At 38.3% G+C, this 72,089-nt stretch overlaps 3 protein-coding genes across 3 annotated transcripts in view; 2 read left to right on the forward strand and 1 right to left on the reverse strand.

Annotated features, from left to right (window-relative positions):
• Positions 1-21,319: 21,319 nt before the first annotated feature.
• Positions 21,320-23,254, forward strand: LOC107813946 (uncharacterized). Its single transcript, XM_075236037.1, has 3 exons — positions 21,320-21,657; positions 22,420-22,970; positions 23,082-23,254. Exons 1-3 carry the CDS (start codon positions 21,320-21,322, stop codon positions 23,252-23,254), a joined length of 1,062 nt encoding a protein of 353 aa, XP_075092138.1.
• Positions 23,255-34,671: 11,417 nt separating this feature from the next.
• LOC107766100 (uncharacterized) lies at positions 34,672-35,154 on the forward strand. Its single transcript, XM_016584826.2, has one exon. The coding sequence runs from the start codon at positions 34,672-34,674 to the stop codon at positions 35,152-35,154; it is 483 nt and encodes a 160-aa protein (XP_016440312.2).
• A 24,923-nt stretch (positions 35,155-60,077) lies between these two features.
• The window catches only part of LOC142172427 (uncharacterized), a 14,593-nt gene continuing 2,581 nt past the window's right edge, over positions 60,078-72,089 (reverse strand). The window contains exons 2-10 of the mRNA XM_075236038.1: positions 68,668-68,864; positions 67,779-67,963; positions 67,136-67,691; positions 66,669-66,795; positions 66,397-66,557; positions 66,084-66,302; positions 65,261-65,627; positions 65,015-65,156; positions 60,078-60,543 (exon numbers count right to left, since the gene is read on the reverse strand). Coding sequence (XP_075092139.1) covers positions 60,078-60,543; positions 65,015-65,156; positions 65,261-65,627; positions 66,084-66,302; positions 66,397-66,557; positions 66,669-66,795; positions 67,136-67,691; positions 67,779-67,963; positions 68,668-68,864 — 2,420 coding nt within the window. The remainder of the gene's footprint in view (positions 60,544-65,014; positions 65,157-65,260; positions 65,628-66,083; positions 66,303-66,396; positions 66,558-66,668; positions 66,796-67,135; positions 67,692-67,778; positions 67,964-68,667; positions 68,865-72,089) is intronic.

Consider the following 72,089-nt stretch of genomic DNA (forward strand, 5'->3'; position numbering starts at 1 on the left):
GGGTTCATAATTTTATACTTTTCCTTTTACCCATTCCATTACTGATAGCATGTGGTACTGATGTTTGGCATATTTCGATATGTGTTGATATTACTTTACCCATGTTTTAACTGCTTCTTGATGTTATTTGATCTTTAAAATGCCCCACATTGTTTAATTATTAGTTTTATGACTAATTGAGTTATGTGTGGTGAATTAGGGTGTTTAGAGTACAAAAATATGAAGAAAAGGTGCTCTAGGTAGAGGAAGAGAGATTGGATGCGTCGCATCTAATCTAGAAAAAGATCAGATTTCGTGCACCCTTAGCAGTGAAGTCGGCCCATAGCATCCGCACCTGGGCAAAGCTGAGGCGGAGGAACTAGGGTTGGATGCATCGCATCCACCCTCGCATGCAAAGCTGAGAAATAGAGGACGAGGTGGATGCGTCGTATCCACCCTCGCATGTGAAGCTGAGAAATGGAGGACGAGGTGGATGCGTCGCATCCACCTTAGCATCAATCTCTGAAGCCGATTTGGACTAGGAATAGGAGAGCTTTGGCCCACGACTTTTGTACGCAATATATAGGCCAAAAACGCCTCCTTTAGGTCATCTAACATATTGGAGAAGGGGAAAAAGCTACAACAAAGTTCTAAAACCTCGGAATTCGTCTTGAGTTCCTATTCTCTCTTTCTTTTTTTGATTCTTATGCACTCTTGTGAATTTTTGATAATTGCCTGAATATGAGTGGCTAAGAACCCTATTGTTCTAGGGTCATGGGTATACATGAATGTTGATGTTTGAAGTTTAATTTGACGAAGTTGATTTTATCATATTGGGTTATTTATTTAATTCTGTTTTTAATTATTTTGCTGAGTAGCTAACAGTGAAATATTATCTACGAATCTAGAGTTGAACTCGAAAGTGGGAACTCTAGATTGCATATAGAATTAAATAGAGCAAGTTCTTAAACCCGGGCATAGGGGAAAGGATTCGCAATTGGGATAGACATATACCTAATTGCCTTGCTCGGTTGCAATACAGGAATTGTAAATGCGTTCTTGTTAAGTTTAATTCCATAGACATATAGGTATTAAGTTAGCTTGAATAGGCGAGTAAGGGCTCGACAGATTCTTATGAGTAATATCAACCCTGTGAACCAACAATCCAGATAAATCAATTAGTTATTTTAAGCTAAGAATGCAACATGATTGTTAAATAACCCGTGACCCTGGAATATTATCTCCCATTGATTGTTATTTAAAACTATTTAAGTGTTGTGTTGATTTCTGGTATTCCATTACTTGATAGTCTTTAGGTGGTAAATTAGACAATTATCTATTTTATAAGGAATCGCTTGAATCGATAAGCTATTTGAGTTTGAATTAGTCAAAAGTTAATCATAAGTTCTCGTGGGAACGATACTCTATTCACTACTCTATTACTTGACGACCACGTATACTTGCGTGAGTGTGTTTGGTCCCAACAGGTACTTTCTTTCCTTATTTATGTTTGATTGATTGTTTTCCTTGTTTATTCGCTTGATTCCTACTACTATATAAACCTCTTTCCCCTTTGGGAGACGGGGGGAATCACCCGGATTCACTAAAAATCAAAGCTATTACTCTATTATTCTCTTATTCTCCTGTTCTATACTCTGACTCTAGGCCGGCTGAAAGCCAAGGCCATCAGGATTCGATTTTCAACTTTTCTTGGTGTGAGCACTGCCCGGGGTTCATTTGAAGCCCTTGGGAACTCTGACGCACTAAGAATCTGGGTTCTTGCTCTCTGTTGACATCCAGAGCACTGTGGAATTTGTTCTTTCTCGTTGCTTGTTTATTCAACTAATAACTGGTAAGTCTCTTGGTTTTATGGGTTCATTCTTCTGTGTTCATGTCCTGTATATTCATGCCTCTGAATTTCATGACCTAAATGTGCTCTTAGACCATCTCTATGTGTGACTTTACTAGCATTGCACTCGTATTCTGATTTGAACCTCTTTAGCATTTGGCCTTTTACTTAAAATCTCCAGTTTTTTTAGATATGTTATTTGAATATGCTTCACCTGAATAATTTAGACTCTCTTAAGTTCATTTAGCCTAATGTATTGGTACTTGAATGTCTACATCATTGTTTGACATGAGTTTGCTTTCCTTCTTTGCTTTGAGTCCCTACAATGAATGCCTCACATCTGTAATAACATGTGTTAAGACCTTCACTGTTAACTATGACTTGTTTCCCTGCTATTGTGTCACTCAGCATGCTCACTTGATCCTATACTCCTTTAGTGATTACTTGAGGTTTTAGAACAGTTATCTCAACTTGTTTTCCCTACCATGTTTGAACTGTTTTGTTTCATGATATTAGGATGAATCCCTGGCATAACTTGGATTTTCTCTAGTTAATTAGTCTACTGTATCAATACCTGAATGCCTACATTTGCTATTTGACATGTGTTTACTTTTCCACTCTATTCTGAATCTCTGTAATGATAGTCTTGCATATGTAATGTGTTCTAATCTGTGCTAAAACCTTTCCTATCAACTATGATCTACTCTCTCACAACATGTTTCTGTTTTGCTTAGTCTTATATCCTTAATGACTATTTGAAACCTTTAGAATGACCATCTTAGTTTGTGTTTCTATACCATGTTTGACATAATTAGGACCTTTAGGCTTCAAATCTCTAAGTCAGTGCCTTACTTAAACTTGTTTGATAATATGCACCTGTGTATGATGACTTTTGTCAATCCTGTAAACTTGTTTTCCCTTAACTCTTTCAATATGTGGCTGCTTATGTGCTACTTTGCTAAGTGATGAAGTCCTGCTGAACCTGCTTCTAAGTCATGTGACATGCCTGATTAGCTGCTTTGTATGCTCAACTTTGTGTCCGTGAGTCCTCAATTATGTAGTGCTCAGAAACTAGTATTTTGTGAAGTGGGGGGAGATCATGTAATTGTGAGAGAATAGAGATAGGGGATCATGTCTCTGTGTGTGAGTGAGGGAATTGGGGACATGAGGGTTGTGACGTGAGGAGTTAGGAAAAGGTGGGGATTATGGGTGTTTTCCTTTTTGGGTAAGGATCAGAGATTTGATAAAGTTTGATAACAAACTTTTTAATTTAGACGCATGTTTACTTCATTTTGTTTTTTTGTTTATTTTTAAATTTTAAAAGATAAATTAAATTATGAAAATAAGAATATTTATCAACCACTTTTATACCAAGAAAAAATATAAGAAAACTAACTATTTACATGTACTTTAAATGATACTAATAAAAATGCCATAACTTACTTATTACAATTCTAATTAAATGAAATCATATATATTTTTAAAATTTTTATTTTCTAATTTTGTTTTTTTATAAAACCTATTAAGAGTAAGATAAAAGTTAAAAATATCAAGATTGGACCTAAAAGAAATATTTACACTAAAATAGTATAAAATTCGAGTGTGGTCAAAAATTAGTTGTTCACAGCATGCCCCTCTTTGCTTGGAAACATGAAGAGTTTTCAGGCAAAGAAAATGAACAAGGTGACATATTTTTGACCTCACTATTATTTAAAAAGAAAAAGAAGATAAAATAAAAAGATGTGACCGAGCCTTGGTTTTAGGCAGCTTACATATCCCCGGTTATAAGGCAATCAGGTCACGTGTAGTTCGAGTGAAAAAAGAGTGACGGAGTACGCTTAGATAGAGAGTCGAGCGAAGTTCCGTTGAGGTTCCGATCCGCGGTTCCTACTATTACACCAAAATGAAAAGAAAATTACATACTCTTGAAATCTAAGAGTTACGAAATTCCTATCTAAATGCCATCTAGAGTCTTGTCTTGATTCTTGACTTGCTTCCCCCATTGACTTTAGACTGAAACTTGATGTTCTCGATGCAACAGACTAGGAAATATTCTCACAGGCCTGTTTCTTAATCAGATGATGAGAAGATGGATCTTGAAATCCTTTGTCTCTGCATGCATATGTCAAAGCTGGTTCATCTGGTATTGAGATCAAACGTTCCACTTTCTCTGACGAGAGCTGGAATCTTATTTTTGCACATCCAATCTGTACTTTGTAGAAAAACCTGCAAGCCATCAGAAACAAATAAAATGAACAAAACATTTCTACCCCAGTTTGCACTAGAAAATTTTTGTGAGTTATTGAAAATACAATAAACTATTTTTCTTGTCACGACCCAATTTCACCTATAGGCCGTGATGTCGCCCAACACTATAGCTAGGCAAGCCAACTAGTAATTTAAACCCATATTCAATTCTTTTTAAAACTTAACTGAGTAATTAAACTCTTCTTACTTGCAAGAACTAAAACAATATGAAAAGACCTGGTAAATTAAAATAACCAAGAAAAATAATTTAATCAAAATATTCTACTAGTGTGTGTGCCAAGACCTGGTGTCACAAGTGTATAAGCATTTAGTAGATTGTGCAAAAATTATAAAGACTGTCTGAAATGAAATAGACAGAATAAAAATTCCAGAAGAGGCACTAGTTGCTACAGAACGGCTCAAAACGCATCTCACCACTAAGCCTCTGGATAACGCGGGTGTGCGCTGATAGGTCCAACGATAGCACTTGTCTCGGGTCCTCCACAAAAAGTACAGCAAGTGCAGCATGAGTACGTAAACAACGTGTACCCAGTAAGTATCAAGCCTAATCTCGAAGAGGTAGAGACGAGATGGCCGACTTTGACACTCACTAAGGGTCAATAATAATAATTGAAATAAAACTAGAATATCTAAATAAACATGATTCACAGAGTTAACAATAATTTTATTTAACTAGCAGAAATAATTAAATTCCTTCAAATGCAATAACATCCAATATATTAATTAAATTCACAAACTGCAATTAAAATATCAAGGCATCGTGTAATTATTATTATTATTAGGCACGATTTCTGCAGAGATCGTACGGCCCGATCCAGAGTGTCGTGTACACTACCGATGGACGTGCGGCGCGATCCATAGATGCATCTATACTGCCGAGGTGTTCGGCCCGCTCCACAAGAAAGGAGGACATTTTCTTATGTACCTCCGGAAGGAGAGTATATTTATTATAGGCAAATTCGAGAAGATGAACAATTTTTTTAATAATTAATTAATTTAAGCAGAAAATTAAGTATATAAGATTTTCATTTGTTACTAATCTATCCCTAACAATTCACAATATATTTCAAATAATTTAATTAACAAAGGATATAATTGACACACATAATTCATGCTTTGAGTCCTAATCTACCCGAACTTTAGCATAGATAGTAGCTATGTACGGACTCTCGTCACTTCGTACGTACGTAGCCCCCACAATTAGCAACAATTATTAGTTTAATCGCCTATGGGATAATTTCCCCCTCACAAATAATTAATGCATGTTCAATAATTCGAAATTTATCTATTAAATAAATTAACCTATTCAAAATGGTAAAATTCCTAAAACTCACCCCGGGCCCACGTGCTGGGATTCCGAAAATTTTCGGATTAAAATATTACCCATAATCTCAAGAACTCAAATATATAATTTCTATCAAATTTCAGAACCATTTTCGTGGTTAAAATCTCATTTTTATACAAATCTAGGTTTTTCATCTAAACCTTTGATTTCTAAGATTTACCTGTTATAATCTACCCATAATCTATGTATTTAACTAGAGGTGTGTAGAATTAACTTACCTTCCAATTTCTAGTTGAAATCCCCTCTCAAAAGCTCTGAAATCGCCCGAAAATGGAGGAACAATGGGCTCAAAATATCTGAGTCCCGATTTTTTAACCATTCTGCCAAACAGTGGTTTCGCACCTGCGGAAGGTGTACCGCACCTGCGGAAAATCCTCGCAGGTGCGAGTTTCACTCGACTGCCCCCTCCCGTATCTGCACGTATTTCCTCGAACCTGCACATTCACAGGTGCGCCAAAATTCCGCATCTACGGCGATGTCTTCCCCTTCCCTTTTCCGCTTCTGTGCACAAAACTCGCATATGCGAGGGTCGCACCTGCGGTTGTCCAAGCGCAGGTGCGAACATACCAGAAGCAGAAGGCTTCAGCTCTTCTTCAAAATTCCAAAATTGGTTCGAGCCTCATCCGATTAACACTCGGGGGCCCCTCCCCCCCGAACATACCAACAGGTTTGAAATCATAAAACGGACTCGCTTGAACTCTCGGAACGTGTAAAACAACATCAAATCTAAGAATCATACCCCAAACCAAATTGATTCAACTTAGAAATTTCAAATTCTTCAAACTTACTCTGAATGCACCGAAATATACTTATACTACTCGGAATGACACCAAATTTTGTGTGCAAGTCTTAAATCGCTATACGGAGCTATTCCTAGACTCAGAATTCCAAACGGTCCTCGATTGCTCCAAAACCTATTCCAAACCAAATTTAAAGAACTTTAAACCTTCAAATAATTTATTTTCACTATTAAGCGCTAAAATGCTCCCAGATTATCCAAAATCCGGTTGGAACATACGTCCAAGTCCGAAATTATCATACGAACCTATTGGAACCGTCAAATCCCAATTCCGGGGTCGAATGCTAAGGAACCAATTGTTCTGATTTCAACCCGATCACTTTTAAATTCTGAACCAACCATCCCCGCAAGTCATAAATTATTAAAAGCACATTCAGGAAGTTTTATTTAGGGGAACGGGGTTCTAAAAGTTAAAATGACCGGTTGGGTCATTATATTCTCCACCTCTTAAATAAACGTTCGTCCTCGAACGGGTTTAGAATTGTACTTGGAGTGCCGAATAAGTGTGGATATCTGCTCCGCATATTTTCCTCGGCCTCCTAAGTCGCTTCCTCGACTGGTTGGCCCAACCACTAGACTTTCACTGCAAAAATCCTCTTGGATCTCAACTAGCGAACCTGTTTATCAATAATGGCAACTGGCTCCTATTCATAACCCAAGCTATTATCTAGCTGAATTGTGCTGAAGTCTAACACATGTGATTGGTCGGCATGATACTTCCGGAGCATAGATACATGGAAAAACGGATGAACTCCTGATAGATTGGGAGGCAATGCAAGCTCATAAGCAACCTCCCCAACACGTCTCAACACCTCAAATGGGCCTATAAACCTTGGGCTCAATATCCCCTTTTTTCCCAAATCTCATGATTCCCTTCATCGGCGAAACTTTCAAGAGAAATTTTTCACCCATCACAAATGATAAATCACGCGCTTTCTAATCCGCGTAACTCTTCTGTCTGGACTGCGCTGTACGGAGTCACTCCCGAATCAATTTTACCTTTTCCAAGGCATCCTTCACCAAGTCAGTACCATATAACTTAGACTCACCGGGCTCAAACCATCCGATGGGCGAACGACATCGCCAACCATATAAAGCCTCAAATGGAGCCATCTCGATCCCACTGACGTCCAAAGTCAATCACACATCCTTGAGCATATCCTCCAAAATCTGAATTATCCGCTCTGACTGCCCGTCGGTCTGCGGATGAAAGGTTGTGCTGAGCTCTGCACGGGTCCCCAATTCACTCTGTACTGCTCTCCAGAAATGTGAAGTAAACTGAAGGCCTCTATCTGATATGATAGAAATTGGCACACCGTGCAACCGAACTATCTCCTGAATATAAATCTGGGCCAACCTCTCTGAAGTATACGTATTCACAACCGGAATGAAATGTGCCAACTTGGTCAACCTGTCAACAATCACCCAAACTGCATCAAATTTTCGCAAGGTCCGCAGCAACCCGACTACAAAGTCCATAGTAATGCTTTCCCATTTCCACTCCGATATAGTGATCTGCTGAAGTAGGCCACCTGGCCTATGGTGCTCTTATTTAACTTGCTGGCAATTTAGACACCTAGCTACATGCTCAACGATGTCCTTTTTCATTCGTCGCCACCAATAATGCTGCCTCAGGTCACGATACATCTTTGTAGCACCTGGATGAATAGAATACCAAGAACTGTGTTCTTCCTCTAGGACCATTTTAATCAGTCCATCCACATTAGGAACACATAGATGATCCTAGAGTCGCAGAACACCATCCGTGCCAATAGTAACTTCCTTGGCACTACCCCGTAGTACCGTTTCTCGAAAAACCATTAAGTGTAGATCATCATACTGGCGAGACTTGATCTGTTCAAATAGTGAAGACTGAGCTACAACACATGCAAGAACTCGACTGGGCTCTGAAATATCCAGCCGCACAAGTATGTTGGCCAAGGACTGAATATCCAAAGCTAATGGCCTCTCCTCTGCTGAAATGAAAGCCAAACTACCTATACTTTCCGCCTTTCTACTCAAGGCGTCTACAACCACATTTGCTTTTTCCGGATGATATAGGATAGTAATATCATAATCTTTAAGTAACTCCAGCCAACTGCGCTGTCTCAAATTTAGGTCCCTCTGCTTGAAAAAATGCTGCAAACTGCGATGATCAGTGTAAACTTCGCAAGACACCCCATAAAGATAATGCCTCCAAATCTTAAGAGCGTGAACAATCGCAGCTAACTCTAAATCATGTACCAGATAATTCTTCTCGTGGGGTTTTAGCTGACGTGAAGCATATGCAATAACTCGCCCTTCCTGCATTAATATATAACCCAAGCCAACGCGTGAAGCGCCATAATACATTGTATACATCCTCGAACCAGAAGGCAACACTAACATTGGTGTTGTAGTCAATGTTGTCTTGAGCTTCTGAAAGCTCACCTCACAATCAGCAGACCATCAGAACAGAGCACCCTTCTGGGTTAATTTGGTCAAAGGTGTTGCAATAGATGAGAAGCTCCCCATGAACTGATGATAATAACCTACTATATCTAGGAAACTCCTGATCTCAGTCGCCGAAGTAGTTCTATGCCAGTTCTGAACTGCCTCAATCTTTTTGGGATCAACTTTAATGCCCTCACCCGATACAATATGCCCCAAAAATGCTACAGACTCTAGCCAAAACTCACATTTAGAGAACTTAGCATATAGTTTTTGTTCCCGCAACGTCTGAAGCACCACTCTCATATGTTGCTCGTGCCCCTCCGTACTGCGCAAGTAGATCAAGATATCATAATTGAAGACAATGACAAACGAATCAATATATGGCCTGAATACCCTATTTATAGAATCCATAAATGATGTCAGGGTGTTAGTTAAACCGAAGGACATTACTAGAAAATCATAATGACCATATCTAGACCGGAAAGCAGTCTTTGGAACATCCGAATCCTAAATCTTCAACCGATAGTACCCCGACCTCAAGTCGATCTTAGAGAATACCCTAGCACCCTGCAACTGGTCAAATAGATCATCAATACGCAGCAACAGGTACTTGTTCTTCATAGTGACTCTGTTCAATTGGCGATAATCAAAACATATTCGCATAGTACCATCCTTCTTCACAAATAACACTAGTGCACCCCAAGGCGATACACTCGATCTGACGAACCCTTTGGCTAGTAACTCATCAAGTTATTCTTTCAATTCTTTCGGAGCCATGCGATACAGTGGGATAAATATAGGCTGGGTATCTGGAGCCAAGTCAATACAAAAATCAATATCACGGTCTAGTGGCATGCCTGGAAGATCTGAAGGAAATACATCAGAGAACTCCCGAACTACAGGCACTGAATCAATAGTCGGAGTCTCTGCAGTAGTATCCCGAACATAGGCTAGATAAGCTAAACAACCCTTCTCAACCATGTGTTGATCCTTCATAAAAGAAATAACCCGATTAGTTGCACTAACAGACGAACCCTTCCACTCCAACCTAGAAAAAATCTGGAATAGCCAAGGTAACAGTCTTGGCATGGAAATCTAGGATGCCATGTTACGGAGATAACCGGTCCATGCCCAGGATAATTTCAAAATCGGTCATCTCAAGTAATAGAAGATATGCTCTAGTTTCATAACCACAAAATGTAATAATACAGGACCGATAGATCCAATTCACAACAACAGAATCGCCCACAAGAGTAGACACATAAACGGGAGTACTCAAGGACTCACGAGAAATACCAAAAAATTGAGCAAAGAGAGAGGACACATACGAATATATAGATCCTGGATCAAATATTATGGAGGCATCTTTGCCGCAAACAGAAATAATACCTTTAATCACGGCATCTGAGGCCTCTGCATCTGGTCTGGAAAGAAAAGCATAGAACCGAGCTGGAGCGCCAACTGGATGGCCTCCGCCTGGCTGACCTCCACCTCTAGAACGGCCCCTACCCATCTATCCTCCACCTCTTGGTGGTTGGACTACTGGTGGAGCAACTGGTGCGGTAATCATAGGTTGCTAACCCTGCTGCACTGGTCTACCCCAAAGTCTGGGGCAGAATCTCCGTATGTGACTGGGATCCCCACACTCGTAATAACCCTTAAGTATAATGGGCTGCTGACTAAGAATCTGGCCCTGGTGACCTGAATACCCACTAGAAGAACCCTGAATAGCTAGTGGGCGATAATAACTCTCTGGTATAGCACTGAAATAAGGTCGCACTGGAGGACCCCGAGGAGGCAGTGGTGCTGGATATGGGGGCCTGCTGGACTGCCCTCGCACGAACTGACCTCTACCCCCGGACGGAGCACCTCTGAACTCTCCAGAGTATCTAAACCGCTTATCTCTCATAACCTGCTCTAAGCTCCGCTTACGCACACCCTCAATCCTCCAGGCTATCTCCACGACTAGCTCATAAGAAGTACACATCTCAACCTCTCGAGCTATAGTGGCCTGAATGCCAATATGTAAACCTGCAACAAACCTCCGCACTCTCTCCGCCTCAGTAGAGAGTATCATAAGTGCATGGAGAGATAACTCAGAGAACCTCGCCTCATAATCGGTCACTGACATTTGACCCTGCTGGAGCTGCTCAAACTGAAACCGCAACTCTTCCCTCTAGGGGGGTGGAATATACCTGTCCAGGAATATACGGGAGAATCTACTGGTCTACCAAGAAGATAAGACTTCCACTATCTACGGGCTCTGCCCTCTAGTTAAAAAGTAGCAAAGTCAACCCCATGAGACTCCAATATCCTCATGTTGTACAGTCTATCCTTGCATCGATCAATGAAATCCTGGGGATCTTTATGTCGCTCACCCCCAAAGACAAGAGGATGTAGTCTAGTCCATCTGTCCAATAGTTTCTGCGGATCAGCAGCTGCAGCTGGCCTGGGCTCAAGTGTAGCTGCTGCCACTGTCTGGGCTCAACCTACGGGTAGTGCACCCTGGGTTTGATACACAGCAGCTGCCTGCCCATGAGCCTGCGCAGTAGGGGTATGTGCTCCCCTGCCCGCTTGAGATGTGGCTAGGTCTACCGGAAATAAATCGGCCTGCGTCGTAGTGTCCATGAACCGCAGCATACGGCCCATGATATCCTGTAATCCTGGTGTAGATATGAAATCCACCGGAGCTGGCTCTGCCACGAGCACCTCACCCTGTTCCTAAATAATGGGATTCTCTGCTGGACCCACTGGCGGCATAACTGGAATAGTCCTGGGATGTCCTCGCCCCCTATCATGGGCTGGAGCCCTCCCTCGGCCTTTAGCAACTGGGGGAATAGCTCTTCCTAGTCTTGAACATCATTAGAGCGCGCTCTCCCCATCTGTGAGAGAATAAGAGAAGGATATTTAGTACTACATCTATAGCACGATGGAATATGAAGAAAGGTAGTTTCCTAACACCCTATAGCCTCTCGAAGATAAGTACAGACGTCTCCGTACCGATCCGCAAGATTCTATTAGATCTGCTCATAACTTGTGAGACCTACATGAACCTGGTGCTCTGATACCATATTGTCACGACCCAATTTCACCTATAGGCCGTAATGGCGCCAAACACTATAGCTAGGCAAACCAACTAGTAATTTAAACCCATATTCAAATTTTTTTAAAAATTAACCGAATAATTAAACTCTTCTTACTTGCAAAAATTAAATAATATGAAAAGATCTGGTAAATTAAAATAAACAAAAAAAATAATTTAATCAAAACATTCTACTAGTGTGTGTGCCAAGACCTGGTGTCACAAGTGTATGAGCATCTAGTAGATTATATAAAAACTATAAAGACTATCTGAAATGAAATAGACATAATAAAAATTCCAGAAGAGGCACTAGTTGCTATAGAATGGCTCAAATAATGAAGCCACAGTCCAGCCTGAAGCTGCATCACATGAAAGAACTGGTCTTTCCACGTAGGGAAACCTGACAGGGGGAACTGACTAGAGAGGAACTGATCCTCAAACCTCGAGAGAACCTATCCATGAACCTATTCCTTAGTAACAAAACTAGGAAAGAACATCCAAAGAAATTGATACTCTTGTTGCAACATCCACGAAATTGGATTTGGATGAACCTGGTTCAACTGTTTATCAGAAGTTGTATAGGGGAATGATTGGCTCTTTATTATATCTCACTCCTAGTAGGCCTGGCATTATTTTCAGCGTAGGCCTTTGTACTAGATTTTAGGCAAATCTAAAAGAGTCTCACTTGAAGGTTGTCAAGAGGATCTTGAGATACCTAAAGGCACCACTGATCTTTTTCTATGCCATCCAAAAGGTAGTAATTTTGATTTAGTAGCATGGGTGGCACTAAGAGAATGAGTGCTCCTTCTATCACTGTAGCAACTCCTCCCACAAGAGAAAGAACTACAAAGAGCCAGAAGAAGTAGAGTGAGGCCAATGTAAAAAGGGCCTTAGATGAGAATGCCAAGAAAGTCGCTTCAAAAAAAAGAGTTGGTAAGCCAAGTGGAGTAGTCGAGATTGAGGAGATGAACCTAGTTTTTGAAGATGAATATGAGAATGTGGAAGTACCCACTCCTAGTGCCAAAAATAGAAATACTTCTCAAAATAATTCTCGAGAAACAGAGGCTAAGGTTGAAGGCTCAATTGTGTCTAAAAGAACTAAGTCTGCCAAAAGGAGCAAGGATGCTCAAATAGTGGAAGAAAATAGCTAAGGATGCTGAGATTGAAAGGCTGAAGAAATGATTGATTGAAGTATAGGCTGAGAAATACTCTCTCAAGTGTGAGCTTACAAAGTAAAAGTAGAATAATGATAGTATTCTTCAAGATATGTTGAAACTGCTTCAAGCCAAGAACCAAGAATCCAGTCCTTCCCAGTTTTAAACCCTTTCTAAGCCTAGTTTATAATTAGTAACCCAAGTGGGATGTTTTTTGTTTTTTGCTCATGGTTCTATATTTTTATTTTCCCTTATACCTTGTGGTAGGATATTATCAATCAATGAAATTCACTGTCTTTGCTCTAATTGTTTGTTGATATTTTTTAGATGGCTAATATCCTTAGATTAAAAAGAGAAAATTAAATCCATGATTGCATTTGAAGAAACCCTAGTGGCCATGAGTGATATCTATTAAAATCTGGTTACTTACCTTCATTGTGCAACTTTTCGATGATACCAAAAGGGGGAAGATAAGGTGTGATTTTGCTTTGGACTGTAATGTTTATAACCTAATAAACCTGGTCCTTGATGATTTGTGACTTTAAATAAAAAGTGTTCTAACATTATGTTGATGTTGAGCTGAGTTGAAACAGGTTCCACGCTTATGAAAAGCACTGAGTTTGTCATCATCAAAAAGGGGGGAATTTGTTGAGCGGTTTTGGTTTTGACGATTGACAAAGAAACACATACATGAACCAGGTCCATGGACAGTGTACACAGGTGACGGGCAGAATCAAGAAAAAGGCATGAACGTGAAAGGGATAAGTATAAGTGGTTATTTCTGATAATCCCTGAATGAAAAGTGTACATATTTGATAAGGAGCAAGACTCTTTATTTGAAGAGAACCCTATCCAAGATAAGGAAATAGTTATAAGTTGAAGATAACTATAACTCTTCCATCAAGGAAGAGTAAAGCATTAGACTTCTAGTTAATCCTTATTCTACTAACTCTATAAATATCAGTTTTGTTCTCTTTTATAGGTGATGCACACATATTGAAGTTAAGGACGAATTGAGAGCAAAATAGCAAGGCATTTTATGAGCAATTCCTATGAGTTTTAAGAGTGCGATCCTGAAGCTACACGAACCAGATTGAAGAACCAGCTCCATAAAGAGTTTCATGTATCTTGCTTTATTTCTAGTTCAAAGTGTAGTAGGCATTTTGAGTTGTACCTTTCAGCTTTATTAGAAGCAATTGTACTTGGTACATGAGTTGTATTATTCAAGTTAGAGTTAACTTGAAGTAGACACAACAACCTGTGGCGTGTTGCTACAAGGGTTAGAGTTAATCCTTAGGTTTGCAAGAGGTTATAAACTCGAGTTGTAGTGTTCAAGTTAGAGTTAACTTGAACTAGTCGTAACAGCTTGTGGCTGGTTGCTACAAGGGTTATAGGTAATTCTTAGGTTTGCAAGAGTTTGTAAACTTTGCTGTTGGCTCAGAGTTGTAGTGAAGTATTTGGAGAAAATCCTACTGGGTAGTAGGTCGTGGTTTTTTCACCTTTTGAGCCGAGTGTTTTTCACGTAAAAATTCTTGTGTTCTTTACTTTTTGCATTTTTTATTCCATAACTATTGTGTAAGGAACGCATAGAAGAACCAGGTCCTTCGATAATTCAGTGAACACGAAAATCAGACACCATACAAATCACCCCCCTCTTATGTAGTATTGAAGTATAAAACATCACTGTATTTATCATTCGTAGCTATACTTTCAGCAAATTTATCATTCGTAGCTATATTTTAATTTTATAGCAAATCCATGAAATAAGAGTTTAATTGTTTTGAACTAAAATAAAAGAGCAATAACCTCTCGTAGCTCAATTGGTTAGAGCGCCTGCTTAGTTAGCGGAGGTATTAAGTTCGACTCTCAACAGGGATATTTTATTTTCCTGTATTTCGGCTTAGTTTTATTCGGTGCACGAACAAATACATTCGATACATGTTGTATCCATTGTATACACCCATGTAGACAGTCGATACAAGTTGTATCCTTTGTATACACCGTTGTAATTCGCCTTGGTTATACAATTGATGCATATTGTATTCATTGCACGAATGAATACAATTGTGCGAACAAATACAGTTGATACACATTGTATTTGTTGCGCGAACGAATACATTTGACACATGTTATATTCGTTGCGTGTTTGAATACAAGTGATACAAGTTAGTAGCAATTAAATAGTAGCTACCGATAGTAATTAGAAAAATTATAGTTAGTAGGCTCTAAACTATAGTGATTTATGAAAATTCATTTAAATCAAATCCCTTAAAAGAAACAATTTTGACATGGAGTGGGTCAGTAGACCCATTTCTCTTCCTTTTTCCTCTCCCTCAAAGGCCCATTTTCTCTCTCCCTCTTTTACATAGGGACCATAACTCATGTAACTGGATGAAATATTTTTTCTAATGGGTTGATTTGGACATACCATCGTAACCCATGATACAAGCTAACCCGGAAATTTTATGTGAATTGAGGATTGAGGATTTATGTGAATTGAGGATTTAGACCCTAAATTTTAATTCTTTACTAATATATAGACCTATTTTAGAATTAGTGATAATTAATCTAATTCCCATTAAGTAATGCTAGAAATTAGCTCCAAAGTTTTGAAAATTACGGATTGGCCCAAACCAATAAATAATAAAATAAACCAAAATAAAAATTATAAAACGTATTCCCCTTGCTCAACCCCCATTTTGTCGCGCTATTTTTTTCATCATTCTAAGTCGGAAGAACAACTGAATAGCCATTTTTCATCATTAACAGCCATTGTTGACGTTTGAGCTTCAAGCTTGAAAAATTAGGTTTGAGAAGGAGTACTTTGTTTCAAGTAGGTGTTATTCTGTTTTTGTTGGGAATATTTTAAGGAGTCAAATTTGAGAGAGTTTGAATAAGATTTAAGACGATTCTGGTGAAATTTAAGATTTGTGTTTGAGGTTGAAGATGAACATTTAGCGATTGTAAGTTAAGTCCTAGAAATACAAAATCATGAATTTGAGGGACTAAATGAACTCCAATTGGAAACCTAAACATAGATTTAGGATCATAAAGGTTAATGGGTAACCCAAATTTAAATTTTATTTAGAGTTTTGACTATGTTAACATGGGATTGACTTTCAGGAATGATCTTGATTATTGAGTTCCAAAACTTTATTTAACACCATTTAGTATTCTTTTGAATAAATTGAGGACGTTTGATGGATTCCGAAAGCCGTATAACTATTCTAAAAGGTTAAGGTTGTCTTAGACCGAGGTAAGTGAAAATTTAACCTCTTAATTGCTTGCTTTTGTAAAAGCATGATTTGAAACTGTACAAATACTTTCAAACTATCTAGTATATAGTTTTGATGATAAAATCTACTAACTATAAATGTTTTTCTTCTATAGCACTATGTTATACTCTCTTATGACTATGATACGACATTTTGAAACATGTAAGCATGCTTTATATATAATTTTCCATAAAACGAGCATGATATTCTAGTATACATTGGTAGGACACATGCTATGATATGTGATATTGATATGCATCAAATAATGTTGATGATTGAACTGATTTTCATGTGCCTATTGTGATGTGTTAGATATTAGTATCATGTTTTCTTAGGTCTAGCAGTAAAACTTGGGAAAATGACATTGTATAGTCGCTCTCAAAATAATTGTCGAAAAACTATATTTTATATATATATATATATATATATATATATATATATATATATATATATATATATATATATTGTATATATATACATTTTGTATGTTGTATACAAAAATTATATAAATTTTATACACTTTTCGGCTATCGAATACAAATAGTTTCTGACGCGGGCTAAGGGTGAAATTAAAAAATAGCTAAATTTATAAGTGGTAATTGAAAAATAGCCACGGTTTCAAAAGTAATTGAAATTTAGCCACTTTTCATGTAAAGATAAATCTGAACAAAAACACTATTCAAAATCCAAAATATATTCCAGCATAATATGCTGGAGTTAGAATTTTTTACATGTGAACTTCCAGCATAACATGCCGGAATTTCATAATGTGGTGGAGTTCCAACATAATATGCTGGAAGTTCATATACATGTGCTCCAATCTCCAGTATATTATGTTGGAACTTTTCGTATTGCAGCAAAATAGTGGCTATTGTTTAATGACTTTACAAACGCTGGCTATTTTTTAATTAGCAATCTAAAAACTGACTAGCCTGTACAATTTTAACACGGGCTAAAAGTCAAAAAAGTCCATTTGCCTTTGAGGATCCATTATTCAAGTTTAGAACTCTTATTTGGTAGGGACCACTGTTAAGATCTAACAGTTCTATTTGTGTAGAGCCGAATGTCCAAGTATTTGAAGTGGGAGGGCTCATCTTTGGTCTAGCAGTTGTATATTCCAACCATTCATCTTAGAAGAATTAACCCAAACAGTCGTTCATTCAATCACTTAAATAAAAAATAGTCGGTGAAAATATATATATAATTTATATATTATATATATATAATTGTGTATAATCAATGTATAATCCATGTATATGTGTGATGATCCAAAAGGTCATCTTATGTTTTAAAACTCGAATCTGCGCTCTTAAACCTTAAAAATCTCATTTTTACCCTCCTCGATTTGTGTGGGCAGTCCGACCAGATTTCCGGAAAGCTTTTATGTTAAAAATTGATGAAAATAAGAATTTATGCCTTAAAAAGTTAATTTTATTTGACTTCGGTCAATATTTTTGATAAACGGGCCCGTATCCATATTTTGACGGTCCCGATGAGTCCGTATCGAATTATGGGACCTGGGCGTATGCCCGGAATCGAATTCGGAGGTCCCTAGCTCGAGTTATGCATTTTTGAGAAAAATTAAAAATCTGAAAATTAATTGTTTCTAAGAATTGATTGATGTTTGGCATTGTGAGTATCGGGTCCGTATTTGGTTCCGGAGCTCGGTATAGGTTTATTACGATATTTAATATCTGTGAAATTTGGTGAGAAACGGAGTTGATTTGACGTGATTCGGACGTCCAGTTAAGAAGATATGAATTTTAAAAGTGTTCTTGAGAATTTCATTTGATTTGGTACTAAATTCGTAGTTCTAGGTGTTATTTTGGCGATTTGATCGCGCGAGCAAGTTTGTATGATATTTATAGACTTGTGTGCATATTTGGTTTGGAGCCCCGAGGGCTCGGGTAAGTTTTGGGTAGGCCAAGAGATGTTTTAGACTTTGAAAATCTGGTATTTTGCTGCAGCAGGTATTCTGGCAGGTCTTTCTTCGCGTTCGCGAAGGTACTCTCGCGAACGCGAAGAGTAAACTGGGTAGCCGGAGTTTTCTTCTTCGCAAACGCGAAGGCTTAGTCGCGAACGCGAAGCGATGGGGGGGTTACCCTTCGAGAACGCGACCAGCTCCTCGCGAACGCGTAGTGTTAGGCAAACCTGGGGGAGGGTTGGTCGTTCCTTCATCGCGAACGCGAGCAATGTCTCGCGAACGCGAAGGCCAGCGGGAGTAACCATCGCGAACGCGAGAAGGGTCTCGCGAATGTGAAGGTTTGGAAGCCAGTACCCTTCGCGAACGCGACAGTGGCCTCGCGAACGCGATGCACACTGTCGCTAAGTGCATAAAACAGAATCAAACACGAGTTTAAGCCATTTCTTCAACATTTTTCAAGAACCAAACGGGTAGAGACGATTTTCAAGAGTCATTTTCTTCGCCAACATATTGGTAAGTGATTCTTAACCATTTTCTTTCAATTACCCATTACATTTCTTAAATTATCAACCTAAAATCTAGAGTTTTCATGGTAGAAACTAGGAATTTCGAAAATTTGGGGATTTAGACTTCAATTTGAAGTCGGATTCCAAAACCAATTATATATTCGGGCTCGGGGGTGAATGGGTAAATGGATTTTGGTCTAAACCTCGGGTTTTGATCAAGCGAGCCCAGGGTCAATTTTTCGACTTTTTGGAGGAAAATTTGGGAAATTTAATTTATGCAATATAATTGATTTTTTTAGCAATATTTGATATTATTGAGTCATTTTTGAATATATACGAGTAGTTTTGAGGTGAATTCCAAAGGAAAAGCTGTGATTGAGAATTAAGTGGCCTTCGGAGCGAGGTAAGTGTTGTGTCTAACCCTGACTTGAGGGAATTAGGAACCTTAGATTATTTGCTAAGTGAAATTCATGTGAGCGGCGTATATGTGAGCTGACGAGTACTTATGCGCCGTCAATTTACCTGTTTTTTCATGTTTCTTCCATTTTCTTATATTGTCTCTTCCTATGCCTAATTGCTACATGTTTATACTAGTATTGTTAAATTGATCGTTATTATCATGTTTACGGATTTTCGGTTGGTAATCGAGTATTTATTTAAAAGTTGAGATTTATATTGTGGAACCAAATGTTGAAGTAAGGTTTGTACTTGTTATTCTATCTCCTTGTTGTTATTTATGCATTCATTATGGTAAGGGAGAGTGTTAATGCATGAAGGGTGATGTTATACCATGATATGAGAGTTAATGCACGAAGGGTGATGTCGTGCCATATTATGAGTTATAATGCACGAAGGGTGATGACGTGCCATATTATGAGTGTAAAAGCACGAAGGGTGATGCCGTGCCATGATATGAGAGTTAATGCACGAAGGGTGATGTCGTGCCGTTTCTATTGATTTATTGGTGAGATTGAGAGTAAAAGCACGAAGGATGATGCCGTGCATTTTTCCTTATTGTATTCACTATTCCTGTTGATTCATGGTATATTAACTGCTCCGGTGATCATTCTGCTGTAGTTCTTTATCTTGTATTCCCCTCAGTATATTCCCCTCCCGACATTTTCTGTTTAGTTCTTCATTTCTATTATTTGTATATACACTGTTAAAATTATACAGCTTGATTTATAGGTGCCTTACCTTAGCCTCGTCACTACTTCGTCGAGGTTAGGCTCGACACTTACCAGTACATGGGGTCGGTTGTACTGATACTGCACTCTGCACTTTCTGTGCAGATTTTGATACCGGCTCGGGTTGATCGAAATTTTATTATTGGTCCGCTGTCCGGAGACTCAAGGTAGATCTATCGGTGTTCACAGACCTTGAAGTCCCTGTCTATCTTTTCTGGTCTACTATTTTTTTCATTCAGACAGTTGTATTTCTTTCAGACTATTACTTGTAGTAAATTCTAGAATGCTCGTGAATTGTGACTCCAGATCTGGGTGGTAGTAATTAATGCAGTTTTATAATATTCCGCACTTATAATATTTCATCTTAGTTAATTATTGTTATTTATTGAATGAAAATAAGGAATTGGTTTAATGATTCTCTAACGTTGGCTTGCCTAGCAAGTGAAATGTTAGGCGCCATCACGGTCCCGTTGGTTGGAATTCCAGGTCGTGACAATATGACTACAAAAAGTGAATAATGAATATGATCGGCTATTTATGTAAAAATCCCTACGAGGCCCAGTGCACATGCGTGAATGCTTGACGTGCTTGATGGGTTTATCATTGAGAAATTTTCAGAAACCACTATGTTTTAGTGATTATTAGCTTGCTATAGCTACCATTTACTAAATTACTTCCTATAGCTATGTTTTCAGTTGTTATAGAGTGTATTCGATGTATTTAAGCTACTGTATTCATGAATACAGTAGCAAAACTCGGCGTGAAACAGGGAAGTCCAGTTAATCAATTATTGTATTCGACTATATTCGCGAGTTGTATTCGCGAATACAGTAACGTATAATGCGTAAATCGTGGTCTATTCAATTGTTTTAAAACGGTAAGTGAATCGATTAACACAATAGACTCCTAATATAACTCAACTAACTCAATTATATCACCCAGAATCTGTATTTCACGACGAATCTGTAGAATATTTTTCCCAGCCAAAAAATACAACAAAACAGAGCAATCTTAAGATTTTCAATTCTTCCTTTTTTCTGTTGCTATCGTTCGTTGAAGTTCTGTTTTCAACCAATAAAATTCGAGATTCATATCACCCAGAATCTGTATTTTACGCTGAATTTGTAGAATATTTTTCCCAGCCGAAAAATACAACAAAACAGAGCAATCTCAAGATTTTCAATCCTTCCTTTTTTTGTTGCTATCGTTCGTGGAAGTTCTGTTTTCAACCAATAAAAATCGAGATTCATACAATTATATACAGAAATCTGTATAATTCGATTTTACATATGGCAAGTTTAACTGTGCTATTGTATCATTCTGGAAAGTGGAAAGTGGGACAGTGAGAGTAACTATGTTGATTATTCGATTGAGGGAATACTGATAAAGGAGTATACGTCGTAGAATGATTTGGTTGCTTAAATTTCGAAGCAACTCGACATAGATTTATGCTCAAAGTTAATTAAAATTGAATACAAAGTAGATGGAAATTGCACGCCAATGGAAATACATAACGACATGGGTTACAAGGTGTATGTAGAGTTGAAAAAAGTGAACAGAGAATTCGGGATGTATCCTTTGTGCATAACAATAATTGACAAAGAAGTTGTAGCTGGAGGTAGTTTAATTCAAGGCGGCCTTGTGCAAATTGACGAAGCAAATCAAAGGTGTAATTTTGATACAGATGATATACTTGCTATTGAGTCTGTCAATTCAGGCGAACCAATTGAGGTGTTCGAACTGGAAACAGATTTGATTATTTCAAAAACTAATCAAAGAGAGGTTATGGTTAGACAAGTATATAAGGATAAGGCTGCATTGAAACAGGTGATGGAGTATTATGCAATATCTAAAAGGTTTCAATTCCGGGTTGATAGGTCTAATGCTATCGGGTTTGAGTGTTCGTAATTGTTGAACATCATGTTATATTCAAATATATGATTGTGTATTTTGAATGTGAAATTGTATATTGTTTTCATAGTAGAATTTTTATCTATATTTAGATGTATTTAGATATATTTGAATGTATTTACATGACTTTCATTGTTATACTTATGAATAATTATGTATTTCAAATACATGGATTTATCTGTATTTTACTGATAAATATTTATTACATTGACTTTCACTGGTTGTTCTTAGATGTATTTAGATGTATATATATAATTACAATCGTATTCACATGTATATGTGTGTATTTTGAATTTTTTATATATTGTATTCATGGTAGAATTTTTAAATTGTATTTAGATGTATTTAAATATGTTTGGATGTGTTTGCATGACTTTCATTGTTGTACTTATGAATAATTATGTATTTCAAATACATGTATTCATCTGTATTTTACTGATAAATAGATATTACAGTGACTTTCGCTGTTTGTTTTTAGATGTATTTATAAATATTTATATATATATATATATATATATATATATATATATATATATATATATATATATATATATATATATATATATATAATTACAATCGTACTCACATGTATATGTGTGTATTTTATAATAATGTATATATATATGTAACAATGTATTCACATGTATATGAGTGTATTTTTTAACCATTTATACTGATCGTATATATTGCGAAAAAATTATTTACAGTTATATATTATTATGTATGTCAGAGGATTGTGAATGGAGATTTAAGGCTTCTAGCGTTAACAAATCACAAATGTTTAAAGTGAGAGAGTTCAATGATAAGCATACATGTCCGTTGAAGGATAAGGTGTATGAGCAACGTCAAGCAAGTAGTAGTCTTATCGATGGTATGATTAGGTCCAAGCTTACTAATCATAAGAGGAAATACACCCCAAAGGATATAATTGATGATGTGAAATCAGATTTTGGTGTAGATGTTAGTTATATGTTGGCGTGGCGGGCTAAAGAAAAGGCAATAAATTTTTTGAGAGGTAAACCGGCTGATTCATACAATAAATTACCAGGGTACTTATATACAATGGATATGACATATCCTGGTTCACACATAAGAATGGTAAAATCGCCACAAAATGAGTTCATGTATGTGTATATATCTTTGTATGCCTTTATAAAGGGGTTCGATCATTGTAGACCCATTGTGGTTGTGGATGGAAGCCACCTAAAATCGGCATACACCGGGACATTCGTCTCGGCCAGCACGTTGGATGGCGCAGGTGAGTATGGGGATTATAATAAAATTTGTTAATTTTACTGCCTATTAAAGATTGAAATACATATTTTCAATATGTATGCAATTGTATTTACATGTCATATACTGCCACTAGCATATGGTGTTATTGATTCAGAGAACGATGTTGCTTGGTCAAGGTTCTTTGAGCAATTCAAGGAAGCATATGGTGAGAGGGAAAACATGTGCATCATTTCAGATAGAAATGAGAGCATTATCAAATTTGTATCGAGAGTGTATCCAATGGTACCACATTTTACTTGTATATGACATCTATGGAACAACATATATAAGAAATTCAAAAAGAGTCATTCAAAGTTGAGCGAGATATACTTCTCGATGGCAAAATCATACACACATACTGAATTTGATAGTCTAATAGAGAAGGTGGAGAAGGTAGATCTTAGGGTGAAAGAATACTTGGAATTAACTGGATACGAAAAGTGGGCTAGGTTGTATGCACCTGTTAATAGGGGATGGACCATGACGTCAAATATTGCTGAGTCAATCAATGCCGCACTTGTATCAGCAAGAGAATTGCTAATATACGACTTCCTCAAAGAAGTTAGGAAGATGTTTGGACGTTGGAATTGCAGCAATCGGAAAGAATCTTTACACACGTACACAACACTTGGAAAAAAATACCAGGAGATACTTACTTTGAATGAGGCAATGTCTACACGTATGTTTGTAAGTTTTTTTTTTAAAGTCATTGTATCATGTATATAGCCCTAGTACAAGGTGTATTTATTTCTGATATAATTTTTACTATTCAAATACAGAATGCTCATTGTATTATAGCAGTTGTGCATGCTTTCTGTTTTATGAAATGTTTAAAAAACTGATCATTATATGTATACATTACTTGTTTATATATTTGTATTTCATTGGTTGATTCAATGGTTTTGTTTCTAACCAGATGCATTTCCTAAGCAGATAGTCTATATGTTACTGTATATCACTATATTCATCACTTAAAATGACATCATCTTTAATATTCTGCCAGCCTAAATGTAGATTGTATTTGTGAGCATGTAATTTTTACCCTACCAAAATATTCCTACAAAATTAATAAACAAATTATTCATATTTATTTTTATATTTTTAGGATTTTTTTAATTATTTGCATTTAGTTGCATTTTTTATTTTTGAAATCATAGAAAACAACAAAAATATTGAAATCCTCATCATATAGCATTATTAGGTTTTAATTGAATTTAGTACTTAATTACATGATTTGATCATATTAGAAGAAAATCACAAAAATGGTTTATTTTTGACATTTTTAGTTTTAGTGTTAAAATTAGTAATTTTTCCTTTTAATAATTGAAGATTAACTGATTATGTAAATAGTACAAATTGATAGTTGGTTTAATTTGATAAATTAAGATAATTTACCACTTAATTTAGGATTTGATTAAATTAAATAGATTTTAAAAGTTAATTAAATAAAATGGAATTTAATTAGCCTAAAATCGGACTGGGCCAGTGTAAAAACCAGCCCAATCCCCAAAATCTAGCCCAAAATCGCCCAATCCCAATACCCCAAACCGGTCTAGTCTCCCGCCTAACCAAACGACACCGTTTTGGGGCCAAGCAATCCTGGCCGTTGATCTTCAATAGATCTAACGGCCCGGAACTCCCTCCCCCTAAGTATATATATGTCCAAATAGACCCCTACCCCCTCATTTCGTCTCCCCCTCCCCCTCCCCCCCACATCTCTCTCTCTCTAACCCTAGAGACGACCCCCGTCTCTCACCTCTCTCTAACCAAGCCCTAGCCGCCCCAATATGCCCCTCCTACGCCACCGCTGGAAATCGCCTTACGGCGGCGGTGGACCTCCAAAACCACCCAAACGTATCCTATACACTCTCCTCACCCTCTAAAATCCCACCATAATAACCTATTCCCCATACTCCCCCCCCCCCCACCAAAATCAACGTATTTTAGATCTTAGATCCCAAAAACCATAATCCCGTTGCCGGAAATCGCCTACGGAGGCGGTGGACCTCCAAAACCCCTCAAACTCATACCATACACTTTACTCACCTCCTTGAACCTCACCCTACCAACCAAATCCCCAGAAACCCCACCAAAAACCATAGATCTTAGATCTAGGATCTCCGAAATCCTAGATCTGTTTTTCAAACCCTAAATCCAACCTAGTCCGTTTAATAATCCTCCTGCCAAGGTCTCCCATCAAGGATCTCAGATCCCAGACGGGAGTCTTGGCATGAGGGTTTTTAGCAGCTAGATCTTATTTTTGGTATATTTTACGTTATTTCCTTTTTTTTCATCTTTATATTTTGTGTTTCTTGTCGATTACTGTTCTTCTTTCTTTATTTTATTTATTTATTACTGTCTGATATTCTGTTTAAATCGTTTAATTAATATTCTATCAATAATATATATATATATATATATATATATATATATATATATATATATATATAAAATCAGTGCTTAGATATATTCTGTTTTTCTTAATTTTTATATTATTACGCTCTTTATTCTATGTTGTTGCTTCTTTTTTTTCCTTTTTTGCTTTCTGTTTTGTTTATTATTTATTTTTATCTTTATTAGTTCTGAGTTTATTTTAGTATTACTACTTTGTTATTTATTTTTTTAAATTAATCACCATTTTTTTTTTTTTTTTTTACTGTTGTTTGTTTGGTTAAGAACTGGGCCTCACTGAAGTGGCCCGTTCTACTTAGCTCATAAATTGGGCCTGTCTGAATGAATAGACAGGTCCATAGTTTTGTAAAAGCTTAAGAGCCCAAAGTCCTTATTCTCAGAGTCACCTGACTCAGGCCCAGAACCGATCCAGTTCTGAGGTAATTCCAAGACCCTTAAGGGTTAGTTTTGGATTCCTAATTCTAAAAATTATTCAGAAAATACTAGAAACTTCTAGAATTGGGACAACTGTCCCAATGCTGAGTAGAAAAATAGGGATAAGATCCAAAATATCCAGAAATTGGACAGTTGTCCCTTTTCTAAGATAAGGAAGGTACTATAAATTGGACAGCTGTCCATTTCTGTTAAGAAAGATGCCATTTCCCTAATTTATAGGGAATTCTGGCAGATTCTTTTATACCCTAATTTTCATCCCTTTTCACTCCCTCACTCTATAAATACACTCCTCCTTTTTCATTAGAGGGGGATTGATTCTAGATCGGAATACACATTATAGACTGCTTTGAGATTTAGCTCTCTTTCAAAAGAAAAACTTATGAAAATCAACCTTGTTCTTTCAGAATCAAAATATACATTCCTTTCCTATTTTAAAAATATGGTCGTCTTCTTATTCTAGTGGATTTCATTCGTTGCTGCTGCTTTACTTCAAGCTTTCAGAGACTTATTTTCTTACTTATTTATTTTTGCTGCTATCAAGATACATTCTTAGACAATGTAAATGTTTAAATCTTATTGTATCATGACTATGATTCTGCTGGTTATAAAAAATAGGTGTTCTGTTTGAATATTGCATATAGTTGTTTGATTGAGAGTTGTGTATGAAAACATATAGAGCTAATCATTTATACTATTTTAGGCAATTTAAGTTATGTTAGCTTTATGTTAAAGGGTTCTGAAAAAATTATCAAATATGTTTAAAGCTTCATGAAGTCATAAGATCGGTACGTTCGAATAATAAAAACAAGAAAAGTATTTTTTTAGAAAGATTTGTTAGATGAGTAGTAGGTAGATTTGTTATCATTGCCCATATTAGTGAGATAATTTAGTTTAGTTTTATATTATATCGTCTCATGCCTTGAGTTAATTAGTAGTTTTATTATGTCATTAAACAATTAAAATACAGTAATTCCAATACTATTGGTTTAAAATCATAAAAAGATGGATTTTACAAGCAACCTAATAGTAATCAGGGTACGAATTCAGGCCCAAATCAATTGGGTCCATGAGATTGTACTCTGGGTCTTTGGCTAATAAAATGAGTTGAAATCTTTACACTTTAAGATTTTCAAATGCAAATGAGTTTTAAAACTTATCACTTTAACATAGGTTAATATAAGAAATAGGAGACTTAAGAAATCAATAGAACATTATCCTAATTTAATTTTTGGTTCGTATCCCCAGACCCCTTTTTAGTTTTCTGTTTTAAAAGACAAACCAAATATAGGTTAAAATCTGATAATTACTGTTATAAATTTCTAATTCATTCACACAAATATGCACTGGGTCAGAGTCACTTGGACTCATTATCATCAGGCCCAAATTATTTTTGAGTAATTTGTCCACAAATGGATATTGGGCTAGAGTCAACCGGACTCATTATTAGACCCAACCTTCTTGAATTAAATGTGTTTAATTGATTGAATGCTTAATAATATTGAGTTGGGCCCGAGACATATGGACTCAATATCACCAGGCCCAAATGTCTTTAGTTAATTTCATTTAGTTGTCCATAAAAATGAACATTGGGCCAGAGTCATTTGGACTCATCATCAGGCCCAGATCCTTCTGAATTAAATGTGTTTAGTTGATTGATTGCTTAATAACATGGTATTGGGCCAGGATCATTTGGACTCCATGATCACTAGGCCCAAATTGTTTGGACTGAATTCATCTAGCTGCCTTAAAATATGCATTGGGCCAGAGTCAATTAGACTCAAGCAGGCCCAAATTCTTTTGAACTGAATTCATTAGCTAGGCCTAAATATATGTCTTGGGCTAGAGTTCATTTGGACTCCGTCCTTATCAGGTCTCAAACTTTAAATCTAGGCCTGCTTGACAGATAATACATAGGCTGCCCCTATCTAATACAAACAAACATATCACCTAGTATCGAACCTTTACACTTAGCCATATGACATAGAGTATTTAGTTTAGAGACATAAGCATAACTTAAGGTATTTATAATCAACCTAATTATTACAATTATGTACATGTACGCATGACATAGTTGTGATATCAAAAACAAATCAAGGTACATGTTCGTGTGACCATGGTCAAACAATCTTAATAAATAAAATGCCTTAATTAAACACTCGTAGAAATGCTTTAGGTGCGGATTTTTATCGTGATCGCGTACATGTCCGCGCGATGTGATCCCGATATCTAAAATTAAATCGAGGTATGAGTTCGCGCAACTTCGGCCAAACAATCTTAAATTAATAAAGCACAACTAATTGTGTACACGTTCGCGTGACATGATTTTAGTGCCCCAAACAAAGCAGACTTACACACATGTAGTTTGTTTCAAAGATTAAATCTATAAACGCCATATTTAAAAGAGGACACCCAAGTACCTAATCTTTCCAAAGATGAAGTAGATCCGGGCTATGCCGCATCGTTCGAAAAAAGGAATTGCATTGATGAGGAACCGGAGCCCGAGCCAGAAAGGCCCGCCAAAAGGCCTCATATTCAGGCTTTTGATGACAAAATCCGAGAGCGTTTGGTCTGGGGAGAAAAGGAAAAGAAATATCAAGCCACCATCCATGCCTTAGAGGAAAAGTTGAGGAACCTCGCATTTGACAATGACTTACAGGCACAGGTAACCGAAGGTGAAAAGAGAAAATTGACCCGAGAGAACGAGGCGCTCCGAGCCAAACTCCGGGACATAAGGATAGCCACTGAAACGCTTATAAGAAGTGAGAAGGATGAAAATATCATCAACAACTTAAGAATGAAGGTCCACGACTATGCAACTGACTTAATAAAAACCGAAAGGGATTTGCTAAATGCTCAAACAAAACTAGCCAAAGGAGCAGAAGAATAGGCCCACCATTTGAGACAAAAATATGGCAAAGAAATAACAATTCTAAAGGAGAAGTTATTTGCCCTTGGGAATGAAATGGTCCAGCAAACCAAATATTTAAAGACAGAAAAGGAGCACTGCTACGCACTAATTTGCCAACTAGAAGAAAGCGTGCAACAGCTACATGACCAAAACAATAGCGCACAAGTGTTGGAAGCCCGAGCACAGCAAATTGGGCATCTGCTTCAAGAGAAAGGAGTTATCAGAAGCAGGATTAAGGGGATAGCTAACTATGTCGTGATGAAATGTCACGAGTGTGAAGACATGACTAGGTCCATGTTTTTCGCTTCTATGATGACCTTCGTCCACCAGGTAATGGATGACTTAGACCGTCTTCAAGAAGATATTGCGTGAAGGCCCGCACAAAGACCAGATAATACCCCACATGCTCCAAGAAGACCGGTAGAGGCTCTCATGTACTTTTGACTTTTCAGTCTTCGAGTCTGTACTTTATTGCTTTCTAGAGTTTTGTTCAAAATTGTTTTGTCATTTATTTTGAGTTTGTATTGTTTTTCTTTTTAGTCGTCAGTACTTTAATTCCCTGTAATGAAAAACCAAAAAAAAGAGATATCTTTGTTAATGAAATGAAGAAAAAATGTGCTTTGTTACTTCATACCTATCCCCTGAACTACGTAATGATCGTATTCATGTGGTGTCATGATACATAGGCAATCCACATAGGATTCGATCATAACCCTAAAGAAAGTAATTAAGAAAGCAAAAGAGAGAGACAATAAAGCCGGGATGAAACACATAGCCGTTGCAAAATATTTAGGAAAACGTTTAACTGTTTAGGTGCATTGCATCCCCCAATATGTGATTCCCTATGTATTAAATGTCTCAAACTAACCGGTTTGTTGTGTGCGCGCTAAAAGAACAGGTTCTATTTTTAGGTGGTTGGTTTTGTGGTAGTAATCTGGCTTCACACCCTTATTTCACGAGATCTAAAGGAAGTATCGCCAGGACCTCAGAAAGTCATCTACCCATCATTGAGCCCGAGGATAGCCCGGTATCGGCTATCCCACAGTCAGAGTCAGCAATTGCTGAGGAAAATAGAAGGATGTGATGCCCTATGATAGAAATATGGGACGCCTAGTCCAACGGCAGGGAACCACCCAGTACTATCCCTGGATTCCCTGAATTACTCCCCAGGACGGGAGGAACCACCAATGTCCCTATCCCAGTGACCAACCCATTCATCCCGTTTGAGTACCCCACCATGTCAACCAATTTCGCCGGTATGCCTTCTGAGGTTTTCCCCCAGGCACCATCTTCAGGAATATCATCTACAGTGTTCATGCACCACCGGCCTCTAGCATGGCACAACCAACACTGCCGCGACAAACCTTTGAACCATCAACTTTTACTTTCCAAGCTCCCCAATTCCAATTGGACACCGCTCGGGTTACCCTAAATTCCTATCCTCAGCACCCACAATTTGAGTCTCCCGTAGAACATGAGAAAGCGGTGAGGAATCCTGATCAAGAGGAGATAGCACGAAAAATAAAAAGCATTGAGTAAAGACTCAAGAATATACAAGGTCTGAGTGGCCAAAAGAGCGTGTCATATGCTGATCTGTGCATGTTCCCTCACGTGCATTTACCTGTGGGCTTTAAGATGCCAAAGCTTGAAAGATATGACGAGCATTGAGACCCGATTGCTCACTTAAAGCGATACTGTAACCGGCTGAGGGGCGCTGGTCGAAAAGAGGAGTTGTTAATGGCCTACTTTGGAGAGAGCCTCACCGGAATTTCTTCTGAATGGTATATGGACCAAGACATCTCCCATTGGCATATATGGGATGAACTGGCTCCGGATTTTGTAAGGCAATTCCAATACAATGTTGATATAGCCCCGGACAGAAATTCTTTGACCAACCTCAAAAAGAAAGCCTTGGAAAGCTTCCGAGAATACACTATCAAATGATGTGAACAAGCGACCAGGGTAAAAACCCTGATGGATGAGACCGAGATGGTTAGTGTCTTCTTACAGGCCTAAAGGGCCGATTATTTCCAAAACAAGATGTCTGCCATAGGCAAACCGTTCGCAGAGGCCATCAAAATTGGAGAAATGGTAGAGAACGGCCTAAAAACAAGCCGCATATTTTGTCAATTAGCTCTAAGAAGCACTTCCCAAGCCATTCAGAGCGGCTAGGGAGGTTTAGCAAGCTGGAAGAAAAAGGAATAGGGAGCTATGATGGCTTCGAGCTTAAGAAACTCTCAGCGACCCCAGGATTATTCTGGTCCACCTTCCAGGGCCCCGCAACATTATTACCCCCACCAGGATGCAGCTTATGCTATGGCCCTTCATCCTTCCCGGCCACAACAATATTACAATCAAAACAGAGCTCCACCTCCAAGAAATAACCCTCATCACCAAGCTTCGTATAATCCTCGTCCACCTCAAAACAATTACCAGTATAACACCCATCCCCGTGAACCACCCAGGAAAACTGACTTCACCCCCATTGGTGAATCTTACTCCAACCTCTTCCAAAAATTAGTCCAAATGGGCCTATTACAACTGGTACCTCCGAACAGATAGAACCCGGAATCTCAATCCTACAGGCCAGGTACTAGGTGCTCTTATCACTCAGGGGCGGAAGGGCATGACACTAAAGATTTTTAGACCCTTAAGAGAGTAGTCGAGAATCTGATAGAACAGAAGCGGGTAGTGTTAAGGGACGAGGAAGTCCCTACTTTGACCAATAACCCGTTACCAGCCTACAACAACGGGCCGGTCATCGAGATGATCTACAAAGACAAAGAATTCGACCCAGCATTAAAAGCTATAATTTCCATTGTTGACTCCGAAAAGAAACCCAAAACGGTGGCAAAACAAGTCCGTGATGAGAAAAAGATGAATTCCACTCCCCAAAATGAAGAAAAGGACGGGGAAGCAAAGACAGGGGCAGCACCTGCCAAAAAGGCCATTCTCTACGTTCCAAGAGCCCCTAGAAAGGGGAAGCTCATGTTAAGCCCTCCCAAGAGATTGGAGCAGAGGAAAACCATGCCGAATCTGCCAAAAATGTATGTACCGAAAGGGACTTACGTAGCACGGAGGCCAGTCATTCCACCTAGGCTAGATGAGCCTTTGATCATTAGCCACATGCTACAAAATCCCATAAAAGACACTAATGCCGTCCTTTGGAACTACAATCAGACAATTGTCCGATATAAAGGGAAGGAAGTTAGGGGGAAGTGAATGAAACAAACCAATCTGGGAAGTATCATAACCCAGAAGAATTGAACAAAACCAAGAAGAAGCATTTCCCCCTCAAAAAGCCTGTAGATACTGAAGAAGCGGAGGAATTCTTCCGGAAGATGAAAACCTCGGAGTATGCTGTAATTGATGAACTGAGAAAAGCCCCTTCCCAGGTTTCACTCTTGTCTCTACTGATGAGCTCAAACGAACACCAAAAGGTGCTTCTAAAGACGCTGAATGAGGCGTATGTTCCAATTGAGACCACGGTTGAACAGTTAGAAAGAATGGCAGAGCGATTTTTTGAGGTCAACCGAACCTCCTTCAGCCGAAACGATTTGCCTCCCAAAGGAGCCGCCCATAACAAGGCCCTTCACTTGACTGTCAAGTGTGAGGGATATTATGTGAAAAGGATCATGTTGGACAGCGGGTTCGAAGTCGATATTTGCTCTCTATCAACATTGTAGAGGATGGAAATTGGGACTGAAAGGATCAAACTAAACAATATTTGCGTGTGTGCTTTCGATGGTGTCAAGAGGGACACGATAGGGGAGATTGACTTAATCCTAACCATTGGCCCCGTAGATTTTGATGTAACATTCCAAGTTTTGGACATGGACACTTCCTATAACTTTCTGTTAGGAAGACCATGGATCCATGCAGTAGGAGCCGTGCCCTCTACTCTCCATCAAATGGTCAAGTTTGAACATGAGAACCAAGAAATAGTGGTCCATGGAGAAGATGAACAGTCAATCTATAGGGACCTGGCAGTCCCGTACCTCGAGGAAAGAGAGGGAAGTGAGCACATCGTCTATCAAGCCTTTGAAATTGTGCTCGCCGACCAGTGCGAGGAAGGAATCCCATGCCCTCAACCTTGTTTATCAAGAGCATCAATCATGGTCGCCAGCAAAATGATCAGACATGGGTACAAGCCTGGAAAAGGGCTCAGGGTATCCTTACAGGGCATCACAGAACCCATCACCTTGGCTGCCAACAAGAAATTCTTTGGCATAGGTTTCCAACCCACCAATGCCGACGAAAAATGGGCCGATAAACGTAAGAAAGATGGGTGGGTTTTGCCTCAGCCAATCCCGCACCTCGCCAAATCGTTTGTTAAGCCAAGATATATAGAAGAAGAAGAAGAGGCCTTCACGGCTGACGAAATTTAGGATATCTGTGAAGCAATGAGACAAATGCTCTATGAAGTCCACATGGTCCAACCGGGTGAAGGCTCGAGCACTACTGAGGTGCAATACATGGGTCCTAATGCTAAATTGCAAAACTGGCAGGCTACTCCATCCCAGTTAGGCGGGAATCCCGGTAGTTCAGTCTTGCCATCTTTTCTGCATTTCGAGTTATTTCAGGGTGTAACTCGAATGTTTTTAGTTTTTGTTGTCTTTTTAAATTTCGATGTAAACCCTCATATCTTCAAATTCAATGAAATGAAATCAATATTTCATCGTCTATGAATCTTTTCCTGTTATTCTTTCTGATTTTGCTATTTTTCTTATCTTTCTCTTTTCAGTTCTAATAATGCGGACTTAAATAACATGACATGTTTGTGGACTTCATGCCCAGATCCTAAAACGTTGTCTAACTGTGAAGTAATGAATCAAGAACCAAAATATGATGAAGATGAGGCTTTTAGGGAAATAAATCGAGAATTGAAACAATTTGAGAATAAGCCTAAGCCAAACCTAAATGAAACCGAGCCAGTTAATTTGAGAAATTCAGAAGAGGTCAGGGAGACCATGATAAGCATTCACGCCGAGGAAAAAACTAGAGATGCATTGATCCAACTCTTGTTTAAATTTAAAGACGTGTTTGTATGGTCTTATGACGATGTGCCAGGACTAAGTATCAATCTAGTGGTACACAAGTTGCTGACTTATCCCGGTTGTCTACCTATCCAACAAAAGCAAAGAAAATTCAAAACAGACATCAGCGATAAGATTAAAGAAGAGGTTGCCAAACAATTAAAAGTTGGTGTGATCCGAGTAGTCCGATACACCACGTGGTTGGCCAATGTAGTCCCAATACCAAAGAAAGATGGGATGATCCGAGTATGTTGATTATCGGGATTTGAACAAAGAAAGCCCTAAGGACAACTTCCCATTACCCAACATCCACATCCTTGTCGACAATTATGCCAAACATGAGATACAATCTTTTGTGGATTGTTATGCTGGGTATCACCAAGTCCTAATGGATGAAGAAGATGCAGAAAAGAAAACTTTCACCACACCATGGGGGACTTATTGTTACAGGGTCATGCCATTCAGTCTAAAGAACGCCGGGGCAACTTACATGAGGGCTATGACTGCCATTTTTCACGACATGATGCACCAGGAAATTGAGGTGTATGTGGATGACATGATCAATAAGTCCAGAACACAGGAAGACCATGTGAAGGATTTAAGAAAGTTCTTTGAGTGCCTGAGCAGGTATGATTTGAAATTGAATCCGGCTAAATGCGCATTCGGAGTTCCATCTAGGAAGCTTTTGGGGTTTATAGTCAGTCGGAGGGGTATTGAGTTGGATCCAACAAAGATAAAATCCATCCGAGATCTGCCACCTCCGTAAACCAAGAAAGAGGTCATGAGCTTTCTAGGAAGGTTGAATTACATCAGTAGGTTCATCACTCAGCTTACTACCATGTGTGAGCCCATCTTTAAGCTGCTAAAGAAAGGCGCAACGATTAAATGGACGGATGAGTGTCAAGAAGCTTTTGACAAAATCAAAGAATATTTGTCAAATCTGCTGGTGTTGGTTCCGCCTGAGCCTGGAAGACCTTTGTTCTGCACTAGCTACCTTAGCTGCAATGCTGCCGTATCCGGGAAACGTCCATATTGACTTGTTGGAGATTCAAATCCGAGAAAGACATGGTTATTGCAACACGGTTGAAGTAGAACCAAATGACCAGCCATGGTATCATGATATTAAAAGGTTCTTGAAAACAAAGGAATACCCTGAGCAGGCCAATGGAGACCAAAAGAGAACCATTAGAAGGCTTGCCAGCAGTTTCTTCTTAAGCGGAGAAGTGTTGTATAAGAGAACTCCAGATCTGAATCTTTTAAGGCGTGTGGATGCCAAAGAAGCTGAAAAGATCATGAATGAAGTGCATTCAGGAGTATGCGGGCCCCACATGAACGGATATGTCCTGGCAAAGAAAATCCTACGGGCAGGTTATTAATGGATGACCATGGAAAAGGATTGCTTCAAGTTTGTCAGGAAGTGTCATCAGTGTCAGATACACGGTGACCTGATTCATGCACCGACTTCAGAGTTGCATCCTATGTCAGCACCTTGGCCGTTTGTTTCTTGGGGTATGGATGTCATTGGGCCGATCGAGCTGAAAGCCTCAAATGGGCACAGGTTCATCTTGGTTGCCATTGATTACTTCACAAAATGGGTCGAATCGATCACTTTTAAAGCCATCACCAAGAAAGTAGTGGTGGACTTCATACATTCCAACATTATCTATCGTTTTGGTATTCCAAAAACCATCACTACCAACAATGCCGCAAATCTAAACAGTCATCTGATGAGGGAGGTATGCGAACAGTTTAAAATTACGGTTCAAGTCCCCCAAAGATGAAACTGGGGCAGAATTTATAGTGGTTTGGCGGCGCTTTCGCCTGAAAGGTTCCAAGGTTGTAATGTGATTCAAATTCTACCCAAATCATGTTCAAGTACTTCCGATCAATCGGTAAAGATGTCCAAAATTGGAGGATACAGTTACTCAGATCTGATACAACCCAAATGAGAGAAATAAAATGAGAGATTCTTATCGGTGAAAACCCACACGGGCACCGTGAGGCGATGGTAAGCAAATAAATTGAAAATGAGAGAGCCTCATTAGTGAAAACTCGCAAAGAGCACTACAAGGCGATTGTGAGAAGAGAAATGAGAGAGGTTAGCTGGTGAAAACCTGCAAAGGGCACCACTGATCAAAAAAAGGATAATTGGTCGCTGACATGGAGACAGTCCTGGGCAAGGTTTCTCAATCTTGAAGTATAAGTTATGGTGGATTTCTGAGAGTTGGACGGTTCGCACAGATCAGGCATCCAGTCCAAGAGGCATGTAATGTTCATTGAAGTCCGCATACACTCCAGATAAGTACTTTTTTCCCTTTTCCGAAAGGGATACCTCTTGTCTATATTCTTTTATCCATTCCGTCGTTTATTTCCTTTCAATCCCTTTCGGTCTAATTCTATTCTAAATTGAGACAAAGAAAGGATGGCAAGACCGATCTATAAGGTTCTCATTTGATACAAGTTAGTATACAAAAAGCGCCCAGCCTCGGCAGGTGCATCGAGTCGACCTCGACCGACCATGATAGCTGATGCTTCGAAATCAAGAATTCCCGAAAGGAAAGGGATTAAAGTCAAAGTGCCACAAAGACAAAATAAAGTTAAAGAAGGTTAAGTTCCGCGTGATTAACCGTCCTGGTAAGATTTTGGAAAAGACAAGATCTCTAGGGTTAGAAATGAAACCAATCCCCAGCGAGCCAGCAAGCAATCAAAATCTTCATCCAAAAGACGGGACAAGATCGAGTGACCAAATAATCAAGGCCACAAAACCAACCACCATTTCAAACTGACAAATTGTTCTTTGTTGAAGAAAACAAGAAATAGGCGCAACCCGAAAGCAACATTGCAAAAGCAGGGGCAACCCAAGGGAAAATCGCGCAAAGGCTGGAAACAGCTTTGCAACAACAGCTTCAAAAGGGAAGTCTCCTCCAAAATTCTTTCCCGCATTCACTCATCCTTTGAAAAATAAAGGAAGAAAAGAAGAAATAATGTTGAAAATAATTCAAAACTACGGTCTCTGATCCCTAGTTGATGATTTTCCAACATAGGGTCCCACTCCCTAGTTGATGCCAGCATAACCTGATGACTTTCCAATATAGAGTCCCACTCCCTAGTTGATGCCAGCATAACCTGATGATTTTCCAACATAAGATCACACTCTCTAGTTGATGCCGGCATAACCTGATGACTTTTCAACATAGGGTCCCACTCCCTAGTTGATGCCGGCATAACTTGATGATTTTCCAACATGGGATCCCATTCCCTAGTTAATGCCGGCATAACCTGATGACTTTCCAACATAGGGTCCCACTCCCTAGTTAATGCCAGCATAACCTGATGACTTTCCAATATAGGGTCCCACTCCCTAGTTGATGCCAGCATAACCTGATGACTTTCCAATATAGGGTCCCACTCCCTAGTTGATGCCAGCATAACCTGATGACTTTCCAACATAGGTTCCCACTCCCTAGTTGGCGCCAGCATAACCTGATAACTTTCCAACATAGGGTCCCACTCCCTAGTTGACGCCAGCATAACCTGAAGACTTTTCGACATAGGATCTCCACTCCCTAGTTAATGCCAACATAGGATCCCACTCCCTAGTTGATACCAGCATAACCTAGTGATTTTTTCCAACATAGGGTCTCCAATCCCTAGTTGATTTTACTTTTAAGACATAGGGTCTCCACTCCCTAGTCTATGTTTACTCCAGGTACACCATTCCCGTCTTTTATAGCTTTCGATAATAAAGTAGTATAGAATTTTGTTACAATAACTCACGAAAATTTTCTAGTGAAAACTAGAGCAGAAAATTTCGTTTGTTTATTTTGATTCCTGAGCAGGTTATACTTTAAAGTACTGGGTTCGAGACGACCAAAAGAAGAGGTCTCAATCCGGAATAAAGAAAAAAAGAAAAAAGAAAAACCCGAAGTACATAAGCGGAGAAGATATGGGCTGCTCAAGACGAGATTGAAGTCCCAAGTTTTGCATGTCCCATCTTGATCCGAAAAGATGAAGAAGATTGAACCAGCACCTGCAGCTAACAAGCATCAAGATTCAGATCAGAGTCTGCATAATTAGCCAGCCAAGACTCAAGACCAAGCTTCGGAAAATTTACAGATAGGAATCTTGTAACTTGTAGCTGATAGGCTTAGTTAGTTTTCTTCATTTGTTACTTTGGTGTAATAAGGAGTTCAGCAGCAACAATAGTGAAATCACAGTTTTCTGGTAGTCCCAGCTACCAAAAATTCCAGAACTACACTAACCTGATTCCTTTATAGCCAAGGATATGTACGAGAAGAGCTGGACTTGACAGTCTCCGCAGGTGCGGAGAAATTGTGCGCATCAGTGGCTCCGCAGAAGCGGATTTTTGGTGCGTAGAAGCGAGAGGAAGCGCAGGTGCGGTTGGACATGCGCACCTGCGGTCGCGCAGATGTGTCTAATTATGCGCAGGTGCGGTCACGCCTGGGCAGAAAAGAGAAATTCGAGGGTTGGTTTCATTCTTCGTTTTTGGACTTGAGAGCTCGGAATTTGGCGATTTTTCGATGAATTTTCAGAGGAAACTTTGGGGTAATGATTCCTAACTCATTTTTGGTTGTATTCCATTAATCTATAGTTGTTTTATTCATTTAGTTTCGGATTTTTAGGGTTGAAATTGGGAAAAAATGGAAGAACTTCTTCTATGAAGATTTCGAGTTTTGCAAGGGGATTTGTGGTCGGATTTGAGTAATTCTTATATGGTTGGACTTGTGAGTGAATAGATGTTCATATTTTGTGATTTTTACCCGATTTCGATAAGTGGGCCCCACGGGCGATGTTGAGTTAATTTCAGAATTTTCGTTAAAATGTTGATTTCGTTAATTAGATGAGTCTATTATGGTTGTAATTATGATATGTAATTTTTTTTGGTTAGATTTGGGCCATCCAGAGCCAGATATTCGTGGAAGGGGCGTTCTTACGGATTTATTGAGCTTGACTCGAGGTAAGTATCTTGCCTAACCTTGTGTGGGGGAACTACCCCTTAGGATTTGAGTTATCTATGTTGATTGTAGTCTGTGTACGCGAGGTGACGAGTGCGTGCTCGGACCTATTTGTGGAAAGTTGGCCTTTTAGGGTTCTTATGTCCTTATATTCACTGTGTATGATGTTGTTTTTGAAACGTTTGAATTCCTATTTGCTAATTTCACCTCTACATGCTTTGACTAGAGATAATTACTTTAGGATTCACTCTTACTGTCTATTTGACCCTTAATCGACTTAACCAAAGATTTTTACCTCTTCTATATATATATATATATATATATATATATATATATAAAATTTATTACTGCTTATCTTTAATTGAAATCATTATTTTCTCACTCTATAATTGTCTAGTCTTAATTGGAGTTGTGATTATCTTTCGCTGCTTATCCTTATTTGAATTGTTGAATTTTTCTCGTAATTGCTCAACCTCAAAAGGAGTTTAGATAACCTATATCTTAGTTGACTTGCCATTATTGGAACTATTTGACTCGTGTTGGCTTCTTATTGTTGACTTGAATATTGTGGAATCGTTGCTACATTTTTGTTTGTTTTTCCTTGTTAAGTTGTTCTCCTTGTGCCTAACATTCTTTACTGTAGTTATTTCTTGTGAATGAGTTATACCGTTCTTGTGACTTAAATTCTTGAGTTGATTTACCCGTCGTACTTTGCATTTATGTCATTATTGCTTTTGTACTCGTTGTGGTGATTTACGAGGTTTCTGTCGTGTTATAGTTGTTATCTCTATTGTTTGCGCTGCATATTTAAATTGGGATTACAGACGTATTCCGGGAGATCCTCCAGCACTGCATATTTAAATTGGGACTACAGACGTATTTCGGGAGATCCCCTTGTCTTGCATATTTAAAATGGGACTACGGACGTATTTCGGGAGATCCCCCTGTCTTGCATATTTACTTTGGGACTACGGACATATTTCGGGAGATCCCCCAGTACTACATATTTAAATTGGAACTACGGATGTATTCCGGGAGATTCCCCCAGCACTGCATATTTATTTTGGGATTACGGGATGATATTCCGGTAGATTCCCCACTGTGGTTATATCTGTGTTCGGGGCTGTAAATCTTCCATGCTCAGGTGTCACAGGGTGACTTATACTCGAAGGATATGATTTGAAAAGTTTATATTTGAAAAGTATTTATCTTGAAAGAACTATGTTTGAAGGCTAATTATTTGAAAATTTTATATTTGAAAAGTATTTATCTCGAATGAACTATATTTGAAGATATTTATTTGAAAGGGTTATACTTGAAAAGTATTTATCTTGAAAGAATTATGTTTGAAGGCTAATTATTTGAAAAGTTTATATTTGAAATGTTTTATCTTGAAAGAACTATATTTGAAGGAAGTATATTTCAAAAATAATTTCTTATTGGAAAGGATTATAATCTAAAGACCTCAATTTTTTTTTAAAAAAAAAGAAACTTACAGGTGAAAGTTTACACTTGAAGGATTTTGACTAATTTATTGGGGTTATTGGCTGAGACCTGATGTGAAAACTATTGCAGCTGCTGAGTTACTACTTGCCTTTATTGTATTGTGAATTTCTGGATGTGGGTTGTGTTTTCGTTCATTCTTCTGTGTCTTATCCTGGTTTTCCGTTGTTACTTGCCGTTTTTCCTTCCTTATTGTAGTTGCTATGTCGTTATCCATATCTCGGGGTCCTTAGATAGATGTCATGTTCTGTCATCCCTATACTTATACTTGTTCAGTTTATTAGACCAGTGGGTGTCTTGACTAGTCCTCGTCGCTACTTCACCGAGATTAGTCTTGATACTTATTGGGCACCGCTGTTGTGTGCTCATGCTACTCTTTTGCACATTTTTTTTTGTTGTACAGATCCAGGTACTTGTTCGTTAGTTATCTGTGTGGACTGTTACTGTGGAGACTTAAGGTAAACCTGCTGCTGCGTTCGCAGGCTTCAGAGTCACCTTCAACTTTTCGTTTTGCACTGTTTATTCTTATTTCTAGACAGTTGTATTTAGAAGTTTTCTAGCAAACACTCTGTAGAGCTTATGACTTGTACTACCGGTTTTGGGAGTCTTAAGAGATTCTATTTAAACAATGTTGTTTTAATTATTGTTAGGCTTACCTAGTCCCTAAGACTAAGTGCCATCACGATACCCAGGCGGAGGGAAAATTGGGACGTGAACCCCTCCCCCCCCTCCCCCCCACATCTCTCTCTCTCTAACCCTAGAGACGACCCCCGTCTCTCACCTCTCTCTGACCAAACCTTAGCCGCGCCAATATGCCCCTCCCACAATGCCGCCGGAAATTGCCCTACGACGTCGGTGGACCTCCAAAGCCACCCAAACTTACCCTATACACTCTCATCACCCTCTAGAATCCCACCATAATAACTGATTCCCCCAAAACCCCACCAAAATCAACAGATTTTGGATCTTAGATCCCAAACACCCTAATCCTGCTGCCGAAAATTACCTACGGCGGCGGTGGACCTCCAAAACCCCTCAAACTCATACCATACACTCTCCTCATCTCCCTGAACCTCACCCTATCAACCAAATCCCCAAACAAACACCACCAAAAATCATAGATCTTAGATTTAGGGTCTCCGAAACCCTAAATCTGTTTTTCAAAACCCTAAATCCAACATAGTCCGTTTAATAATCCTCCTGCCAAGATCTCCCATCAAGGATCTCAGATCCCAGACGGGAGTCTTGGCATGAGGGTTTTTAACGGCTAGATCTTTTTTTTGGTATATTTTACGTTATTTCCTTTTTTTTCATCTTTATATTTTGTGTTTCTTGTCGATTACTGTTCTTCTTTCTTTATTTTATTTATTTATTACTGTCTGATATTCTGTTTAAATTATTTAATTAAACAAACTAAATATATATATATATAATCAGTGCTTAGATATATTCTGTTTTCCTTAATTTTTATATTATTACGCGTTTTATTTTGTGTTGTTACTTTTTTTATTTATTTATTTTTATTTTTTGCTTTCTGTTTTGTTTATTATTTATTTTTCTTTTTATATTTATTAGTTCTGAGTTTATTTTAGTATTACTGATTAGTTATTTATTTTGTTAAATTAATCGCCATTTTTTTTATTTATTTTACTATTGTTTGTTTGGTTAAGAACCGGGCCTCACTGAAGTGGGCCGTTCTACTAGGCTCATAAATTGGGTCTGTCTGAATGAATAGACAGGTCCATAGCTTTGTAAAAGCTTAAGAGCCCAAAGTCCTTAGACCCAGAGTCACCTGACTCGAGCCCAGAACCGATCTAGTTCTGAGGTAATTCCAAGACCCTTAAGGGTCAGTTTTGGATTCCTAATTCTGAAAATTATTCAAAAAATACTATAAACTTCTAGAATTGGGACAACTGTCCCAATGCTGAGTAGGAAAATAGGGATAAGATCCAAAATATCCAGAAATTGGACAGTTGTCCCTTTTCTAAGATAAGGAAGGTACTATAAATTGGACAGCTGTCCATTTCTGTTAAGAAAGATGCCATTTCCCTAATTTATAGGGAATTCTGGCAGATTCTTTTATACCCTAATTCTCATCCCTTTTCACTCCCTCACTCTATAAATACACCCCTCCTTTTTCATTAGAGGGGGATTGATTCTAGATCTAAATACACATTATGGACTCATTATAGACTGCTTTAAGATTATGCTCTCTTTCAAAAGAAAAACTTATGAAAATCAACCTTGTTCTTTCAGAATCAAAATATACATTCCTTTCCTATTTTAAAAATATGGTCGTCTTCTTATTCTAGTGGATTTCATTCGTTGCTGCTGCTTTACTTCAAGCTTTCAGAGACTTATTTTCTTACTTATTTATTTTTGCTGCTATCAAGATACATTCTTAGACAATGTAAATGTTTAAATCTTATTGTATCATGATTATGATTCTACTGGTTATCAAAAATCTGTGTTCTATTTGAATATTGCATATAGTTGTTTGTTTGAGAGTTGTGTATGAAAACATGTAGAACTAATCATTTACACTGTTTTAGGCAATTTAAGTTATGTTAGCTTTATGTTAAAGGGTACTGAAAAAATTATCAAATATGTTTAAAGTTTCATGAAGTCATAAGATCGGTACGTTCGAATAATAAAAACAAGAAAAGCAATTTTTAGAAAAATTTGCTAGATGAGTAGTAGGCAGATTTGTTATCATTGCCCATATTAGTGAGATAATTTAGTTTAGTTTTATATTATATCCTCTCATGCCTTGCGTTAGTTAGTAGTTTTATTATGTCATTAAATAATTAAAATACAGTAATTCCAATACTATTGGTTTAAAATCATAAAAAGATAGATTTTACAAGCAACCTAACAGTAATCATGGTACGAATTCAGGCCCAAATCAATTAGGTCCATGAGATTGTACTCTAGGTCTTTGGCTAATAAAATGAGTTGAGGTCTTTACACTTTAAGATTTTCAAATGCAAATGAGTTTTAAATCTTATCACTTTAACATAGGTTAATATAAGAAATAGGAGACTTAAGCAATCAATAGGAAATTATCCTTACACTTAGCCATATGACATAGAGTATTTAGTTTAAAGACATAAGCATAACTTAAGGTATTTATAATCAACCTAATTATTACAATTATGTATACGCACGCGTGACATAGTTGTGATGTCAAAAACAAACCAAGGTACATGTTCGCGTGACCATGGTCAAACAATCTTAGTAAATAAAATGCCTTAATTAATCACTCGTAGAAATGCTTTAGGCGCGGATTTTTATCGTGATCGCGTGCATATCTGCATGATGTGATCCCGATATCCAAAATTAAATCGAGGTATGCGTTCACGCAACTTCGGCCAAACAATCTTAAATTAATAAAGCGCAATTAATTGTGTACACGTTCGCGTGACATGATTTTATTGCCCTAAACAAAGCAGACTCACACACATGTAGTCTGTTCCAAAGATTAAATCTATAGACGCTATATTTAAAAGTGGTAAAAGGTAAAAACACATAGGTTCTAAAATACGTAATTAAATAATTTAATTAAGCCATGTAAGATTAAAGCGACCGTGCTAAAACTACGAAATCCGCGAATACCTAACACCTTCTCCCAGGTTAACAGAATTCCTTACCCGGTCTTCTCATTTCGCAGACTTTAAATAGAGTCAAATTTCCTCGATTTGGGATTTAAAATAAACCGGTGACTTGGGACACCATAAATTATTCCAAGTGGCAAATCTGAATTAATTAAATAATCCCAATTCGATTAATATCACTTAAATTGGAAAAACTCCCATATCCCCCTCGCAAAAAGGAGGTGTGACAGTATTCCACGGTATTCAATATATTTCATTGTATATCACTGTATGTCTATGTATTTTATATCTACATATATGTTTGTATTTCATTATATTTTAAACATACATATTTGTTTGAATTCAATATAGATGATAATTCTGAAAGATAAATAAAAGTTTATTGTTGTATATTTAAATTATTTTTTAATTATATATATCTATACTGTATTTAATACGTCTATTCTTGTCACGCCCCGAACCTGGGAGCGAGACCAGCACCCGGTGCCTCACCTAACCTGGCGTACCAAATTGCGACTAAGGGACTCTCAACATATAATGTCATAATTTGACCATGGGGCCACCTTGCAAGACAATTTGTGAAGCAAAATATAAAACTGAATGGAAACCAGCGCTAACTAAACATCAATATAAAGCTAGACCGACAAGGCCGTCATAAATACTACAGCTGACAAACCACCAAAATATACATACCAGGCCTACAAACGCAACATACTCTACTAACTAACATGATATGTCTACAAGCCTCTACTGATAGATATATTATGATCGAAACAGGGCCCCGACCTACCCATAATATATATACATACATGAAGAAGATGTACACGAAAACATAGACCCGATAACTCCGAAGGATGTGGAGCTTACCGATCAGGTTGAACTCTGAAAACACCTACTGAGGAGGTCAACTTGTCTGTCTATCTGAACCTTCATGCATGAAATGCAACGTCCCCAAAAAAGGGACGTCGGTACGAAATAATGTACCGAGTATCTAAGGCAATAACATAACTGAAAACTGAAACTGAACTAATAATATAATAATTGGAAGTAACTAGGAGTCAAAGATGATCTGGAGATATATTTACCTGCTGATACTGACTCAACTCCTTCAATATATTAAGTAAAATAAATGTCCGGCCCTATAAGACTCGGTACGTGTAACTGCTCGGTCGTAGTAGGCTCGCTCATAGGCGCTCGGCCATACTAGGCTCTGTATCTCGGCCATCTTGGGCTCGCTCATAAGCGCTCGGCCACAGTAAGCTCAGTATATATAACTTACCATCTGATCAGAGGTTGCCCAATAGGGACCTGCTCACCGATTATAGCTCGATGGTGGTGAAAATACTGTAATACTGTATATGTATAGGCCCTCTACTCTCTTGACTGGAAGAAGACAATACTAAATTGAATCACGGGCATCTGTTTTGCAACGACAACGAGGTTCAAGGTAGACATGGTCATTTCCGCCGCGGTGTGGCATATGTGGTAGAGGACACTTAGGCCAATGCCGAGCAGGTTCTGATGCTTGTTATACGTGTGGGCGTCCAGAGCATATGATGTGAGATTGCCCAAATAGAGATTCTGGGGGTATGGCACAACCAGCAAGTTCAGCAACAGGATCATCTATATCTGTGCATCCTTCAGGGCGCGAGTCTCAATCTTTGGCTGGTAGAGGTCGAGGCAGAGGTAGAGGTTCCAGTTCAGGTGTTAATCAGAATCGTATTTATGCTTTAGCGGGTCGACAGGACCAGGAGTCTTCACCAGATGTTGTGACAGGTATATAGATCATTTGCTCTCACTATGCTTATGCTTTGATAGACCCAGGATCTACTTTATCATATATTACCCCATTTGTCGCGGGGAAGTTTGGTATAGTGCCTGAAATACTAAGTGATCCTTTTGCGGTATCTACACCAGTCGGAGAATCGATTATTGCTAGACGGTTTTACCGAGGTTGTACGGTGACAGTTTGTAGTCGTCAGACCTCAGCCGACCTAGTTGAGCTAGAGATGATGGATTTTGATGCTATCATGGGCTGGTTGGCAGCTTGCTATGCCACAGTTGATTGCCGAGCAAAGGCAGCCAGATTTAATTTTTTCGGTGAGGCAGTCCTTGAATGGGTAGATAATACAGCGACACCCAGAGGTAGGTTTATTTCCTATCTGAAGGCGAGGAAAATGATTGCAAAAGGGTGCATTTATCATATTGTTCGAGTTAGAGATGCAGATGCTGAGATACATACACTTCAGTCTATTCCCGTAATCAAAGAGTATGCAGATGTGTTTCTAGATGAGCTTCCAGGTATTCCTCTAGAACGAGAGATTGATTTTAGCATGGATTTGCTTCCAGGAACTCAACCAATATCCATCCCTTTGTATAGAATGGAACTTGCCGAATTAAAGGAGTTGAAGGAGCAGTTAAAAGATTTGCTGGAGAAAGGTTTCATCAGGCCTAGTACCTCACCTTGGGGTGCACCGGTACTCTTTGTGCGGAAGAAAGACGGCTCGTTGAGGATGTGTATCGATTATAGGCAGCTGAACAAGGTAACTATTAAGAATAAGTATCCACTTCCAAGGATCGATGACTTGTTTGATCAGTTGCAGGGGGCTAGATTCTTTTTAAAGATAGATTTGAGATCGGGATACCACCAGGTCAGAGTTCAGGAGAAAGATATCTTGAAGACAGCCTTCAGGACCCGATATGGCCACTTCGAGTTCCTTGTCATGTCCTTCGGGTTGACGAATGCTCCTGCCATATTTATGGACTTGATGAATAGCCTATTCCGGCCATTTTTAGATATGTTCGTGATAGTATTTATTGATGATATTCTAGTCTATTCAAGTTCAAAGGATGAGCATGTGGACCACTTGTGAGCGGTACTCCAAACCCTCCGTGATTGTAAGTTGTATGCTAAGTTTTCTAAATGTGAGTTCTGGTTGAAGTCTATAGCATTCTTGGGGCATATTGTATCCGATGAAGGTATAAAGGTAGACACTCAGAATATTGAGGCCGTGAAATCTTGGCCTAGACCTACCACTCCGACAGAGGTTCGTAGCTTTCTAGGTTTAGCAGGATACTACTGGAGGTTCGTAGAGGGTTTTTCTTCCCTTTCGGCACCATTGACGAAGTTGACGCAGAAATAAACTAAGTTTCAGTGGACGGAGGCTTGCGAGCAGAGTTTCCAAGAGCTTAAGAACAGGTTGACCTCAGTGCCAGTTCTAACACTTCCAGAGGGTCCAGAGGGTTATGCCATGTATTGTGATGATTCAAGTGTCGGGTTAGGACATGTCCCGATGCAACATGGGAAGGTAATTGCGTATGCTTCAAGGCAGTTAAGGAAGCACAAGAAGAATTATCCAACCCACGAACTCGAGTTAGCTGTAGTTGTCCATGCACTTAAGATATGACGACATTATTTATATGGTGTTCATGTTAATGTATTTACCGATCATAAAAGTCAGCAATATATATTCAAGCAAAAATAGTTGAATTTGCGACAGAGGTGATGCCTTGAGTTATTGAAAGATTACGATGTTAATATTCTCTACCATCCAGGGAAAGCTAATGTTGTAGCAGACGCCTTAAGTCGCCGATCTATGGGTAGCTTAGCACATGTAAAGGCCAAGAAAAGACAATTAACTAGAGAGATTCATCAATTGGCTTGTTTGGGGGTTCAGTTAGTAGATTCTGAGGATGGTGGAGTTGTACTCCAAAACACTGCAAAATCATCCCTCATAGCTGAAGTCAAGGAAAGGCAGTACGAGGACCCAGAGTTGGTCGAGTTGAGAGAGCGAGTTCCGCAGTAGAAGAAGCCATTGTTAGAGCTCAAGGGAGATGGGGTTCTCAGATACATGGGTCATTTGTATGTTCCAGATGTAAAAGGGCTATGAGACAGGATTATGTCAGAGGCACATTATTCGTGGTACTCCATTCATCCTGGGTCGACGAAGATGTATCATGACATTAAGGATGTGTACTGGTGGAATGATATGAAGAAGAACATTGCTGAGTTTGTTGCCCAGTGTCCTAGTTGCCAGCAGGTGAAAATAGAGCATCAAAAGACCGGAGGTCTAATGCAGACTATAGAGATCCCGACATGAAAATGGGAGGCGATAAACATGGACTTTGTCACGGGTTTACCTCGTTCTCATCGTAAGTTCGATTCTATATGGGTGATAGTCGATAGGCTCACTAAATCAGCTCATTTTCTACCGGTCAGATCTACATTTACAGCAGAAGATTATGCAAAGTTATATATTAAGGAGATAGTGCGACTATACGGAGTACCAGTATCTATTATATCTGACCGTGGGGCCCAGTTTATAGCACATTTTTGGAGGTTATTTCAGAGAGGTCAAGGGACTCAGATGAATCTCAGCACAGCTTTTCATCCACATACTGATGGACAAGCCGAGCGCACAATTCAGACGCTCGAGGATATGTTACGAGCATGTTTGTTGGATTTTAAAAGAAGTTGGGATGAACATCTACCTCTTGTTGAGTTTGCATATAATAACAGTTACCACTCCAGTATCCAGATGGCTCCGTACGAGGCTTTGTATGGGCATAAGTGCAGATCTCCTATAAGGTGGTTTGATGTTGGAGAATCTAGGTTACATGGGCCAGACCTAGTTCAGCAGGCCGTAGAGAAAGTAAAGCTTATCCGGGAGCGACTGTTGACAACTCATAGTCACCAAAAGTCAATTTCTGACGTGCGGCGATGAGACTTAGAGTTCCAGGTTAATGACTGGGTATTCTTAAAGGTATCCCCTATGAAGGGCGTGATGAGGTTTAGCAAGAAAGGCAAGCTTAGCCCACGATATATTGGGCCTTACAGGATTATTCGGAGAGTGGGCCAAGTAGCTTATGAGTTAGAATTTCCCTCAGAATTGGAGTCAGTCCATGCGAATTTTCACGTATCTATGCTACGGAAGTGCATTGGCGATCCTACTAGAGTGGTGTCCACAGATGATGTACAAATTACGGAGGACTTGTCATACAAGAAAATTCCAATTTCCATCCTAGACCGACAAATTCGCAAGCTACGAAATAAAGAGGTAGCCTCCGTGAAGGTTTTGTGAAGAAACAATAATGTGGAAGAGATAACATGGGAAGCGGAGGAAGAAATGAAGTATAAATACCCCTACCTATTTCAAACTGAAGATATGACTCGAGATGGGATGCTACAGCACAACTCTATTCAGGCTAGTAGGTCATCAGGTAAGCTCTTATTTCCTAACTTTCAGTATTTATGATTTACTACTGTTTGAGGCAAAGTATTGTTATTTATAGACATTGGCCATGTATGGCATGCATAGTATGTTTTCTGGCTGCATACAGGTTGGTTATAGTCTAGTGTATGGAGAAAACTCTGGCAAAATATTCCAAAGTCTCTAAAAGTAAACGTTCGAGGATGAATGTTCCCAAGGGGGGAATGATGTTACACCCTATATTTTCGTACATAAAACTACGTCGTGAGCAAACTAATGTAGGACCCAAAAAAAATGAGATCATTTTTGAAAATATATAAAACAAGTTAATCATGTTACCTTGGAAGTTACAAATATTGAAAATCATGAACAACAAGTACAAAGAGGGTTGGAAGGTTCAGAAGCTAAAGGAATTGAAGAAAATAACGTTTCGTCGAAAGCCGACAAGTTGGGAATGTTATAGCATGTACTTTTGGGGTGAGACCAGGGTGTTTAACATGATAAGGAGGTTATGTTATGAGTTATGTTATTTGTATGATAGTCGTGTATTATATTTTGAAGTCAAGCGAGTGGTGGAACAAAAGTCGATGAAAGTCATCACAAGTTACGTTCATAAGTTTTACTGAAACTTTGGGTCAAATGTAACTACGATTTTCTTCCAATATACTTAGAGTTATGGGGTGTTCCACCCATAAAATTTAAGATCTATGAATCTATTTTCTAACTCATTAAACTGTTTGTCAATACGATATCGGGGTAGAGAGATATAAGCATTTTTGCGAGGCTGCGCAGACTGTCACCTACTTGCTTAAACGAGAATCCAAAACTGGGCCAGTTCGGGTCGTCCAAAATTGGGCCAGTTCGGGTCGTTCAAAGAGGCCTTTTTAAAGGCCTATCCCCTTTATATATTAGAATGATAATAGGGAAAAATAACCATACTTAATCTCTGCAAAAATCCTCCCAAACATTCCCCACAAATCCCAATTGATTTTCTCTCCCTTTCAAGTTCAGCCTAGAGTTTGAAGAATCAAGATAGGAGATGAGTTATCCCACAAATAAGGTAAGTTTACTGCTCTCTTTCATTCATTCTTTACAGTTGTAGATGCATGGTAAGTTGTTCTATATTTGTAAGAACTCATGGGACGGTGATCAGAAGCCGTGAGTTCGCTCTTTTGTGGATTGTTTTGTGGACTGTTTGGTGTTGCTATTGGGCTGCGTAATTTACTATTTTTGTGGGGTTTTTGAGGATGAAGGGTATGGAGAAACACCGCATAAATGCGGGATGTTGGGCTGGTCATTTGTCGTAACATTTTCGGGTTGTTGACACTACTACGGTGGTCGTTTTGTGTATGAAAAGATTGGGGTGTGTTGGGTTATTTTGTAGTATTGTGTGGTGTACATAAGGTTGGAAAATAATGTATATATATTGTTATTATTCTTTTTGGTGTTGTTGGTGTTATCTTGAATTTGGAGGAAGTAAGGATTATAGTGGAAATGCTATTCATTTTAATACAAAATAAGCATGTCGTTCGTTGTGCAATAGTTATACGTTTTGTAACTTAATGATAATATTATTATCGTTGTTGTAGATTAAGGTGAGAAGAGGCGAGTTCAATTTGGTGATTGGAAAGATTGTGATAAGGTATGTTAAGGCTAAGCCCTTCCTTCATTTTGGCATGATCTCGTAGCTACGTGTGTTAATAATGAGACATAAAGAAAAGTTCGTATTCATGAATTTATTCACATTATTCTAGTCTCATAAGTTACAGTATTATTCATTCTCACCTGGTCCTGACTGAGTATAGCGGTCATACCTGTAACCCTGTAACTGAGGTGGCGGAGGCCTAGGTGGACATCCGAAGTACTGGGGCCTATAACTACCCTGAGACTGCTCCTCAACCTAGGAAATCTCATCCTCTTATGCTGCCCTTGCTCAGTCCTCTCTGTACCCTGCTATCGACACCTACCCCTTTCTATATTTTGAGCGAATGTTTGAATCTGGGAGATATCTATATTATCATGCAATGCAGCGGTGGCACATGCCTCGGTCAACTCTGAGGCTAACCCTGCTATAAACCTGTGGATCCTGTCACGCATAGTAGTAATTATGGATGGTGCATATTTGGCTAATGAGTCAAAACAGAGACTATACTCTCGAACACTCATATTGCCCTGCTTAAGGGCTAGAAACTGATCGACCCGAGCCTGTAGGATCTCCCGCGGTAAGTACTGGGCAAGGAAAGCATCTGAAAAATTCTCCCAACTTGCTGGAGGTGCATCACGTGCCCTGGACCTCTCCCATCCCTCGTACCAAAGGATGGCTATATCTCGGAGTCGAAAAGCTGCTAGCTCAACTGCCTCTTTCTCTGTGGCATGCATAACCTGAAAGATCCTGTGAAGCTGATCTATGAAATCCTGTGGGTCCTTACTCTGATCTGACCACGTGAACTCTAGGGGACTCAAAGCAATAAACTATCGGACCCTTGAACTCCCAGACCCCTCAGAAGATCCTGCACTAGCTGATGCCCTAGCTTGTTGCTGGGTAGCTACCAATTGTGTCAACAAATGCACCGCACTCCTCAAGTCCTGATCTGGTGGAAGTGGAGGGGGAAATGGATGTGCGGTATCCCTAGGAATCTCCTCAGGTGATGGAGGAGCCGGTAATGGCTGAGTAGGGGTCTCGCCTTGGGCCTCAGACTGGGACCCATCTACTGAGGGTACACTGCTGGTCCCCTCACCTATTGTTGTATCTTCCTCTGGCTAGTCGTAGTCTTCCTAGTCACCGTCATGTGTGTATGCAAACACCAACACGTAAGTTTAACTCAAATTTCCTATAATTCAGTTCTACAGCACGATTTAGATTTGAAAGAAGGGTAACCAACTCCTAAATGCCCTGTAGCTCCCTGCTTATATAATATGGTGCACAACACATCTATAAACAAGATCCTACTAGACACGGCTTGTAGACTCCCTAGGACAGAACTGCTCTGATACCAAGTTTGTCATGCCCTGAACCTGGGAGCGAGACCAGCACATGGTGCCTCACCTAACCTGGCGTACCAAATTGCGACTAAGGGACTCTGAACATATAATGTCATAATTTGACCATGGGGTCACCTTGCAAGACAATTTGCGAAGCAAAATATAAAACTGAATAGAAACTAGCGCTAACTAAACATCAATATAAAGCTAGACCGACAAGGCCGTCATAACTACTACAGCTGACAAACCACCAAAATATACATACCAGGCCTACAAACCCAACATACTGCACTAACCAACAGGATATGTCTACAAGCCTCTACTGATAGATATATTGTGATCGGAACAGGGCCCCGACCTACCCATAATATATATATACATACATGTAGAAGATGTACACGAAAACCTAGAACCAATAACTCCGAAGGATGTGGAGCTTACCGATCAGGCTGAACTCTGGAAACATCTACTAAGGAGGTCTACCCGTCTGTCTATCTGAACCTTCATGCATGAAATGCAACGTCCCCAAAAAGGAACGTCAGTACGAAATAATGTACCGAGTATCTAAGGCAATAACATAACTGAAAACTAAAACTGAACTGATAATATAATAATTGGAAGTAACTGGGAGTCAAAGATGATCTGGAGATATACTTACCTGCTGATACTGACTCAACTCCTTCAATATATTAAGTAAAATAAATGTCCGGCCCTATAAGACTCGGTACGTGTAACTGCTCGGCCATACTAGGCTCTGTATCTCGGCCATCTTGGGCTCGCTCACAGGCGCTCGGCCATAGTAGGCTCGGTATATATAACTTACCATCTGATCAGAGCTTTCTCAATAGGGGCCTGCCCACCGATTATAGTTCGATGGTGGTGAAAATATTGTAATACTGTATATGTATAGGCCCTCTGCTCTCTTGACTGGAAGAAGACAATACTAAATTGAATATAGAGTCTCGATAATGAATAATATTGTAACTTATGAGACTATAATAATGTGAATAAATTCATGAATACGAACTTCTCTTTATGTCTCATTATTAACACACGTAGCTACGAGATCATGCCAAAATGAAGGAAGGGCTTAGCCTTAACATACCTTATCACAATCTTTCCAATCACCAAGTTGAACTCGCCTCTTCTCACCTTAATCTACAACAACGATAATAATATTATCATTAAGTTACGAAACGTATAACTATCGCACAACGAACGACATGCTTATTTTGTATTAAAACGGACAATATTTCCACTATAATCCTTACTTCCTCCAAATTCAAGATAACACCAACAACACCAAAAAGAACAACAACAACATATATACATTATTTTTCAACCTTATGTACACCACACAATACTACAAAATAGCTCAACACACCCCAATCTTTTCATACACAAAATGACCACTGTAGTAGTGTCAACAACCCGAAAATGTTACGACAAATGACCAGCCCAACATCCCGCATTTATGTGGTGTTTCTATACACCCTTCATCCTCTAAAACTCCACAAAACAATAGTAAATCACGTAGCCCAACAGCAATACCAAACAGTCCATAAAACAATCCACAAAACAGTCCGCTACAAGTGAATAACTCGAACTCACGGCTTCAGATCACCGTCCCGTGAGTTCTTACAAATATAGAACAACTTACCATGCATATACAACTGTAAAGAATGGATGAAAAATAGCAGTAAACTTACCTTATTTGTGGGATAACTCAGCTCCTATCTTGGTTCTTCAAACTTTAGGCTTTACCTCTAATTAGAACTTGAAAGGGAGAGAAATTCAATTGGGGTTTGTGGGGAATTTTTGGGAGGCTTTTTGCAGAGATTAAGTATGGTTATTTTGCCCTATTATCATTCTAATATATGAAGGAGATAGGCCTTTAAAAAGGCCTCTTTGAACGACCCAAACTGGCCCAATTTTGGATGACCCGAACTGGCCCAGTTTTGGATTCTCGTTTAAGCAAGTAGGTGACAGTCTGTGCAGTCTCGCATAAAAGCCCATATCTCTCTACCCCGATATCGTATTGACAAACGGTTTAATGCGTTGGAAAATAGATTCATAGATATTTAATTTTATGGGTGGAACACCCCATAACTCTAAGTATATTGGAAGAAAATCGCAGTTACATTTGACCCAAAGTTTCAGTAAAACTTATGAACGTAACTTGTGATGACTTTCATCGACTTTTGTTCCACCACTCGCTTGACTTCAAAATATAACATACGACTATCATACAAATAACATAGCTCATAACATAACCTACTTATCATGTTAAAAACCCTGGTCTCACCCCAAAAGTACATGCTATAACATTCCCAACTTGTCGGCTTTCGACGAAACGTTATTTTCTTCAATTCCTTTAGCTTCTGAACCTTCCAACCCTTTTTGTACTTGTTGTTCATGATCTTCAATATTTTTAACTTCCAAGGTAACATGATTAACTTGTTTTATATATTTTCAAAGATGATCTCTTTTTTTTTGGGTCCTACATTAGTTTGCTCACGACGCAGTTTTATGTACGAAAATATAGGGTGTAACAATTCTTTGATATATATATATATATATGACTTTTTTTTAAATGTTCTAAACTTATAGGTATATGTTTAAATATAAGTTGTACCATCGACTGAATACTTGCATATGGTGAACGATGAAGGAAGGCATTACATTGTTTGCCTCTTAGAGAGAAAGTGCAGTTGTGGGCGGTTCCAAGTTGACGAATTACCATGCCCACACGCTTGGGCTGTCTTGAAGAGCAAGTTCTAATTCTAGAAAATTATTGCTCGGACTATTACAAACCAAAGTCTGTTGTAATGACATACGAGGTGCCCGTGTATCCACCGCCTGACCGAAATGAATGGAATATACCAGCACGTATATCAGAGGAAGTTGTCTTACCACCCAAATGGAAAAGACCTCCTGGAAGGCCAAAGAAGAAGCGCGATAAGCCGTTCAGTGAATTGTTGCAGAAGAAAAATCAACATTCGTGTAGCATATGTGGGCAGGGAGGACATAATAAGCATACTTGTAGAAATACTCCGCATAGGACTTAGTTCACATTCTGACTTATATTACTGCAATAACGATGTGTCATAGATTCCGGTGACATTTTGAAATAATACATATTGATTAGTTGGTGTATTGGATTATTGCGTGAATACATACTGCTGAATATAATTTAGTAAACTGCTTAATACATACTACATTTATATTTTGAATAAATATGAATACACATAGGTGCATTATATCTGAATGCATAAGTACAATCTGCTGAATACATATCAATACAAAATGCATTATACATACAATACAACCTGAATATATTTGAATACTTATGAATACAAAATGCTGAATATATTTAAATACATCTGAATACAAATTGTAGAGCACATACAGTACAATCTCACGAATATATTAATCTACTGAATATATTTGAGTACATGTGAATATAAAATGCAGTACACATACAGTACAATCTCTGCAATTTATCTCAAAACATGATGCATATACAATCTGCTGAATATATATATATATATATATATATATATATATATATATATATATATATATATATATATACACACACAATCTGCTAAATATATTTGAATATATGTGAATATAAAATGCAGAGCACATATATTACAATGTCCAAATTATATATTGAATACATAAGTAATCTCCTGAATATATTTGAATACATGTGAATATAAAATGCAGTACACATACAGTACAATCTCTTGAATATATATATATATATATATATATATATATATATATATATATATATATATATATATATATATATATATATATGTGTGTGTGTGTGTGTGTGTGTGTGTGTGTGAATACAATCTGCTAAAGGATTATTTTTAGTAAACTGATGAATGCATATTTTGTATATATATATATCTGATGAATACATATAAATACAAACTGCTAAATATTAATTGCTGCACAAAACATTGAAACAACATGAATATTTGAAATTATAAACAGCTGAATAAACACTGTGGATACAGTGAACAAAGTAAAAACATAAGTTTTTCTTAACAGAACACCATCTTACCAAAACAATATTCAAAAAACATTATTCACATAAAACTATCTTCCAAAATTATATTCACCGAAAACTATTCTAAAACTGTCTTCATAGAAATATCTGAATCCGTGATTTGCCTGACAATCTTTGAGGATGCTTTGTTCTCGCTTATGGCATCATCGTCTATCTTCCACAGAACATAGTCCCAAAGGAGGGCACCATATCTTTGACGGAGTAAATTGGCATCAAATGTTGTTTGTGGAACTAAACCAAAAGTGCTCAGATACTCTGCGTATGTGTCACGACCCAAACAAACCTCTGTCGTGATGGCGCTTATCGTGGAACTAGGCAAGCCGATTCATTTCCAAAACAAACCGATATTTTCATTTCAAAGATAATTTTAGTGTTATTTTACATAAATATCTTAGCAAAGGAGTTCAAATCAAAACAAAAGTGCGGAAGGAAAAGCCCGACTTCGGGGTGTCACTAGTCATGAGCATCTACTACAATCTGTCTAAAAATATCAAGGCTAACTCAACCTGGCAAATAGCTAAATACAACTAGAGGAAGATAATAGGAAGAAGAGCAGGGGCTTCGGCCTCCAAGCAGCTACCTTGCTATCCCCGAGAAAATCTGCAACCAAAATAATCAACAACCGCTACCGTGTCCAGCTACACCTGGATCAGCACATAAGGTGCACGGAGTAACGTGAGTATGCCAACTCAGTAAGTAACAATAATAAATAAAGACTGAGCAATAGTGACGAGCAATAAAGCATATAACATTCATATCAGGAAATCTCAGTAAAATACCACATGCTTTTAAAATCTTGATTTGAATCAAAATATCTCGTTTAAACCCAGTTCCAGTAAAAATCATTTAAAGATATTTTTCAATAGTTTTCAAACAGAGGAAAAATTCAAAGGTGAGAAAAAATGATGAAATCATAAACAGTCCCTCGGGCAAAACATCACTCATATACAGCCCCTCGGGTAAACCTCACAGTCACACGTGCCACTCGAGCATACCTCACAATCACTCTTGCCACTCAGGCATACCTCACATTCACTCATGCCTCCCACTCAGGCGCCTATTGTGGAACTAGGCAAGCCGACTCATTTCCAAAACAAACTGATATTTTCATTTCAAAGTTAATTTCTGTGCTATTTAACATAAAAACCTTCGCAAAGGAGTTCAAATCAAAATAAAAGTGCGGAAGGAAAATCCCGACATCGGGGTGTCACTAGTCATGAGCATCTACTACAATCTGTCTAACAATATCAAGGCTAACTCAGCCTAGAAAATAACTAAATACAACTAGAGGAATATAACAGGGAGAAGAGCAGGGGTTGCGGCCGCCAAGCAGCTACCTTGCTATCCCCGAGAAAATCTGCAACCAAAATAATCAACAACCGCTACCGTGTCCAGCTACACCTGGATCTGCACACAAGGTGCATGAGTAACATGAGTACGCCAACTCAGTAAGTAGCAACAATAAATAAAGACTGAGTAGTAGTGACGAGCAATAAAGTATATAACATTCATATCAAGAAATCTCAGTAAAATACCACATGCTTTTAAAATCAGGATTTGAATCAAAATATCTCATTTAAACCCAGTTCCAGTAAAAATCATTTAAAGATATTTTTCAACAGCTTTCAAACAGAGGAAAAATGCAAAGGTGAGCAAAAATGATGAAATCATTAACAGCCCCTCGGGCAAAACATCACTCATATACACACCCCCGGGTAAACCTCACAGTCACTCGTGCCACTCGGGCATACCTCACAATCACTCATGCCTCCCAGTCACTCTGCACTCGGCACTTAGAACTCGGCACTCAGTAGGTATATGCGCTCACTGGGGGTGTGTACAGACTCCGGAGGGGCTCCTTCAGCCCAAGCGCTATAATCTGCACGGACAACTCACGTGCTGCATGGACAACTCACGTGCCATAATAATAAAGTACGTTGCAGGCAGGCAGCCCCGATCCACACTCATCCTCACAAATCAGGCCCTCGGCCTCACTCAGTCATAAACCTCTCAAGCCACTCGGGCATTTCAGTAAAACAGGGCATTTGGCCCAAAACATTTATATGCATCAAAATAGAGTCATAAAACTGAGTTATGCGATAAACAAGTATAAACATAACTGAGTATAGATTTTCAATCGAAAACAATGAGAGGATGGTAAGAAACAACCCCTAAGGGTCCAAACAGCATTGGCGCAAGGCCCAAATATGGCATTCAGCCCAATTTACAGAAATTCTTTCTAAAACATATAAGTATCATATGGTTTCAACAAAGTATGCAACTTTACAGTTGCTACGGGATGGACCAAGTCACAAATCCCCAATAGTGCACGCTCACACGCCCGTCACCTAGCATGTGCGTCACTAAAAATAGTAGAATGATACAAAAATCTGGGGTTTCATACCCTGAGGACTAGATTTACAATCGTTACTTACCTAAAACCGGTCAAATCTCTACCCTGCAATGCTCTTGCCTCTTGACTCATCCTCCAAATACTCAAAATCTATTCACAATCAGTACAATACCATCAATATACGCTAATGGAATGAATTCCACAAGAAAAGCTTCAAAATTAGACCAAAACCCGAAATTGGCTCAAACCCGGCCCCCGGGCCCACATCTCAAAATCCGAAACAATTTACAAAACTAGAAAGCTCATTTACTCACGAGTCTAACCATACCAAATTCATCAAAATCTGACATCGTTTGGTCCTTCAAATCCTTAAATTACTTTCCAAATATTTCCAAGCCCTAACCCTCATTTTCACTAATTACCATGATTAAACAATGGAAAAATCACCATATATATAAGTATTAGGGCTCAAGTAACTTACCTCAACGAAACCCCCTTGATTCCCTCTTCAAAACCCTCCAAAAGCTCCAAAAACCGAGTTGAAATTGTGAAGAATGACCAAAATTCGCGAAGGGTTCAATTTATGCCTTTCTGCCTAGCAAAACTGCATCTGCGGTCCAAATAGTGCACCTGTGGCCTTCGCTTCTGTGCCCAAAAGCCCGCATCTGCGGAAGTCACTTAAGGTCCTAAAACCCGCACCTGCGATCACCTCTTCGCACCTGCGGTCTCGCAGGTGCGACCCCTCATCTGCTTCTGCGATAAAACCCCAGGCTTCCAAACCCCGCACCTTTGACTAAATACCGCACCTGCGGTTCCCAACCCGCAGGTGCGGCCACACCAGAACAGCAGCACCAGCTGCATTTTTCCAACTTCAAACTTCCCGTTAACCTTCCAAAATCATCCCGAGGCCCTCGGGACCTTAACCAAAAATACCAACAAGTCATATGTCAACATACAAACTTAGTCGAACCTTCGAATCACTCAAAACAACATCAAATCATCAATTTACCCTCGGATTCAAGCCTAAGAACTCCTAAATTTTCAAATTCGGCAACCGATGCCGAAACCAACCAAACCACGTCTGAATGACCTTAAATTTTGCACACACGTCACAAATGACACTACGAACCTATTCCAACTTCCAAAATTCCATTCCGACCCCGATATCAAATTTTCCACTGCCGACCGAAATCGCCAAATTTCCAATTTTGCCAATTCACACCTAATTCTACCACGGGCCTCCAAATCATATTCCGGATGCACTCCTACGTCCAAAATCACCTAACGGAGCTAACGGAACCATCAGAATTCAAATCTAAGATCGTTTACACATAGGTCAATATCCGGTTGACTTTTTCCAACTTAAGGTTTTAAATAAGAGACTAAGTGTCTCATCCACTCCGAAATCACTCCGGGCCCGAACCAACTAACCTAGTATATCATAATATAGCTTAAGAGCATAAAAGAAATAGAAATGGGGAAAACGGGGCTATAACTCCCGAAACGATCGGTCGGGTCGTTACAGTATGCTGCTACATGCAACCCACAATCCCTGAAAATATAGATTGAAACAATTAAAAATAATTCATATTATTAGATTTATAAATGATACAATCAAGAGGATTGAATACATACATGCTCCCAGATTTTTGTTGCGGAAGATTTGAAATGAAAACAACATCAAAGGGATCAGTTTGTGCCTTGTCACTGTATGCTGAGTCATGAGACCAATCTATGACTTTCTTATCTCTGTAAAAATCACTCATCGATAGATACAGAGGTACAAGCTTAGCAAGCTTATCTATCTTAGAACCCATATCATGACCTCCTGATCGGTATGAGTCATATACATTGATACATCTCTCCTTGAATGAGACAACTGTCAATATCCAATGAAGTTTGTCCTTCAAATTGAATGGTATCAAGACATTGTCAACAGTATGCCATGGTACATTAGCTAGCAATCTGTAGCCCCTTATGTACTCACATACCACATCCTCTTCTTTGGCTACACTTGCATTACTATCTGTATCAGCATACCTGTCGAAGATTTCAGCAATTCTTCTCTTGAATATACAATCAACAGTTGTATACTTGAAGTTGGTGGTTTGGTTGTACTTGCCCTTCTTTCTCAGGTAGTAAAATATGACATTAATATGCTATATATAAAATTGAATACATAGCGTCAGTACATTGAATGGAATTAAAAAAAACAAACTTCATTGAAGAAACTTTATATATACATTTATTGTGTGTTGAAGAAATTGAATATAGAAGCCAGTACTGCTGGAAAAAAATTGAATATAGTGTGTACAGTTAGATACATATTGCTGAATACATTTGAGTATTTAATATTGCATGCAGTTAAATACATACTGATAAGTAAAATACTGCTCTATATCAGTCGTACAGTTAAGAAACTAATGAAGAACATACTGCTTTTAACAAATTGCTAGAGAAAATAGTGAAACAAATATAAATCCGAATACAGTTAAATACAAGGAATACACAGAACTCATTGAATTAAACCAGCAGCAAATAAAACTGTCCCAGGAACAGTGAATACAATATTTAACTGTATTTCTGTTAATATAGAATACATCTGTCTACATACCACATCAACAATGTAAAGACAAATGAATACAGAATTTGTATGTCACTAGCAAAATTGTGAAATATACAATTAGACAAACCAAATCGAAACAAATGAATTAACTAAAGTTAGAAGGGTTATATCTTACATTGTCTGTCATGACCCAAAATCCAACTAGTCGTGATGGCACCTAACCCAACCCGCTAGGTAAGCCAACTTTCAATTTCCAATTCCAATAACAATTATTAAAGCAATTTAAGTAAACAATTATCTTAACCTTATACATTCCCTAAGAACTGGTAGTACAAATCATGAGTTTCTAAGAAAGCGAAAATGAAATAAATACATAGTCTGTTTGAATAGTACATAAACAGAGCTTTTATAATTTAAGGCTACCATGAACAAGAGGCAGCTACAACAGGAACGCAGGTACATCTTCAAATCCCGCAACCATCGAGCACAGCAACAACATCAGTCAACATCTGCACGCAATGTGTAGAAGTGTAGTATCAGTACAACCGACCCCATGTACTGAGTAAGTAACAAACCTAGCCTTAGGTTGAAAGTAGTGACAAGCTTCTACCAAGGTCAGGTCCAAAATGAATAGTCCACAACAATCCATAACAACAATAAGCAAATAACACCAGAAGTAACTCAGAGATAAAATGCTCAGCCAAATCATGATTTCAAAAATAATAGTTCTCCCTTTCAAATCCATCAGTGAAAACTCAAATCTTTTGCTGAAGTTGCCAATAATATGAATAGTTTGAAAACAATAAATTTCTCCAAAAATCTTTTCAATAATAAACAATATGTTTCATTTTCCTTTCGGATAACCCGTGTTAAACAAATTGAATCGCTATGCCCATCTGTCAAAATGTGTGAAAAATCATGAATAATGTGATACCGTAGAGCATGAGAAAAACACATCTCTATGCATATATGTCATGTGTGCATGTCAATGCAATGTATCTCAGAGATTGTACTCATGTACTCACACTATCAGAGTACTCAATCTCACTGTGTCGCATTCTCTCTCACTGTGCTCAGCACACTCAATCACTCAGTGCTATACAATACCTACTGCGGCGTGCAGCCCGATCCCTGTTTATAGTCAACTGTGCTCACTGGGGGTGTATAGACTCATGAGGGGCTCCTACAGCCCAAGCGCTATAAGCACGGACAACTCACGTGCTGCACGGATAACTCACATGCCATAATATAAATATCTGGATCCGCACGGCCAACTCACGTGCTGCACGGCCAACTCACGTGCAATAATAATATAAGGATCTGCATGGCCAACTCACGTGTTGCACGGCCAACTCACGTGCAATAACAATATAAGGATCCGCACGGCCAACTCACGTACTGCACGGTCAACTCACGTACAATAATAAAAATACATATAAAGCCAACATGGCCTGCTGTGCGTGCAGCCCGATCCCAAAATATCCTCACAATCAGGCCCCCGGCCTCCCTCAGTCATCAATCTCTCTAGTCTCTCTTTCATGGGCTCACAATGTCATGAGAATAGCCCAAAATGATGATATGATGTATCAATAAATAATAACAGAGACTGAGATATGATATGCAATGAAATGAATATGACTGAGTATAAATTTTCATTTTAAAATAAATATTTCACAACAATATGACCTTTGTGGGTCTCAATAATACTGGCACATAGCCTCAACATGATTTTTAATATGCTTTTCAGCTTAATTTCTTTAACTCATAAAATCATATAAAAAATGCCAAGATTATTTAACTACAAAATTCCACATAAATAAATTCTATAGTGCACGCCCACACGCCCGTCACATAGCATGTGCGTCACCTCCCAACAATTTATGAAATACATATATTCAGGGTTCATACCCTCAACTCCAAGATTAGAAGAGTTACTTACCTCGAACAAGCCAAATCCAATATCGAGCAAGCTAAGCAATGCTCCACAAATTCCATTCTACGCGTATAACCTCAAAACGGCTCGAATCTAGTCATAATTAATTTGTTTCAGCTCACAAAAATTATAGGAATTAATTCCATATCAAAATACTAATATTTTCCAAAAATCCGAAATTACGCCCCAAAAATCACTCGTGGGGCCCACCTCTCGAAATCCGATAAAACTTACCAAATCCGAACCCCCATTCAACCACGAGTCCAACCATATCAAAATTACTCAAATCCGACCACAACTCGACCTTCAAATCCTCAATTAAAATCTATAAATTTTTCTACTATTTTCAAACCAAAACACTAATTTATTGATAAAAACAAAAATAGATTCATGTAATTTAACCAAAACCGAGTTAGAATCACTTACCCCAATCCATATGGTGAAAATCGCCTCAAAAATCGCTTCAATTCGAGCTCCATATCTCCAAATATGTTAAAATGGTCGAAACCTCAAAATATATCTTCTGTCCAGTCATTTGCTCTTCGTGATCGCGGAAATTGCTTCGCGATCGCGAAGAACAAAAATTTCCAGCCCAAAATTTGCCTTCCGCGATCACGAAGAACAAATGCACAGCTCTTGCAGACAGCCTTTAGTATAATGGTCATAACGTTTTGTACAAAACTCCAAATTGTAATTGGTTTAGCTTTCTGAAAACTAGCCACCAAGGGCTATAAATTTAGTTGTTAATCGTCTCCCAATTCCTTATACATTCCGAAATATAAGCTTCCAAAAACAGTCCTGCGCAACAGAGAATTTCCAAACTCTTCCCAAACAGACTATAGTATATCCACTATAAATATTTGTACACAACTCCAAATGACAAATGGTTTATATTTCTGAAAACTATACATCAAGGGCTACAGCTTTCATTTTTAGATCATCTCCAAATTCCTTATAGATTGCGAGATATAAGCTTCCAAAGTTAGGTCAGTGCAGCAGGCTTTTCCTCTACGCGATCGCGAAAAGGCTTCCGCGATCGCGATTCACAGTGCCCAAACAGCAAAATTGCTCTTCGCGATCGTGACCGTTTGTCCGCGATCGCGATGCATACCTCTGTGGCCAAAAATCAGCAACTAAGAATGGCCTAGAAATGGTCCGAAACTACCCCCAAAGCTCACCCGAGCCCCTCGGGACTTCAACCAAATATACCAACAAGTCCTAAAATATCATACGGACTTAGTCGAACCCTCAAATCACCTCAAACAATGCAAAAACCATGAATTACACCCCAATTCAAGCCTACTGAACTTTAAAATTTCTAATTTCTACAAACGACTCCGGAACCTATCAATTCACGTCCGATTGACCTCAAATTTTGCACACAAGTCATAAATGACATAACGGAGATATTCAAATTTTCAGAATCAGATTCCGACCCCGATATCAAAAAGTCAACCCCCCGTCAAACTTTCCAAAAATTTAACTTTCGGCATTTCAAGCCTAATTTCACTACGGACCTCCAAATAATTTTTCGGACACGCTCCTAAGTCCAAAATTACCATATGGAGCTATTGGAGTCATCAGAATTAAATTCTGAGGTCGTTTACATATAAGTCGACATCCAGTCACTATTTTAACTTAAGATTTAAACTTTGGAACTACGTGTTCCAATTCATTCCAAAATATCACCGGACCCGAACCAATTGCCCCGGCAAGTCACACAACAACTGTAAAGCCCAATTTGAGCAGTAAATAGGGAAACGGGATTGCAATACTCAAAATAACCGGTCGGGTCGTTACATTATCATTCCATAGTTTACGGTCAAATGAGAGAAGGTAAAACCTATTTTTTGAAGTGACTTGATCAACTCCAAAATCCAATGGTTTAGGCAGTGTTGACTTATTTTTCTTATAATGGTCTTCCATATTATTTCTACAAGGAATTGGAAAAAATAGTATATCCACTTTCTAATTGATAAATACATATTATACATATCGGGGAAAAAACTTACTTTTGATCATGTTTAGCAAGAAGACCATCACGAACCCATTTCTCGTATTCTTGAATGACTAATGTAGGATGTGGCCTCGATATTAAATCATCTTCAAAGGGGTATTTTTTGTCAAGTATGGGAGTCAACTTTACCGAGGTACCTATTATTCATTGAAGTCATTAATAGAGACATTTAATTATAGATATCATGGGGAAATAGATTATAACTTTTTAATACATAGTTTTTGTTTAATAATTTACTAACCAGCGGAGTCGAAGTTTGACTCGTAAGGCGAAGAATACCATCGACTTGGATGTTGATTCCTATGAGAGGGTAAAGGGGTTGAATCAACATTTTTTGTTGCATGATGTATCACAATTCTAGTTTCTGGAATTTGACTTGGAAGAAACTTATCCGCCAACTCAAATTGTAATACATGTACTTCTCTGGATACACCCTCGTCAGATATAGGTGGTATGGTACACGGCACCTCAGATGTAGTTTTCCCCTCCATTCTTACTTCAACACAAATAGGATTAACCTCTGTAGATGCATTTAACGTGTCTTCGGTTGAAATAGCATGTGGGTGTTGATCGGCATGAATGTCGGTGTTCAGCTTCCTTTGCATGGCCTAATAATGTAACCAATAGAATATATTAATATAGCACATGTTTTTCAGACGTGTATTCTGTTAATGTATACATATGTATATGAGTGTATTATGAACCATGTATGTTGATGTATACATGGTTCAATTAAAAGAATAGTGAAGGCTGTTATAGAAAATGTATTTAGCAAACCCTAAAAACAAATGTAAAACTGAATTCACATGTATATAAGTGTATTTTGTAATATGTATGTTACAGTATACATGAGTAAACTGAAGAATAATCAAAGATGTTTTAAAATATGTATTTAAATAATCATGATACATATGTATAACTGAAGTCACATGTATATACTTGTATTCTTTAATGTGTATGTTGTTGTATAGATGATTAAACTGAATAATAGCAGAAACTAAATTACAATATATATTCTGAATATAGTTATATAAATATATATTAAAGAGGTTAAAAATGTTAACCTCTGAATTCTCGCCAACAGCTATATCACTCTGTGTTTGGCATTTGGGATTATCTTGCAAGTTGGCATCAGATAGCATTTGAATACCATCATCATGTCTCCTCGTATATTTCTTTCTCTGGTATACCCTTTCTGTATTCTGATTAGCTTTAACCTGGTCAGAAAGTTTTTTGAAATTTTCATTGATCAATGTTCGTAGAGAAGTGAACTCGCCCATCACCTAATCAATACAGAAATAATTAGAGAGGTGTTAGAAAACTATATGAAAGTTAATACATAAACTATAAAGTTGAATATGTTTTAACTATACTCACATAATCCTTGAATGAATTTAGATCCTTACTCAAAGAAGACAAATCATCTGATTTAGAATCTGCTGGCTTCTTAACATGCAATACAGTTTCTTTGATTTCAGATATGCCAGCAGGAGGAATCTTAGATTGAGGTATTGACGACACATGTGGAATTGGACTCTCTACATTTGAGGGGTCTATAATCTGCTATTTGCGCTTTTTGTGAGGCGGTGATGAAGATGGACCAAAATTTGCATCATGTTTCTTCTTAGGCTAAAGAGGCGGTGCGGGACTAAAGTCATCTGAATCATCTTGATTGTTGTCTGAATGAGTAGGATTGTTCTCTACATCAACGCCTTCTGGAGGAATCTGAATAACAGCAAGCTCTATATCGCTTGGTTGAATGTCATTGTAAACAATCTGAAAATAGAAATACACTCAAAGTGAACAACCTTTGTTGTATGATTACAAAATTATGCTCATTGAATTAAATATGTATTTGTAAACTGTTTTTTGTACTCTAATGTATTCCAGTTTATTTGGAAAACATGGAAATAAGATGTAGGTTGTATGCAACTGTATTTAATATTTAATTCTAATATTGTATTATGTATTGTATAGTATTTGACCTAATTTTGAAACAAGGACATTGATGTATGATGCATTGAACTATATTTCAATGAAAATTTAAATAAATGATTTCACTAACAGAAATATATTCTTAAAAAAAATATCAGCCACTTAACGAATAGTAAATTACCATGTTTCCCTGGTCATTGAACATGTCGTTCATCAGATAAGCATAAGTTGGCTGGTTGACAGTGGATTTCCAATTGAGTATTCTGGGTAGCCGGATATAAACTCGCAATGCAATTTTTAGGTCAACCTTTGAACAGCACTCGTAAAACCACACTTGCATAGCGAGAGGCATCCCAGCTATACTATAGTACTTCTTCTGAGAATCCATCTTCTTGCTAATAGATTTAATATGGTATTGGAATGCATCCTTACCCCATGGATAATCAGAATATCTCTCACTCTCGACCAAGTTAAAATGTAGTCTTGGGATTGTTGTGATGTTCTTCTCGGAGGAAAATATAAAAGTGTGTATGAAATACAACACAGATATCTTGATGGCATCCCCATCGTTGTCATGACCCCAATTATTGTCATCAAAGCATTTCAACAAATCTTTCTTCTTGACATTCTTTGTACCGCTAAAGTATGTATCAACAATCCTGTTAGGCACCTTTGTGTTAAATTGAAAATCTTCAGGGTCATCAACACAATTGAGACCCGTGACAAGCGCAAACTCCCTGATTAAAAAGGATAATGTTGTACCATTGACGTATATTGAAAATAAATCATCATGACTTCCTTCCAGCTATAGAACCATGAAGCACCTGAACAATTGATGTTGGACCTCACAGCGCTTCATATTAAGGAAACTTCCAAAACAAGTAGTACCAAATATTTTGTACTGCTCTGGAGTAAGTTTTTCTTTGAGGTCGGAGACTATGTTTGTGTTAGTATATGAACTGATATGCGGTGATGAAATAGACGGGTGTTTCACAAATAGTTTTATTTCCTGTATACAACAAGAATTACAAAGATTTCATAAATCTTTTGCAATACATAACTCATTCATGTAATAAGTACAAATCAGTGAATGAACTTTCGAATACATCTAAACACATCTAAATACAATATGCAAAAGACACTGGAATAAGCACAAATTAGTAATGAAAATTTTGAATACATATAAATACATCCACATACGACATGCAAAAGTCATTGTAATAAGTACAAAACAGTGAAGGCACTTTTGAATACTTATGAATACATCTACATGCAATATGTAAAAGTCAATGTAATCAGTACAAATACAGTGAATGAACTTTTGAATACATCTAAACACATCTAAATACAATATGCAAAAGACACTGGAATAAGCACAAATCAGTGATGGAAATTTTGAATACATATAAATACATCTATATACAACATGCAAAAGTCATTGTAATAAGTACAAAATAGTGATGACACTTTTGAATACTTATGAATACATCTACATACAATATGCAAAAGTCATTGTAATAAGTACATATACAGTGAAGGCACTTTTGAAAACTTATGAATACATCAACATATATATAAATCAAATCAACATATAAGAAGAGAAAGCGATGTATCCACTATTGCACACATATAAATACAATAAGAGAAACCCATTGGAGAAGGTAATACTCAATGTATGAGGACTCAAATACATATAGATATATCAACAATTACCTTTTCGTCCCGTGTATCTGAGCTAGTTCTTGCATCGACCTCCTTTCCCTTAACACCTGAAGCATTATCCATAGGTTTTCTTCTCTTTTCCGCATCGGTAAGTGTTGATTCTTTCAAAGATTTCTCAACTTGGGCTTCTTTCAATGTGTCATTGCGTATTTTTGTTCTCCTCTCTGCAACTGTATTTGTTGCTGAACCTGCAAATTCCAATTCCGCTTGAGTGATTTGCAAAGAGAAAGAGGGCCCATCGAAATTGAGTACTTTGGTGGGGACACCTCTAGTAACTGTCACGACCCAAAACTAACCCCTGTCATGATGGCGCCTATCGTAGAACTAGACAAGCCGACTCATTTCCCAAACAAACCAATATTTTCATTTTAAAGATAATTTCAAAGTTATTTAACATAAAACCTCCATTTAAAGAGTTAAAATCAAAGAAAACAGAAGTGCGAAAAAAAAAAAGCCCGACATCGGGGTGTCACTGGTCATGAGCATATACTATAATCTGTCTAACAATATCAAGGCTAACTCAACCTGAAAAATAGCTAAATACAACTAGAGGAAGATAAGAGGGAGAAGAGCAGGGGCTGCGATCGCCAAACAACTACCTTGCTATCTCCAAGAAAATCTTCAACCAGAACACTCAATAACCGCGACCGTGTCCAGCTACACCTGGATCTGCACACAAGGTGCAGGGAGTAATGTGAATACACCAACTCAATAAGTAACAACAATAAATAAAGACTGAGCAGTAATGACGAGCAATAAAGCATATAACGTTCATATCAGGAAATCTCAATAAAATACCACATGCTCTTAAAAATCAAGATTTGAATCAAACATCTCGTTTAAACCCATTTCCAGTAAAAATCATTTTAAAGACATTTTTCCAACAGTTTTTCAAACAAAGGCTCAATGCAGGTGAGCAAAAAAGATGAAATCATAAACAGCCCCTCGGGCAAAACATCACTCATATACAGCAACTCGGGCAAACCTCACAGTCACCCGTGCCACTCGGGCATACCTCACAATCATTCTTGCCACTCGGACATACCTCACAATCACTCTTGCCACTCGGGCATACCTCACAATCACTCATGCCTCCCAGTCACTCAGCACTCGGCACTCGGCACTCGCACTCAGTAGGTACCTGCGCTCACTAGGGGTGTGTACAGACTCCGGAGGGGCTCTTTCAGCCCAAGCGCTATAATCTGCACGGACAACTCACGTGCGATAATAATAAAGTATGATGCAGGCGGGCAGCCCCGATCCACACTCATCCTCACAAATCAGGCCCTCGGCCTCACTCAGTCATAAATATGTTGCAGGCGGGCAGCTCCGATCCACACTCATCCTCACATATCAGTCCCTCAGCCGATATCAAACATGTTGCGGCGTGCAGCCAGATCCCATAAATATGCAATATGTTGCGGCGTGCAGCCTGATCCCATGAATATGCAACATAAATCAGGCCATCGGCCTCACTCAGTCATAAACCTCTCAAAATAGAGTCATAAAACTGAGTTATGATGTGCAATGAAATGAATATGACTGAGTACTAATTTTTCAATTTAAAATAATAATTCACAACAATATGACCTCTGTGGATCCCAATAATACTGGCACATAGCCTCAACATGATTTTTAATATGCTTTTCAACTCAATTTCTTTAACACATAAAACTGCATGGAAAATGCCAAGATTATTTAACTACAAAATTTTACAGAAATAATTATGTCACAATTTCAATAGTGCGCGCCCACACGCCCGTCACCTAGCATGTGCGTCACCTCCCAACAATTCACAAAATACATATATTCAGGGTTCATACCCTCAACTCCAAGATTAGAAAAGTTACTTACCTCAAACCACGAAATTCTTATTCTGCAATGTCCTTTCCTCATGAATTGGTATCCAAACGCCTCGAATCTGATCATAAATAATTCGTTTCAGTCAATAAAATTCATTGGAATTAATTCCACAAGATAATAATGATTTTCCATAAAAATCTGAAAATTAGCTCAAAAATTGCCTGTGGGGCCCACGTATCGGAACCCGACAAAAGTTACAAAATCCGAAAGCCCATTCGACCATGAGTTTAATCATACCAATTTTACCAAAATTCGACCCCAACTCGACCCTCAATTCTTCAATTTAAACCAAGAGGGTTTTCAAATTTTTCAAATTCAATTCACCAATTAAATGATAAAACAACCATGGATTCGGGTAATTAACCAATATTGAGTTAAGAACACTTACCCCGATGTTTCCTCTGAAAATCACCCAAAATCGCCTCACTTCCGAGCTCCAAATCGCTAAAAATTGAATATGGGAGAACTTAAACTCACTGCCCAGACTTTTCTTCTTCGCGAACGCGGTAAGTGCCTCGCGTTCGCGAAGCACAAAATAACTCCCGTCCAAATTCCTCCTTCGCGAACGCGACATCACCCTAGCGTTCTCGAAGCACAAAATTCCTCTGCCTCAATTCCTTATACGCGAACGCGTTCAACCCATCACGAACGCGATGCTTCGTTTCCCCCTCACTACGCGAACGCGACACCCCCTACGCCAACACGTAGACCAATTTCCTGGGGTCTTCGTCTGCTTCCTCTCTTCTTCTCGAACGCATAACACCTCTCTTCGCGAACGCAAAGAGCAAATATTACCAGCCTCCCAGTTCCTCTTCGCGAACGCGAGGCTCCACTTGCGAACGCGATGAAGGAAACCAGATAGTGCATCAGAAAAATTCCAGCAGAGTTCCAAGTCCAAAATCCAACTCGTTAACCATCCGAAACTCACCCGAGCCCCTTGGGACCTCAACCATATATACCAACAAGTCCTAAAACATCATACGGACTTAGTCGAGCCCTCAAATCACCTCAAACAATGCTAAAATCATGAATTACACCCCAATTCAAGCCTAATGAACTTTGAAATTTTTAATTTCTACAAACGACTCCGGAACCTATCAAATCACGTCCGATTGACCTCAAATTTTACACACAAGTCATAAATGGTATAACAGAGGTAGTCCAATTTTCAGAATCTGATTCCGACCCCAATATCAAAAAGTCAACCCCCGGTCAAACTTCTCAAAAATAAAACGTTCAGCATTTCAAGCCTAATTTCTCTACGGACTTCCAAAAAATATTCCGGACACGCTCTAAGCCCAAAATCACCATACGGAGCTATTGGAATCATCAAAATTCAAATCCGATGTCGTTTACACATAGGTCCATATCCAGTCCACTTTTCTAACTTAAAATTTTCAATTATGAGACTAAGTGTCTCATTTCACCCCGAGTTCCTTCTGGACCCGAACCAACTAATCCGATATAACATAATATAGTTGAATAACACAAAAAGAAGTAGAAATGGGGAAAACGGGGTTATAACTCTCGAAACGACCGGCTGGGTCGTT

Source organism: Nicotiana tabacum, chromosome 18, assembly GCF_000715075.1.
Source record: "Nicotiana tabacum cultivar K326 chromosome 18, ASM71507v2, whole genome shotgun sequence".
Classification (NCBI taxonomy): Eukaryota; Viridiplantae; Streptophyta; class Magnoliopsida; order Solanales; family Solanaceae; genus Nicotiana; species Nicotiana tabacum.

Excerpts from the sequence above, each read along its gene's own strand:
- LOC107813946 (XM_075236037.1), top strand. The coding sequence starts at position 21,320 with ATGGGTTACAAGGTGTATGTAGAGTTGAAAAAAGTGAACAGAGAATTC. Across the intron at positions 21,658-22,419 it reads TATTATGCAATATCTAAAAG|TTATATATTATTATGTATGT; the intron begins GTTTCAATTCCG and ends AATTATTTACAG. Across the intron at positions 22,971-23,081 it reads CAGCACGTTGGATGGCGCAG|CATATGGTGTTATTGATTCA; the intron begins GTGAGTATGGGG and ends TACTGCCACTAG.
- LOC107766100 (XM_016584826.2), top strand. The coding sequence starts at position 34,672 with ATGAGTGTCAAGAAGCTTTTGACAAAATCAAAGAATATTTGTCAAATC.